At 44.8% G+C, this 59,378-nt stretch overlaps 1 protein-coding gene and 1 long non-coding RNA gene across 2 annotated transcripts; both read right to left on the minus strand.

Annotated features, from left to right (window-relative positions):
* Positions 1-20,031: 20,031 nt before the first annotated feature.
* On the minus strand, positions 20,032-30,827 carry LOC310708676. Its single transcript, XR_014527149.1, has 3 exons — positions 29,883-30,827; positions 28,808-28,907; positions 20,032-21,650 (listed from the first exon to the last, which is right to left on the minus strand). It is a non-coding gene; the product is annotated as an uncharacterized lncRNA (long non-coding RNA).
* Positions 30,828-41,683: 10,856 nt separating this feature from the next.
* On the minus strand, positions 41,684-54,952 carry LOC310709822 (dimethylaniline monooxygenase [N-oxide-forming] 4-like). Its single transcript, XM_083509864.1, has 7 exons — positions 54,746-54,952; positions 53,595-53,844; positions 51,411-51,553; positions 49,039-49,238; positions 46,643-46,998; positions 45,195-45,267; positions 41,684-42,266 (listed from the first exon to the last, which is right to left on the minus strand). Exons 1-7 carry the CDS (start codon positions 54,875-54,877, stop codon positions 41,861-41,863), a joined length of 1,560 nt encoding a protein of 519 aa, XP_083365990.1. The 5' UTR covers positions 54,878-54,952; the 3' UTR covers positions 41,684-41,860.
* Between the last annotated feature and the right edge of the window lie 4,426 nt (positions 54,953-59,378).

Raw genomic sequence — 59,378 nt, forward strand, 5'->3', positions numbered from 1 at the left:
GAAAGCAAACAAAAATGTGTATTTCATAGGAAGAATGCACACAAAATGCATACAATTTAAATGCAAATGTTTAGTGCATTAAAAAAATACCTGTGCGACTGATCTATATGACAAAACTGACACGGGATGGAAAGAGGCTTCTCTGCCCATTCCTATTAGATGCCAGGCCCTCAAATACAGCTGACCCACCCCCCAGCCCCTGCTTTGCATTCATGGGCACAGAACAGGCAGCCTGAAAAGCCGCTGGCTTTTCATAAACAACCTATTTGCTGAAACATGTTGCAGCAGAGCTGACAAAAGCCAGCAAGACTTGGATGCATGAGGTGTACTTCATGTACCGCCAAGAAGTCTGTTTACAAATCAAATACCTCACAAGATGCTTCTAATATACTATTTAAAAATGAAGGGGGGGGGACATACTTAAGGGCAGCATTGTGTAGCAACACCTATGGCCAGCTCAAAAGAGATCCATGCTGGGCTCTTCCTAACGCCAGGGGAAGAAAAGGTGTGCATTCCAGACCCCACCACAGTAGATGCATTCAGGAAAGTGAGCAGTTGCAAATTCTCTAGTTTGTGTTTTCAATGACTTTCGTCCACAACTGAGAATTTTATTCAACTTGCAATGCTTAAGGGCAGCCCAGATCACATTTCAAGCAGTATTGGCTTTTTCACTCTACCCAGGCTGAAGCGGAATGTGTTGAACCAGAATTTGAGTGCTAAGATACTATTTTAAAGTCTACATACTTAGGCAGGGGTAATATCAAAATAGTATCAGTTTGGTTAACATATTACCATTGGCAAATAGGTCAGATTAACTGGCAAGCAATGGATTTGGCATTTACGAGAAACAAGCTGCAAGTGGCAAGCTGCACATTTATTATCATTAATGAATTCATACAATTTTATTTTGCCTGGAATTTCAGCAGAGTATGTTTCCTTGCCATGGAAACTCCATGACTCAAGAATCCGCTGGAGAGGGAAAGAGGTTAGGTAATTTCAAGGGGAAACTAGTTTTGAAAAACTGATTTCAGAACCATTTTTAATTTGAGAGGGAGGGAGGGAGGGAGGGGGAGAAAAAGTAGTGAAGATTTGGAATTTTAAAAGACATAATACACATTGGACTAATTCCTGCATAGCACATTTTTCAGCCTAAAAGCCTTTCCCCTCCTTCAAGCTGGTAAGATGTTGAAAGGCTTGTTTTAAGTTTTTTTTTTAATAAAAAGTTGAATAAACTCTTACACATTCAGGTTGACTGCTAGTGTGATCTCAGGCGTTCCAGGAAAAAGAGTCCAAACCATTTATTCAATTATGGTTTCCTTGGTTGTGCTCAAAGTAGATGGTGTCAGAAGTGTCATCACCGGAATGGCAAACAAAGCATTTGAGTCCTTCTCCAGAGCCCTTTGGTTTGGATCTCAGGGTATCCTTGAAAAGAAGAGAACAGAAGTCATGGAATTAGTGTGTCCCAGATTTTTTTGGTGTGGCACATACTGAGTGCCTAGTCTACTTCAGTCTCTTCACAGCTGGAGGACTGCAGTGCTGAGCCATCATAACATTTTCTCTTTCACAGGATGGAGTTCTTGTAGCTGACTGGCCTCTCCTTTCCCTTCCTTTTGATGCAAAATTCCCAGGTGAAAGCAGCTCTTTTATTGAACCAGCTTTTATTGAACCAGATGTAGAAGTATCACAACTTTCTCTTCTTCCAAGGATAGTTTTTCTGTTATTTTTTCCGTTTTTGTTCAGCGCAAAAAAGAGTTATTTTATGGACTGTTTGTTATTCCTCCCAATATATTCCAGACATTTCAGAGCAGAGTTATTCTGAAATCTTGGATCTAGACGAATTAGCAGTGGAGGTTGCGACTGATGGAGAAGAAAGTCCCTTCAAAGCTTTGGTAGATTCATCTCCTGCCTTTTAGCTTGTCACTCCATACACTCGCATCCTCTCGCTGGCTGGGTCTGACTGATGAACTGGCTCCCTTTGCTTAAATTCTTTAGCTTGACATAACTCCAAGATACTTGACCGACACATACATAGAACTGGCTCTGGAAAGAAGGATGAGACCCAAGTAGATACTACATAACTTCTTTGCTGGCACACAACAAAGATGGAACGATCCAGAGGCTTGGGGTGAATTTCAAATTGACTTCACGGCTGAGGACTGCAGTGTGAGGAGCGGAATGAAAGGGAATGAAGATGCAAAATGAGTGCGCTTAGACGCTGGAAGAGCCAAACCAACCCATTGCTTGCAGTTCCAGAGGCACAGCAGAGCTTCCCTCTAAGACCACATGAATCTGTAGATCTTGTTGTTGTTGGCATCCGTCCGTCAAGAGACAATGGAGTGCACCTGCAGGGGTGAATCAAAGTGCTGCATTAGCAGCACTGAAATCCCTGGGATGCAGTGTGTATGGAGGTCCTGGGCTGGCCAGATGACAAGACTCCCTTCTTCATCTCGCTGATGTGGTCCAAAGGAAAGCAGAGCAATACGCTTGGCACAGCTTGTCCACAGGAGTTGCCGGAAGAAGACATACAAAGCCTCATCCAACTACCTTAGGGACTCCACTCTAGATTTGTGTAGGGTTCACTCCTGAGCCTTTTCTTCTCCCAGAGATATCCCACAAGGCAACAGAGGTTTAGGATCAGAGTTTTCCTAGGTGGGCTATTTTCCCAGGTTGACGAGCCCCATCTGCCCCGTCCTTCTCTCTGCAGCACATGCAGAAACTGCCTTCTTGGCCATTGGGCCCACTCTTGGTCTCATCTGTTCAATCTGCTGGAGCCTGTCTTTTCATGCAGGGAAGCCCTGAACTTACTAAGAGTTTGAGACGCATCAGCTGCCCTCACCTGGTTTAGCCAGCCAGTCGAAGCCATTTCCTGTGTGTGGCCGCTGTCACACGCTGACATCTTCTAGCGGTAGGAGTCCCAGGTGAGAATTGACTGTGGAGTGGGGACCAAAGGTGGAAAAACTACCCCAAAAGGAGCACAATGTGTCCCCCACAAGAGGTACTATCCCACCCCATACGCATACAGTGGTACCTTGGGTTACAGACGCTTCAGGTTATAGACTCCGCTAACCCAGAAATATTACCTCGGGCTAAGAACTTTGCTTCAGGATGAGAACAGAAATCGTGCTCCGGCCGTGTGACGGCAGCAGGAGGCCCCATTAGCTAAAGTGGTGCTTCAGGTTAAGAACGGACCTCCAAAATGAATTAAGTTCTTAACCCGAGGTACCACTGTATTATTATTTTTATGACCAACAGTGCAATGTAATGAATGTCAAAAGGTGCCTATATTATTATTTCCCACCCCCTGCAAATCACATGTCCCCCAACCTCTGTTTCGACAGCTCCTGCTCCATTCTGGGTGGTGGACACACTAACAGGCTGGGTATGTTTTGAAATTTCCATTGAAATGGTTTGCTGTACATCCATCATTTGATGCCACTTAGAGTGGGAAGATGCGGTGCATCACTAATTGCCTCACCTGCCCTTCTATATATAGGCAGTGACATCATCCCAAGGGAGGGAGGGAGGACTGGGATTCCCCAGCATTGTCTATGCTGGGGGAGATAGGAGAATATAGACGGTGTGGCATAATCTGGGACCCACCTAATAATTGCTCTGATGGTGTTTCCTGCTTGGCAGGGGGTTGGACTCGATGGCCCTTGTGGTCTCTTCCGACTCTAGGATTCTATGATTCTATGAATCTAATTGTCTGGCAAGTGCTGGCCTATACCTGATCCATGAAAAACAGGACCAAGAGGAAGGCAGAACACCAGGCAACAATTTTAACTGGCTCTTGATAAATGCTGTTTTTGTAGCGCGGAGTTTCTCCCATCCCTGCACACTTTTTGCTTTAAAATAAAGCCGTGCCACATTTGGACTTCATAACAACCCCACGAGGTACAGTTACCACCTTCACACACCCTATAGAACACATAAGAAAAGCCTTACGCTGATTATTTTACATCCTTGTGGGGTTTCTTTCTTTCAATATTGACATTTCAGTAAGCATATTTTTGTGCAAGCAGGTATATAATGCATGGCTTGTATTATGCCAGGTTCCTTAGCAAAAGGGCAGGAAAGGCTCTTATAGTAAGGGTCAATAAGAAGGACTGCCTGACAGTCCTGGTGGATCACCTGTGGGAAATCTGTCCTGCTGAGCTGGAGAAAGACGTCCTGTGATTCAGAGCTGGGAGCGAAGCTGATGATTAAGAGACAAGCCAGAGGTTGCTGACTCAGGGTCAGAAGCAGCCTTGGAAGGAAGCTGATTCCAGGAACAGGGGTGGATGGGTGGGTGTGATGCGTATGTGTACGCAAAAGAAACCACCTCCTCCCAAGGCTGCTTTTCAGTAAAAAATGGACAACACAATAAAACAATTGGGAGAAACTTATACAGATAAGCACTTAACATCTACTTTAACCCTTGACAGCCACCATTGCACTCCCAGTTCTGTAACAGTCTGGAGAAAGTTATATTTATCTGCATCAAATGTCAGGTTTAGCCCAGGCCTGAGCTGTAAACTATAGAAAACAAGTCTGTCATCTCTGACCCCATCCTCTGTTTCCATGAATGGTGAGCAGAGGATTGCCTGGTCTCCAGAACCTCCAGCCCTGAGATGCGGGGGGGCGGGGGGGGGGGAGAAGAGCCGAGGAGGCAGAGATGAGGCCTGACAGGAGTTGAGAGGAGCCTTACTGGAATGAGGGTGGGCAGACCCTCCAAGTGTCCCTATTTTCTAGGGACGTCCCTAATTTAGAGAAACCATCCCAGTTTCTGGTTTGATCCCAGAATGTCCTGCTTTTCCTTACGATGTCCTTATTTTCACTGGAGGGTATGGAGTTATCCAACCCCTGAGCCATCTGAAGGCAATCCTCTATAGGGGAATTTTTAAAATACTGGTATGTTTACTGTTTTCTTATGTTTTCATATATGTTGGTAGCTGCCCTTAGTGGCTGGGCAACCCAGGAAGATGTGTGGGGTATAAATAGTAAAATTATTGTTATGAAATGGGCCGCCCATTTCACTGGATAAATGTTGGAGGGTATGTTGGAGCTGAATGGTACCTGGTAGAGGCCAGGGGTAGTGCCTGGTGGTTACTAACCTGTGGCCTTAGTGTGTCCCACAATTGACATGAGGGCATAGTGAATAGCAAAACCTCTCAGGTCAAGCAGAAAACAGCCTGCCCCCCAAGAACCCATCACTTGCTCCAGGGATTTTACTTCTTCTGCAGACCCTGACAAGCAGGGCGGCATCCAGGAAGCCTCCTGCCAAACTCTGAGACCGGCAACCCTGGATGTGCACCTGCAGAACAAGGACAAGCACCTGCAGTTATCTTTCCTGAGAAGCGATTGCAAATGTGAATGTTGACCCAGAGATACCTTATCTTCTTGGCAAGATTCCTTTATGACAGCTAAGGCATTATGGCAATTGCAAGTGTTGCAAAGATCAAGTCGCTTTCTCCCCTGCCTTGCCATATTACAGCAGCTCACAGGTGGCCTCTCCTAGAGCAGAAGAGAATTATTCACAAACAAGTTGAAATCTTTTGAATTTTCAAGTGTAAGCATTCCAGTGTTGAAGGCAAAGTGTGGCACATCTGTGTAAAATTTTTGCTCCAAAATTTTGTGATTTGAATGCTCGATAACTTGATTTGGGCATGTGCCAGTTATTAGATTTTATAAACAGTCAAATACTAATATGCCATCTATAACAAAATAACAAATAATGAAATAAAATAGAATCAGATGTGTCATATACAGGTATCAAATTATCTACAAATATTTTAATAGTCTGAGAATATATGATGGCATCAAAATGTGCAGCAATCGAGTCAAGGCAGTGTAGCTGCTAATCTGGAAGTGAGTCCTGAAGGACAATGAAGATTTGTATAAGAAACCCAGAACACTTATGCATCGGGAAAACATTACTTAGCCAAATTGCTCAAGGCCCAACATAATTTTGAACCCGTAGTGAAGCTTTTATTAGGTTTTATTAGGAAATCTGGGTCCACACAGAACCGGGCTCTGATTTCTGGAGGTTATCAGGATGAGTTTGGGGAAAAGGCCAGGAAGTAACAGGGTGAAAGAAAAAGCCCAAGAGAGTGAGACTGAAGACATGAGTTGAGTTTAATTGCAAAAGAGGACAGACCTCCTGCACCTTTAGCAGTTGTGCAGGTGAGTGAATTTCAACAGGTATCATGGAAGGCAGGTATCAATGTGGTGCCCGTGGTTCCTTTTGCATACATTTACACCCCTTTGCCAGCGTGGTGTAGTGGTTAAGAGCGGTAGTCTCGTAATCTGGTGAACCGGGTTCACTTCCCCGCTCCTCCACATGCAGCTGCTGGGTGACCTTGGGCCAGTCACACTTCTGTGAAGTCTCTCAGCCCCACTCACCTCACAGAGTGTTTGTTGTGGGGGAGGAAGGGAAAGGAGAATGTTAGCCACTTTGAGACTCCTGAAGGGGAGTGATAAAGCGGGATATCAAATCCAAACTCTTCTTCTTCTTCTTCTTCTTTTAAATTTACTTTATCTGCTGCTGGCAACCCAGGTCTTCAGCCGCCGTTTACCCACTTCACTCACTTTCCTTTCCCCACATGGGACCCAGAGGCGTTCGAAGGAAGAGGAGAGGATGGAGCTGCCAGAGATCTCACCTGCTTTGCTCCTCCTGCCGCCGTTCTGCTGCTACATCATGCAACTGAGCAAAGCCATGGCTGGGGTTGGCGTGTCATCCAAAGCCAGGTTTTGGGATAAACCATGGTTGCAGCTCATGACGTGTGTGGAGAGAACTAAGCCATGAACCATCAACCACAGCCTCATTCAGCAGTGCATCCCAGCAGCAGAATGACTGGAGGAAGAGTTAGTGGACATGATGGCCTCTCTGGCAGACCCCACATGGGAACAAGGACAGTGGGCCATCGTGCTGACATTTACCAGGTGCATCTTTTTCCCAGCTTCACATTAGGCAGGGATTAAAAGGCCTTGCTGTGCAGGAAAATAAAATAAAAAATGGTGGTAACCCACGAGAGCAGGAAATGGCAGCCTTGTTGCCTCTGTGTTGCTGTGCAGGGAGCTTTTCCCTTCTGAAGTGCAGCTACTGGAAATGGCAGGCTGGCCGGCAGGAGATGCTGGTGGTGCTCATCTGGAATTCCAAACACAATGCGGGCAGCAAAGGTGGGGGGTCTGAAATGAGGAGGGTGCTGCCATGGCGATGCTTCCTGCTCATATGAAAAGAAACGGCCTGTTTGCCAAAACCTAATTCTCTCCAGGGTTGCTGGCACTGGAAATGGGCAGGAGCTCAGGGGTGGGGGGGGGTCCATCCCAAGGGCTGCCCTGAACCAAAGGATGCCAGCCCATTCCAAGCTTCCCATCAGCTGAGAATCAAATCCTTTCCGCTCATTTATATACTGGATGATTCAGTCTTTTTCTGTGAATGAAACTGTGAAGCTTCTTCCGTTTAAGACTGTGTTGTTAACCCATCAGCGTTGTTGTTGTTGTTGTGGAATAGTCACCCTTTCAGGTCACATCCAAATTTGACCATTGTTGTTTTTCTGTAGCAAAGTTTCCATTGGACTAGGGCTTCTGCCACTGTGATGCTGGCAGAATGAAGTAGCAGGCAAGAGTCTTGCTACTGAAGCCCTTGGGCTCCCCCCCAAAAAAAATTTGGCCCCTCTGGCCCTCACGACAACAGCACTACCTTGAGGGAAGTGGGGCACAATGTTGGAAAGAAATATAGTAAGTAGGGTTGCCATGCATCCAGGATTTCCCCGACATGGTCTCTTTTGGGGGGCCAGCACCCTCATCCAGGCAGATTTTTGCATTTTGTATTAAATGTCTGGTTTGGGGGTTGTTTTTTGGGGGTGGGGCATGCACATGCTCAGAAGGCGCCCTGGAACAGGAAGTGTGTATCAGGTGGCCTGGAGCAGCCTGCCAGGGGATCCGCTGGGGCTGGTGTTGCTCCCGGTGGCCGCCTGGCCTTGCGTGACCTTCCTGGGGCTCTTCAGCCTCCCATCATGAGCAGGCTGAAGATGGCGCAGAGAAGAGAGGGGTGGGAAGAAAGGGGGAGCAACCGGCGAGGCAGGGGTTAGCGGCAGGGAGGGGGCGAGCGAGGGAAATGCAGGAGGGGGTGCCCTGGTGGTTATGATCCCCGCAATATGGCAACCCTAATAGTAAGACATATCTGACATTGAGTGGCCAGGTTTGATTTTTCCACAGACCAGCTCTGGCACACCCTATTGCATCTCCCCCCTGAAAGAAATCCTCTGGTTAAACAAATGCACCCAAAGATGCAAGCACGGAAGGTTCCTAAAACAGCAAAATGCAGACACACACAGGACAGCAAAAGAGAGAGGGTAAAAATCCATGTTTCCATGCTGTGCCTGCAACGAATGTAATACTCCAAATGTAACAACAGAAGGCACACAAAATATGCCTTTCCTCTATTTTCTATAAGGTTTGCATGCACATTTCAGTAGAGCATGAGACTCTTAATCTCAGGGTTATGGGTTCAAGTCCCACACTGGGCAAAGGATTCCGGCACTGCAGGGGGTTGGACTAGATGACCCTTGTGGTCCCCTCCAACTCTATGATTCTATTTAAATAAAGATAGCATTCTTTCAGAGTGACAGATTCTGTACATGCTGAAAAGCACCATGTTCTTACACAGGGTTTTTTTATTTTAAAAAGTCTGAAAGAGAGTTTTGTTGGAGCAATCAAAAGGTCCACCAAGCCCAGCATTCTGTCTCCAACAGAGGTCAGTCAGAAATTTCATGGGGCTGCTTCCCAAAAGAAAGGCAAAAGGAAGACTGTGCAAGCTCAGAGTCAGTCGACACTGGCAACATCACATGTGAGACTGAAAACAAGAGTAAAAAATACCAGGACTTAGGGCTGCCAGACTTCAAAAAGTATAAACCAGGACACCTGGGGAAATCTGGACTTATGGCAACCCTACAGGACTGGACAGACACTAGGGAGCAAGCCCATTCAAATCATGGGGCAGACATTGATCACAGCATTCAGAAATTTGCTGAGCCAGGTATGAACCCAAGTGAAACTAGATGTCTCACTGACATTGGCCCATTGCCCCAAAAGTTAATTGCATTGCAACTGAGAAGGGGATATAAGGTGGACCTCTCATCTATGACCTTTTGCAGGAGCTCCTCCACTCTGTTTGGCAGAAGAACCGCCCGGGGTGAAGTCTGTGGTGCAGGACTTTGCACAAACGGGAAAACCGAGAATGCTGACACAAAACTTACTGAACCAATTCATCCCCCTGGGCCATCTCATTTCCTGGTGTGAAACAAACAGCTTACATAACCGTACCTTGCTTGGCCCCACCAGAGGCCAAGGAGGGAGGGGCCGGGGCTGACTTGCATTGTGGCATGGCTGAGGTTTGAGTAACAGATGGCACCCAAGCCAGGGTCAGAGTGTGTGTGTGCGCGCGCACACACGGCATATTGGCACAAGGCTGAACTTGCCTCATATTAGTCACTGTGGAAAAGGGATGAAAGGGAAAGCAAAGCAAAAAAAATCTTATAATTCTCCTGGTGAAACAAGGAATGTTGTGCACACGTGCAAATCACGCCCAAGCAGTGAGGCACATACAAACATAATGTCACAGATCTGGGGTGCAGAAATTAATAAACATTTAGTATTTAGATAATATTTGAAGGGAAAATATGAGCTGCAGAACTGTGCCAGGCAGGAAATTCCTGGATTAGTTTATGCAAACTATCCTGGCCAGGCTAGCTAAGTGCAGAGCCATTGAGAAACAACGGGGAACCAAGTGCTGGCCATTTAGGACAACCGGCAATGCAAAAATGGCAATGCCATCCCAACCCCCCACCCCTATGAAGAACTAATAGAGACAGGAGATTTGGGAGGTTGCCAAGGAGAAGGGGGTGGGGGGTCACACAGGGAAAAATTGGTCCCTTTTAAAACATAGAGGTTTGGAGAAGGTGGGGGACCTGCTTAGCAAACGTTCTTGGGAAGAGGAAAGTGGAGGCGTAGCAGTCCAGGCAGCAGCCCCACGGGGCAGAGTCTCAGAGCGGGAAGTGTGAGAGGGAGGGAGGAGGGGACCAGGAGTGCCAGGGCGGACGCAAAGAAGCGTGCAGCCCAGGCCAGACCCAGACCCAACCTGCCCTCTCTGCGCAAGAGAAGCGGGCAAGGGCCCACCTGGGAGCCCCACAAAAGCTATCGCCCAGGAGAAGATGGGCAGAGAGGTGCCGCTGGTGGCTGGAAATGGACACAGGATCCAAAAAAATCTTTTCTTAATTTTAAAAATCATTTTAATACTGTACATTTATTATTATGATGTTTTATTATTTTTTCTCATTCTCAAGAATTAAAATGGTGGCACCCCTAAAGGAGCCCTGAACCAGCACAGACCACTTCCTGGGACCACCACTTCAGTCCTGACTTCCTCTTCTTTTTATTTTTTATTTCTCATATTTTAAATTAAATAGGGGGATAGTTTTTTCTCCCCCTGACCTCCCCTTATTATCACCACCCTCTTTTTCCCCTCTTTCTCTTTAAAGAGAAAATAAAATAATGTAAATAATATGTAATTATGTAAATAATATTTTCACCTCCTCAACATCTTCAGGTTTTTTTCTTTTTCTTATTTCTTTTCTTTTTTCTTAACTCTTAAAATCCCTACTCCTTCCATCCCTCCTCCTCCTTCTCTCTTTTCTTCTCTCTCCTCCCCCCCAAACTAATAATAATAATAATAATAATAATAATAATAATAATAATAATAATAATAATAATAATAAATCACATACCTACATACATATATCTCCCCATCCACTTTCAATAGTAACCCTCCCCCTTTTTTGTGGTCTTTTACCTCATACTATAACTTGAATCACCACTGTAATTTTTTTATCATTACTCTTACTACTGTATTGGCCTGACTATAAACCACACCTGCAAAGAAGCCACACCTTTAAAATTCAAGGCTTATTTGCAGGTGCCGCCCACCTCCTGGCACTACCGCCCTGGACAGGGGGTGGGGGGCAGGGGTGCTCCCCAAGATGGGGCCGGTGCTCGGCTCAGAATAGAAGCACTTTAACTTTTCACAGTCGGAATTGGGGGGAAAGTGTGGCTTATATTCAGGCCAATGTGGTACTTTATTTTTCCTTTTCCTTTTACTCGACTTCCCCTTTCCTCCTTCTTCCCTTTTTGTTTTTGTTTTTTGAATACAACCTTGCCAGCCTTTATTTTTTAACTCTTTACTACAAAGTCTTAACCCCACTTCCCACGCTTAACTGGACCCTACTCCCCCATTTGTGTGTATGGGTGTGTAGGTGTGGGTGTGGGTGTGTATCCACAAATAACCCCCAACACACACCTTCCCTCTGGCCCCACCCCATCAGTCTCTTGCATCTCTGCTTGTTCATCCCTTTCTGTCAACTGTTTGTCGGTCTGCTTGTCTGCCTCCCGCTTCGCCAACGCTGCTAAAGCAACTACAGTGACCCTCGAGGCCTTAAAACACAGCCTGGACATGACAAAAATGGCCACCTAATCCTGACACTCTGTAAAAGCCACCAGTCAACAAAACCTGCTCTACCCAGCAACTCAACAACACCCAGGAACCACCACCACCAAACCTCCAACCTACAACACACCCTGCTCCAAAAGGACACCACGGACATCTCAAACCAAGACCAGCAGGGAGACAGCACTGGGACCACAACATCCACCCCAGAATGGCAACAATCCAACAACAAAATGAGACCTGAGGGAAATGGAACTGAGGTTAGCAGAGCTACTGAAGAACACAGTGACTTCCCAGAAGACAATAATCAGCTACCTGACCTCCAGTGGAAACCCTCACTAGCGCCATCTCCACTCTAGAAAATAAGAACCAAATGCAAAAAAAGACTAATAGAGCAGTTTCGAAAGGAAAACACGCGTGTGAAAAATGAATTGGCTGGTAAGCCACCTGGAAACCGGGAAGCCACCCGGGGGCAAAGGAAGGCATCGTGACACCCGGGGTGGGAGTCGCGACGTAGGGCGCATGTGCGGCGTTGCTATGTACAGCGCATGCGTGCGACACCGCACATGTGCTGATCCACCAAGTTTGTAATTCCATCAAAAGAAGAAATTAGATTGGTTTGGCATAACTTACTTCTGAGAAACCCATGCTGGGTCTTAGTAATCACAGCATCCTTCTCTAAATGCTCACAGGCCAACTGTTGAATTATCGATTCTAGGACCTTCTCTGATATTGATGTCAAGCTCACCGGTCAGTAGTTTCCTGGGTCTGCCTCCAATCTGTAGAGACCTCACCTGTTCTTCAAGAATTCTCAAGGCTCTGAAATTACATCCACAAGCTCCTTTAGTATCTATCCTTGGATGCAGCTCACCCGGCTCTGGAGATTTGATTTATTTAAAGTAGCGAGGTGTTCCTTTACTGCCTCTTTTCCTATCTTGGGCTGCAGCTCCCTCCTTACACCATTTATTCTCTTATCACCAGGTTGCGCATCTCTTTCCCTTTGGGTGAAGACAGAGGCAAAGAAGGTGTTGAGGAGTTCTGCCTTTTCTCTGTCACCCAATAGCATTTCTTCGTGTTCCCCACGCAGAGGACCTACCACTTGCTTGTTCTTCCTCTTCAGACATAGCCAAAGAAACCTTTTTTATTATTTTTAACCTCTCTTGCGAACCTGAACTCATTCTGAGCTTTAGCCAGCCTGACTTTCTCCCTGCACCTGTGGGATACTTGTGTCCACTCCTCCTTTGTGATTTCCCATTTCTTATACATGCCCTTCTTAACTCCCAGCTCATCTGTTAGCGCCCTATGCAGCCACACCAGTTTCCTTAGATGCCTCCCGCTTTTCTTTCTGGTTGGTATAGTCGGCTCAAAAGCATCTTGGCAGGCTGGGGCAGAGTGGTGTGCCTTGGACTCCGCTGCTGCGGGAAAGAAGCCCCTCTCGAGATGTAATGCTGGAAACTCTCTTCCTCAGCCGAGACTCAGGGGTATAGAGGCATAAAATAAAGCATCTATCTTAAAACACTACAGCCTCTGATGTGACTGAATTTAAACCCCACTTAGTATCACAAGATTGTCATGAGAGCGCTTGGACTAAAATTGTCAACCAAAAGCTTTACTTTTCTGGTTAATCACCACAACACTTATTAACACTGGGCTTCAGTAAAGCAAATAATTTAATTAGACAGCGCCTATATGATATTGAGTGACAGAATAATTTTGTCACAATAAGAAAATTTTGTCCATGGTATGATTCTTGATTATTTCCCACCTAGTCATTTTGACACTTTGGCACTGCATTTGCAAAATGTAACAATTCCAAAATACAGACGCGCTTTCACTTTTGCAGAATTGAATATACTACCATTGGCTGTACTTGAGGGACGGTTTCAAAAAATTCTGCTGGAAAAATGGTTATGTCCATGTGGAAATGGCCGTACTGAGTCAGCAGCTCATGTGCTTCTGGCTTGCACTCTTTATAAAGATTTGAAGGGTGAGGCTATTACCCCTCTACTACAGTACCCATACCAGGTCGCTCAACCATTGCTAGTGTGCCCTTTCTTCTAGCAGATCAAGATGATCAGGTGACAGCAAAAACTGTAAGGTTTTTAGCGGGGGGCAATTAGAATAAGATCTAGTATTTGCTTATTGATGTAAACCTCTAAAATATATTTTGTGCAGTTAAGTTTTTACCTCTATCTTCAGTACATTTTGTTTTGTTTTATTGCTATGGCTAGTGGCTGATGAAAATAAAGATTCTTCTGATCTGATCTGAATTGTATTCAAACATTTTCCTCTGTAGACTCTTAAAAACTTGAACAAGGCTTCTTGTTGCTGCCGGTCAACTGATTTGCACGGGGCGACATCATGCTTTCGGAGGAGCTCAATTTCAGTGCCAATCAGCTGATCAACACTGACAGCTAGGGAGTATTCAATGAGTGCAGCCAATACTAGGGAGGCTTATGAGCAGCGGTGTTGCCAATGCACCATCAGGAGCAAACCTCGCATCTTTACCTTCCCATACCTGTCCTCCTATGTGATGCCAGCTGTGGGAAATCTGGCTGTGGTTTCAGAGGGAGGCTTCACAGGCTAAATTAAGAGACCTGCAGATCCTAATCTGGCTTGTGGCTTGTTGGAAGCTCCCCACTGCTCCACTTCACAAATAAGAAACAACACTGCTCAAGGTTTGCTGGCTGCATCTACAAACAGATGTTAAGTGCATGCCACTCACTTTGATGATCTGAAAACATTGCCTGGGCTCACACAGCCCTGGCACCAGAATGGATAAGGAAGACCAAGAGCTCAGCAAAGGCAGGGGAATAAAGAACACCAGGGCAGGCAGGAGGAAAGAGACTCTGGGGGAGATCTGGCCAGAAGTCGCTTTCCCCCTTCCTCCCTGTCACGATGATCTGGCATTTTTGCTGACTCGAGAAGAACCACAAACTAGAAGAAGCAATTCCTCCAGCTAACGCGGTTCAGGTCCCTGATGAATTTTAAACAGGCATTGGGAGGGAAAGAAAGAAAGAAAGAAAGAAAGAAAGAAAGAAAGAAAGAAAGAAAGAAAGAAAGAAAGAGTTGTGTGAGAGACCTGAGGACTCATTTGCCTCACATAGGAAAGCAGCTGATTGGCTGGGGAAGGGGGAGCAAGAAACCACCACCAGGCAAATGGAGATAAACAAGTTGTTCCCTGAAACTTGATCGCTTCTCAGTAAGAACAGCACAGCCTTATATAGCTTGGGACACCAAATGCTCGGAGTGATGGCTGTTTGCTGATTGGCTACTGGAGAAGAAGAGAGAGGCGTTTCAGCTTTCTTTTTCTTTTTTGCTGTTACTGGGCATATTTGGAAGAAGCTGGTGAAGGGGGGGTGTCAGGAGGAGAGGAGGAAGCTCTGCGGGGGGGGGTGAGCCTGCACAGAGAGAGGCTTGCTATGTGCGGCTGTGTTGAGAGCTTGCCTCCTCCATTGTCCTGGGACAGGAATGGTGGACTTTGAGCTGCTAAAGGATGTGGCGGCGGTGGCGGCAGTTCCATGCTTTGGATGCAGGAAGGAGGCCTGGCTGGCTGTAACAGAAAAAGAGTAGCTAAAGTGAGGAGGCTCCACAAAAAATAGGTGCTCCACAAAATCTGTGTGGCACAGAGGGGGACCCACACTTCAAAACAACAAACAAAACGACTGCCTGTCAGTGGCACAGAAAGCGCAAGAGGCAGGAGTCTTCCCTCGCCACCTTGTGGGCAAGCATGAGACCTGCACCACTGCTGCTTGTATCTCTTTTTGAACTGGAGTCAATATCCCTGAAGTACAAAAAAAGAAACCTCAAAAGGACAAAAAGGAAAATGTACCCCAGTACTTCTCTGCCATCTCTAAGACTCTGTGGAGTAAGACCCAAGTTCTTCCTGAGTTCAATGGGGCTTGCATTTAAGCAGATGTGCATTGGAGTGTGCAGTGCATGTATTTTCCAGCCTCAATATAAGGTAAAGGTAAAGGGACCCCTGACCATTAGGTCCAGTCGAAGATGATTCTGGGGTTGCGGCGCTCATCTCGCTTTATTGGCCGAGGGAGCCGGCATACAGCTTCTGGGTCATGTGGCCAGCAGGACTAAGCCGCTTCTGGTGAACCAGAGCAGCGCACGGAAACGCCGTTTACCTTCCCGCCATACTTTCCCACAAAGCCATAAATGGGGGAGCACCTCCCCAATAACTGTACATAACCTGCTAAGACGATCAAGGTGAATCCTGTTTCAAATACAATCTGGTAGTGAGAAGCCTCCCCCCCCCTTCAAATGATCTTCCAATTGTATGAAAAAGTGGTGTTTGAAGTTAATAATTTTTAAAGCCTATATTTGATACCTTAAGGCATTAACATGGACAACATTCATAAACATATAGATAACACTTTTAAAACATTCTGGAGAGGGACAATTGGATTAGAGATAGTGTACCTCTTTGAAAGGATTTAAATAGTCATAAATGTTGCTGAATTTTGCAATTAGCAGTGTAATCCTGTGCATCACTGGTCAAAAGTAAGCCCCACTTTGGCCAATTGGGCTTACATCCAGGTAAGTGTGCATAGGATTGCACCCTAAGTTAAGGCTTTCACCCTTCAAAACCCGCAAAAAAAGGGCACTACTAATAGCAGCGTCAATGCATCATATGGCAAGATAAATACAACACATGTCCCATGTGTGCAAGTGACGGTTATCTGCCCCTGAAGTTAGCACTGCATCATTAGGATAGTGCACAGGATAGAATCATTCTTTGCTCCAGCTTCAGAAATGTTTTTTCTCATTTAGGCCTATGCAGTGCTTTTTTTCTAAAAAAAATATTTAGGGGCACTCTCATTTTCCTACTCATATTGAAATACTACCCCTCAATGAGGCCAAACTTAGATTCACAAACTGTTTAGGGGTATGCGTACCCCTGCACCCCCCCCCCAGCAAAAAAGCACTGGGCCTATGAGAAGATGGGACATGAGCAATTTTCATATCCACTGAATTCTGCAATACTCTATCATCTATCTGTCTATCAGCTATCTATCATCTATCTATCTATCTATCTATCTATCTATCTATCTATCTTCTGTCTGTCTGTCTGTCCAACAACCTAAGTTAAGTGTGCAGAGTTGCAGGTTTATTCAGATTTAATCTCTGCCTTCTGAGATTTCACCACTCCCTGCCCACAGACCTTTGCAACTGTTACAGCAAGAAACTTGCACATGAATTTTGCAAGCAGCGCCACATTTTGTACTGCTCCTCTGCTTGCACAGCACATCGTCCTATCCTGGAAGGTGGCTGGTTCTGTACAGCCCCGTTAAAGAGGCATTAAAGCACTGGGGGAGATAGCCTGGCCGTGTCTTTATCACTCATGACTCTTCATTAGGATATTAACAACTCATGGACTTCTCTCAAATATTTAATTGGCAGAAGTACAATAAGCCCTCACCATCCGTTTGTAACCTTTGGCTTGATCACAGCAGAACAGACTGAACTGTTTCATGAATGCTTCCGCTGAGATTCCTGCACTGTAGGGGGTTGGACTAGATGACCCTTGGGGCCTTTCCAGCTCTACAATTCTATTATTCTGTCTGACTGGGCACGCTCCAATTAAGAGTAAATCATGTTTGGACCCCATTTATTTCAAAAGGGAAGATTATTTAACTCAAATGCTTAACTGTCTCCCATTGAAACCAATGTGAAACCTATAGGTGCTTGACTTTGGCCTGATTTTGGCCAATGCCATTAAAGAATGCCATTGTCCTCTAACAACTTTGTGCTAGTCTACAAATGGGATCATCTCAGGAGAATTTCTGCAGTCAGTTCCCCTAGACCTCATGTGAGAATAATGCCCTTTTATTTTCCCTTTCCTCCCTCCTGGTCCAGCATCTTGTCCGGTTTATTCCTTCATCTGGCCAGCACCAAATGGGATTAATTAAACTTCTGTTGAAGCCAAAGAGGACATTTTGCATTAATTGCACAACGAACAGGCAGCCACTCAAATAAACCATTGTGTGTTTGGTTCGCGCACTTCCCCCAAAGTGAGGATCAAGGGACATTCACCCTGACCACAAGAGCCTTCTTTCATCGCAGGGACAAGAAGATCCGCATTATGACTAATAAGAACAGTTGTGATAACAAACATTAGACACATCGCTTTCTCTGCCCACTTGCAGCTCCCACTTGCCATGTGAACTAGATTCAAAATCTACAGTCGCCATGTTCAGAGGGTCAGGTGTGGGGAGGTAAGGAATGCTTTTGGCCTCCATATTTGGTGCATCTAAAGGTTTCTCCCAGCACCCTCCCTCACCCTTACCCCATAGTGGAACTTAGACATAAGGTGTTAGACATAACAAAATGCATGTGGTATCCATTTTACCTCCCTACAAACTTACCGTATTTTTCGCCCTATAGGACGCAATTTTCCCCTCCAAAAATGAAGGGGAAATCTGGGTGCGTCCTATGGGGCGAATGCAGGCTTTCGCTGAAGCCTGGAGAGCGAGAGGGGTCGGTGCGCACCGACCCCTCTCGCTCTCCAGGCTTCAGGAAGCTCTGCGCAACCCTCGGGAGACCTGCTCCGAGGGTTGCGCAGAGCTGCCTGCAGTCCCGGGATCAGCGCAGTTCTGCGCGGCCATCGGGAGCGGGGCACTAAGTCCCGCCCCGCTCGGGATGGCGGCGCAGAGCTGCCTGCCGTGCCGGGACTGCAGGCAGATCTGCGCAGCCATCGGGAGCGGGGTGCTAAGTCCCGCCCCGCTTGGGATGGCGGCACAGAGCTGCCTGCCGTGCCGGGACTGCAGGCAGATCTGCGCGGCCATCGGGAGTGGGGCGCTAAGTCCCGCCCCGCTCGGGATGGCGGTGCAGAGCTGCCTGCAGTCCCGGGATCAGCGCACTTCTCCCCATCGCCAGCCCCACAAGCTCGGGGGACAGCGGGGAGGCAGAGCGTGCCCTCCCAACTGTTCCCCGACCTGGTTCTTCCAGCCCCGCACCGGGGGGGGGAAATAAATTTTTTTTTCTTTATTCCCCCCAAAAAAACTAGGAGCGTCCTATGGGCCGGAGCGTCCTATGGGGCGCAAAATACGGTATATTTATACAATACAGGGATCAGTCCAATTCTGCCAGGATGTTTCCTTTTATTCCACAGTTTTCTAAATATTCTTTAAAGATTCCCCAATCCTTATAGACTTTTTGTTTTGGTTGGCCTCTTACTCTTCCTTTCGCTTTCGCTACCTGCAGATATTCTACCATTAGGATTTGCCAATCTTCCGTGTTGGGTATTCTTGTGTTTTTCCAATTTCTTGCTACTAAAATTCTGGCCGCCGTTATTCTGTACATAAACTATGTTCTTTTCCGTTTCCCTATTTCTTTTGGCAAAATGCTTAATAAAAATATTTCTGGCCTCTTTTTGAATGTTAATTTAAATAATTTTTTAAGTTCTTCATATATATTATCATTTATATATTAGACTGATCCCTGTATTGTATAAATAAAAGTTTGTAGGGAGGTAAAAAGAAATTAAATAAGAAATAGGTAACTGTGCGGTATAAAGTAATAGATAGACAAAGTACTTTGAGATGAATGGGAAGTCAGTTTTAAATTTCTTTTCTATAAATTTTATAATTGTGTTCAATACCAGGAGTATATATGAGGATAATTCTATTAATCTTTTTATATCTTATAGTGTGGTGGTTTGTTTGATTTTTCTGTTATTCTGTTTGATTGTATGTTTGTTTAATTGTATGTACATCTGTTTTTCATAAATGTATTTATTTTAAATTAATAAAGATATATTAAAAAAAACAAAAACAAAGTGCATGTGGTATCCTAGCCTTTCCTACTTAGGGTGGGGGGTGAGGCAGCGACCTCAGTGGGATCATCAGAGACTTCCTCAGGCATTAGGAATGCTGGGGCGACTCTGCCTGTCGCTTCTGTAGACGGGGGGGGGGGGGCATTCCTTGAAAGAAACCTTGAAGCTCAGGGTCCCTGACGTCAGCAAGCAGATTCTATCCTTGCTCCCAAACTCCTGCTGTTTTGGATGTAGGCAATGAAATTATCCGGGCTCTCAGAAGCCTAGGCCTGACACAAAAAGCTTAGTTTTACCTCATCCTTAACAATGCTCAGAAAAAGAGTTAAGATTAAGAACTATGTTGCACTATATGGCACAAAAAGTAATCAAATCAGAAAGTAATACAAATATTAAAATGGCATTTGGCCTTTAACGGGTCAGACACCCATTAGGACATGTAGAAATGAGTGCTCCATTTGATAACCTTTTAATCCATTGGTTATTGGTGCTTAATAGCCATTCAGCCCCTTGGTGCTCTTTTCATATTTTTCCTCTCACATTTTATGACTGGACTAGGCCTGACTACATTACTGAGCATTATCAAGTGTATTAAAAATCGTTGTTTCAAGCATCAAGGCTTCTGCTTAGACTCAGGTCCATGTTTGGTCTAGAACAGATCTTGGAATGTGCCTTGGCTGAACTTGTTTCTCTTTTTCACCCAAAAGTAAGGAAGTTGGTGCTCAGCACAAGAGTTAATCTGCAACAGGAGAAATTATTACAGCCTTGTTTTGGCTTCTTAGAAGCACAAATATTTTTTTAACAAAATCCTAAATATCATTTTATATCTCATATCTAAACTTTCCTAACCACATTCAGAATGTATTTTCCTCCTCTTAAATAGACCAGTGTGTCCATATTCACTTCCTGGAACAAAAATCAGGCTTGGCAGCCTTGAAATGCGCAGTATAGCAAGCTGGCTCTGTGTGCAGACTTACATTCCACACACCCAGCTCACACAAATAAGTCTGCCAGATGACCTGTTTATTGAACATTCATTCTGATTTGCCTGCACAAAATGTGTGCAGAGGTTATATTACATGGCTGTTTACTGAGTATTAATTCTGATTTGTTTCTGTAGCCATGCGACCTCTAATGCCACTATTATTCCATACCCTCCAATATTTCTCCAATGAAAATAGGGACGTCCCATTCCATAATGATAATTTTACTATTTATATCCCACACATATTACTGGGTTGCCCCAGCCACTCCAGGCAGCTACCAACATATACAAAAACATAAGAAACCATTAAACAGTAAAAAACCTTCCCTGCACAAGAGTGCCTTCAGATGGCTCGGGTGTCAGATAACTCCATACCCTCCAACATTTCTCCAATGAAAAGAGGGACATCCTAAGTAAAAGTGGGGCATTCCGGGATCAAATCAGAAACCGGGATGGCTTCTCTAAATCAGGGACTTCCCTGGAAAAATTGCACTTTCCAGTGCAATTTCCCTTCACTTTTCTCACCACACAAGTGCACCAAAAGCTCTTTAATTGAGCAACTTTCTTTTGCCAGTATATAACTGTGGGTTAAACCACAGAGCTTAGGACTTGCCGATCAGAAGGTCGGCGGTTCGAATCCCCATGACGGGGTGAGCTCCCGTTGCTCGGTCCCAGCTCCTGCCAACCTGGCAGTTCGAAAGCACCTCAAAGTGCAAGTAGATAAATAGGTACAGCTCTGGCGGGAAGGTAAATGGCATTTCCATGCGCTGCTCTGGTTCGCCAGAAGCGGCTTGAGGCCAGCAGTGATGAGGCATCCTCCAGTGAAGACGATGACGTGCACCAGACAAAGCGGGAGCGCGGGGAGTTCCAACAGAAGTCCAAGGGCCAACCGGAATGTGCCGGCTGCGGAGGCAACCATTCCCATGCCAAGTGTCGATTCAGAGACGCCACCTGTAGGAAGTGTTCCAGAAGGGGCTACATCGCTAAGGTCTGCCGATCGGCTCCGTCTGACACCCCCCCTTCACCAACTCGCAAGTCCAAGACTTCATTCCAGTCTGCCAAGGAAAGCTGTTTCGCTCTCACCAACTGCCGCTGCCCGTATGGAACCACGATTGGCCAAACTGACTCGCCTACGCGACGCAAGCTGAACGTCACGGTGCTCATTGAAAGAGCTCCATGTGACATGGAGATCGACACCGGGTCTGCTCTGTCCATCGTGTCCTGGAGCACCATCAAAAGACTGGTACCCAGAGTGTCCAAAAGGCAACTCAACTCTCACCGCGTACACCTGAGAGACTACCAAGGAAACGACATTCCCATGGTAGGTGTTGGCTGGTTCCAGATCGCCTTCAAGGATTTTTTTTGAATATTTATTCCTGCCATATATTCTGGTGTAACTCCTGACAAACATAAAAAATAATAAAATCCTTTTTTTAAAGCTCATTAGCAAAGTAAACTACATTCAGATTATATTCATGCAGTGGAAATAATTTATATGCATGAATAACAAAACGTGTAACCCACATTTTCCTCTCCCAATGGAGACATTCAAAGTGGGCAATAGAAGCATGCAAAATAAATAAAGCGCTCTCTCTCTCTCTCTCTCTCTCTCTCTCTCTCTCCACACACACACACAGAATCACACACACTGTGGTGCGGTGGCGTGGGCCTTAAACTGAGGGGGGTTTTTTAGAGCCAAAAAGTGATATAGATTTTTTTTCTAAACAAATAAATCCTTTCTTAGCCATGATGTTCAGAAGGTCAGTCACTGTTAGCTTGGTTTTCTTCAAAGAGCTCTTGTGAGGTAAGATAACCATCTTGGATGCTTTAGAGAATGGGCAGGACACAAACTGGATCTATAAATGTCTCTAGTCACAAGTCAATCATAAGGCATATAAATCATTCCAAAAGCCTTTCTCTGGCTTGTGAATAGAAGGGGGGAATTCTGTCCAGAATACAGCACAGAAAACAGATGACTACCTATTTCTTTCCAAGGGGATAAACAGCATTTCTGCCTCCTCGCTTGCTCTGCTGAGACGTCAGAAATGCGAAATCAGCACAGCCAGTGGAAGCTCCAGCTGTAAACTGGGGCAGAGTGGGATTTTGAATGCAGTAGCAATATCATTACCTATGGCTTCCCCTTCCTTTTTATTTACCTCAGAAGAGAGCAGCAGAAAGGGGACTGTTTTGGACTCTATTTTAAAATTCTGTATTTTTTTGCAGTGGTGCAGCTATGTAAGTTTAGACCCTTCAGTTGCAGAGCGTAGTAACTGGAGAAAGACAGGTTGTGTAGCCACAGAAGTGGCCAGAGGATGAATGACCGCTGGGAGAAGCGCCAAGAGAAGAAACGCTGCAGTGCATCTGCATCAGCACAAGCGAGTGCCTTCATCTGCCCCGGCTGCAACAAAACATGTCTCTCCTGTATCAGTCTCTGCAGCCACAGCAGGAGCTTCCAACAGTTCGACTTCATCCCCAAAGGGACACTCCTCCATTGTCTCCTGAGACAGATGGATGCCAGCTACAACAAGCTAACATTTTTCTTCTCTTCCCCCACTCCATGTTTTATAACTGCTTCCATAGTCCTGATATTTTACAGCATATTCACCCCACCTCCCCACCAGCCACCAACAGTTTTCCAGTCACACTCTAAGGATCTGCCATTTTGCACTTAAAATCTCACTTAAAATCCTAGCGCCATCACAACTCTGGGAATAATGCAGGGTTTGCTTCTGCAGTCCTTTGTTGTAGAAAAGGGCAATACATTGTATAATAATAATAATAATAATAATAATAATAATAATAATAATAATAATGGCAGCATCTGCAACTGTGTACATGCCTAGCCTGCTGCCTTCTGACAAGAAAACGTTTTCAAAAGTAAGAAATGACAGAGCAGTGATTAGCACTGACCCTGGTGTGCCAAGTCTAGGTGCCAGACAGGTACTGAGGGGGTCTCCATCATCTGGCTCCATGGATGGTCATTTGGAGGCTTTCTGGACTTTGGACCCCATCACTGACTTAAAAGAAATAATCCGATAGCCTGGAGATTCTTCAGCATGAGACTTCATGTTTGAAACAAGGCTTGTTTTCTGTTCCTTCCCTCCCGCTAAAAACATCAACAATAAGAGGAGTTCATGAGTGCAGGAATCCTGCGTTGCTGTCGTCTTCCTCCTCCCCTTCTATTCTCCAGGGGCATGAAAGTGGCCGAACAAACACAGAAATCAGAGATTATTATACCCTGCTTCAGCTCACTTTTTGTGTGTCATTAAAATACCCTCACAATGGTGTCTGTGTGTCTGAGAGCGTGTGCCCTTACTTTACCTGTACATCTATTATATGTGATAGCAGCAAACCTCCTACTTCACAGCAGTGTTGATGGAAATACATTTCAACCAGCCAGACAACAGCTAAGAGACAACCTCTGCTGGCTTTGATGGGAAAAACAGCTTCTTTTTTTGCCAAGACCTTGTGGTGTAAGTGAGGCAGAAACAGTAAAAGGCCTTTGTCCTTTGGACAAAGAGGGCGGGCGAGCTGTAAAGCAAATGGGAATGTTCTGCCTCTCACCTTTCCAACTCCTGAACAAGGCCAGTTTTGACATCCCCTGATGCAGAAGGGTTATTCTCTCCTTCTTGGCAAACAAAGTTGCTATCTAACAGAGCAAGCAATGACCATGGGCTGTCGCTGCCTCCCCTCCACCCCATCCCAATTCCACTGAACATGGGAAAGTATAAACTTTCCCTCCTTTGTCTAGCACAGCCTCCCCTGAGCCAGGAGCCAAGTTCTGAACAGAGCCGCGTCTCAAAGTGAGCAGCTCTTTCGTGGTGGTGGACCCTTGTTGGGGCAGTCATTGTCTGTTTTTGGTAGTAATGGCTGCTTATGTAACTGCAACAGGAGAGTGGCTGAGAGAGATGGAGAGAAAAGCCCAGGGGGAAATCAGAGGAAGAACGACAGGGAAGATGAAGCTCTTCATTGTGCGTCACACCAGAGGACCAGGCAGCTTGTACTTAGCTGTTGGAGTGCATTGGTCATCTTGCACTTGTTATGGAACATGGATTTCATGTTCAAGGTAGTCTAATGCTTTCAGAGCAGGCCAGAATGGTTACGCCTCCTTCAAACAACACCAGAAGTAAGTCTGTGATCGTCATCAGTACTATTTTTCTAGACAAAGAGGTGCTGGAACTCACAAGGACCGCCTCCCTCCTTGTCTTATATTGGCAAAGACACCCACCTGAGAGGTACCAAAACTGAGTTCTGGAGAGTTCTGCCTGGAAAAAAGCCCTGATTGTCATAATTAGCATTTGATCACAAAATGTCTTTTTGTGTGTTCAACCAACATGTTGAACTACAATTCCCAGAGTTCCCTGGGGGAAAGAATTGGTAAACCACTCTGTAGCTCTGAGGGGAGGGTGTCCTTAGACCTCTCATCACCCTTAACAAACTACAGTTCCCAGGACTCTTTGTGGGAAGCCATGTCTCTTTAGCGTGGTCTAATGATAGTGCTTTAAAGGGACCAGGGTGGCACTGTGGGTTAAACCACAGAGCCTAGGGCTTGCTGATCAGAAGGTCGGCGGTTCGAATCCCCATGACGGGGTGAACTCCCGTTGTTCGGTCCCTGTTCCTGCCAACCTAGCAGTTCAAAAGCACGTCAAAGTGCAAGTAGATAAATAGGTACCACTCCGGCGGGAAGGCAAACGGCATTTCCGTGCGCTGCTCAGGTTCACCAGAAGCGGCTTAGTCCTGCTGGCCACATGACCCGGAAGCTGTACGCCGGCTCCCTCAGTCAGTAAAGCAAGATGAGTGCCGTAACCCCAGAGTCGGCCATGACTGGACCTAACAGTCAGGGGTCCCTTTACCTTTTAATGATAGTGCTTTAAAGTGTGGGTGTGGACTGTATCTTAGCCCCGCCAATCATCTGTGTGGTTTGGGAAACTGCTTACTCCTTCATGGGAGAAATGAGTTGGGAAGCAGCAGAGCCTTTCAAAGAGTTTGTTCCTGTGGAAGTAGTGAATGATGGCAATGCACAGAAGAGGTAAAAGAGGAATCAAAGTAAGTAGTGTTTTTCACAACAATGATGAAAAAGAGAGATAGGCAGGAAGAGAAACAGCAGTAGCTAAAACTGAAAAGCAGGCAACCGGTTCTTGGGGATTGTTCTCTGTCACTGAGCTATAGACCTTCTAACACAGGCCAAATTGTCAAAACCACAGTGCACATACACACGTCTTAAACAAATGAAGATTAAACTATAGGAGAATGACAGATGGTTGTACCTAGCTGTGTAGCACACATCCTCTTCAAAAGAAAATCTACCATATCGTTTATCTGCAACGATGGGAGCGGGTGGCACTGTGGTCTAAACCACTGAGCCCTTTGGGCTTGCTGCCTGGAAGGTTGGCAGTTCGAATCCACACAATGCAGTGAGCTCCCATTGCTCTGCCCCAGCTCCTGCCAGCTTAGCAGTTCGAAAGCCTACCAGTGCTCGTAGATAAACAAGTACCGCTGCAGTGGGAAGGTAAACAGTGTTTCTGTGCGCTCTGGCTTCCGTCATGGTGTCCCGTTGCGCCAGAAGCAGATTAGTCCTGCTGGCCACATGACCCAGAAAGCTGCCTGTGGACAAACGCCGGTTCCCTCAGCCTGAAAGTGAGATGAGCGCTGCACCCCATAGTCGCCTTTGACTGGACTTCACCGTCCGGGAGTCCTTTACCTTTACCTTATTTGCAATGGCAGGCAAACCCATTCTCCAACAAAATCTCCACATTCAGAGCATATGCTTTGAATGTTTTAAGGAAAATAACCTCTTGCTGCGTGGTAAAGAAATGGCTTTGTACAACGTTGGAAAGGCTCAGTGCCACAAATGCAAAATTATACTGAAATGAATTAGCCTTCTACCTCTTCAGAATATTAATCACAGAGCTTGATTCTCACGAGCAAGCAGCTGCGTCTCATGAATATGCTGCTGAAATTCTTACAAAATAATTGCTACCCATCTTCTATATCTTTCTGGATGAAGAGAGATTAGGCTCTTACAAAGAAAGAGATGAAGCACTTTAGTTCTGGAACAGCTTATTTTTTCTTCCAAAAGTTTAGAGTGAAAGAGACCATAAAACATGACACATAGATCGGTTTGTGCTAAGCAATTTCACGATAGCAAAGGAAAAGGAATCTGGTATTTTGGTGCAGAATTCAGCCCCTTGAGAGTCATTTATTTAACTAATTTGTTAGTCAATACAAAAAAGGGGGGATCTCTGACTTACAAAAAAAAATAAAGAGCTGGAGACATAGCATAAAAACAGACAAGGCATTACAAGGAACCATGACAAAACTGAACTAGCACATGACAGAAAACCTCAGCTGCAGAATCTCAACTTCCCTTCATTTTTTAAAAAAAGCAGTGTCTAGCTAGCCCTTGTGGCTGAGAACGCATGCCTGAGGATGAAATATTGGAAGGCAAGACCAGGGGCTCAATAAGATGTCAGGGGCTGAGAGTGGGGGGCGGTGGGGGCCCTTCAGTTTCTTGCAAGGTTCCTTGCACCCCCTTCCCCATGATTAGCATGGCCAGGATAAATTAAAATGAATAATAAGCTTGCAGAGGTTTCCTTATTACAGCATAGAGTGCATGTAAGGCAGCAGCTGGATACAGCAAGCCTGCGACGTAGATGCATTCAACATGTGTGCATTCAGCTTTACGCACTTGGCAAAAAGATTTTTGAATAATTAAAGGGTGGGGCAGAAAAGGGGGCAGGCATGGGGAAAAGACTTTGGCCATCCCACCCTCTATTTCACCCAATATGTTTTGACGGTATGTGATTTTGGTTTTAGGCGCGATCCCCAGAATGCAATCCCCACTTAAGTTGAGGGCTAACTGCATGTACTAGAATGAAGCCCATAGCAGTCTATCCTTGTATCATTTGGTAGTCTGCAAAAAAAAATTCTAGATTTTTTAAAAAGCAAATGTAAAGGCTACAGTGTAAGGTACAGGATGGTGCCATCATCTTGGACTGTGTCCAAATGAGCAAGAGATCAGAGCTGACTCGCTGCTGCTCTGAAGTGCTGACATCACAAAGAACAGACCAGGGAAATCCAGTTTGCAGGAAAACTATAAACTGGCTTGTCTCCAAGAAAGAAAGAAAAGCTTCTCCCCAACTCCAAAGGGCAGTGGACCAGTTTCTATCACCCACTATAAATGATTGGAATAAGACAGCTGGAAAAATAATCTAGTGCATTTTCTCCAGTTGAAAAGGCACCACTGCATGCAAGATTGGCAAGCAGAGGTCAGGACAGGGCCTTGAAGCCTGGACCAACCAAGAAACAGTTTGGCTTACCATCTCCCAACACCTCTACTCCTAAAAACTCCTGAACAGCAAGAGGGGGTTGCCATAACCTCTCACCACTGAAGCACCCCAAACGACAGCAGCCAAGCCCACAGACAGTGGGTACTGTTATGTACTGAAGTTCTCACCCTGGGCCAGCAGGGGGATACTGTAGGCAGTTCAGGTCCACATATGCAAATAAGGGATCGAAAGTGATGTTCAGTGATTGGATAGTTACAGAAAATGGTTACTGTTGCGTGGTAGTGGAGCTCTATATAAGCAGGCTGGCTGAACCCTTCAGTTCAGTTCAGTTCTGTTCTGGCCTGTGAAGAAACAAGAGCTGTTTGAAGAATCGCTGTGTCGTCTGATATGTTCAGCCACAACTTCACAGGTACCAATGGATCTATTGCAACAGGCCCATAACTCAGGCAGTATGTACATCACATGGCCAGCATTTCTGTAAAAAGCACTCATTGTACCTTAAACAACTGTTAGACCTGCAAAGATGTATGTGATTTATTTGCTCATTCATTATCCTTGAATTGCAGAATGTCTCCCCTAGAATCCCAGAACAGTGCCGTGTTCACACCATACATTTAAAGCACTACGACACCACTTTCAATAGTCATGGCTTCCCCCAAATAATTCTGAGAACTGGAGTTTGTTAAGGGTGCTGAGAGTTGTTATGAGGTGGAACAGTCTCCCTTGGGAGGTGGTGGACTCTCCTTCCTTGGAGGTTTTCAAGCAGAAGTTGGATGGCCCTCTGTCCCAGAGGCTTTAGCTGAGATTCCTACCTTGCAGGGGGCTGGACTATGAGGCCCCCCGATTCCTCTCACAGAGCTACAATTCTCAGAGCTCCCTGTGAAGAGGAATTAGAATGATTGCTAAACCGCTCTGGGAACCGTAGCTCTCTGAGAATAGGGGTCTCCTCAGATCTCTCCGCACCCTTAACAAGCCACAGCTTTCAGAATTCCTTGCTGGAAGCCATGGCTGTTTAAGCAAGCATGGTACTATTTTAAACAGCATAGATGGGGCTTTGATCCTAAGAGAGAAGCCTGTGAAGTACGCAGAGATTTGTGGCTGTTAGTTTTCCCAGTGATGAAATGAATTGCCATTGCTGACAAAGCACATTACTGGCCCAGCTGGATGGAGGTGTGTTTATCTGGGCGAAGGAAAGAGTAAGAAGATAAGAAGAGCTATAAACCTATTTGGCCACAGTATTTGCAGGGAAATCTTTAACACACGCAAACCCCTTTCTCCCTGACTCTCAGCTGAAGAATTCCACTGAAGAACAGCTGTGTCTTCCTCAAGTCTTTTCCTCAAGTAATTCCATCAGCTCAGCAACATCGCCTGATAAAAGACACAATAGAACCATTACATAAAAGGTGTGGGCGGGTGGAGGAGGGGATCAGATAAAGGGATCCAAGCACACAAAGTCCTTCTGGACAACAGAGGCAGCAATTTTCCAAGTCAGCTCTTCATACACCTGCATTTAAAATGCCCGGCTCTCCCACTGATCACTCAGGTCACCAGCCAGCCACAAGAGCAATATCCGCAAACCGGCAGAGACAGGCTGCACACGTTTCTGGGAGGAAGGCCCAGTGAACACAGTGCAGTTTACTTCTTTGCACAGAGATACACATACAGGATTATGCTGCAAGTGCTGGGGTTGCTTCCCTAGCACTGCATGTGTGTGGCTGTACCTGCATCTTCTCCCTGCCCCTCCCCCAGTCCTCAAGGCTGTGTCTATACCATGCCCAGAGCACAAAAAAACTATGGAATCTGTTGAAGGGCACAGGATTAACATTTCCTGGGAGATCTCAAGGTTTGCCTTTAAAAAAATTTAAAAGCAAGTTTCTAGCCCTTACAGAGTGCTCCTTGCTTGAAAGTGTGCAGAAAATGCTTTCCTGAAATCTTAGGTGCCAGATACTCAGTGGTTGAGGGTGCCCCTCCCTGTGACAAGAAGCACACTCCAAATTACACAGGAGGAGTAAAAAAAAAATGCAAAACAAGGGAAATTGTTTTTAACGTACAGAACACACACAGCGGTGCTCTTTAGTCAAAGAGCTAGGTAACATGGTGGTTATATAGGCTAGTTAAGGAATATTTTGCTTGCAACAGACACAGATAATAATAGCACACCCCCTTCTCTCCACATAGGCATTCAGTGGCTGCTTTGCTCCAAAATATTGATCTGTGCCTAACAGTGAAGATTCTAGCCTGACTTCTTCAGGTAAAATCACCTTGGGTAGGTGAGATAAAGACTTCTGGCAACAGGCATGGTTGAGAATTCTGGCCTAGACTGATGTTTATGGGATGACAAACCTTTAAATTATGAAGGTGCGTTGCTTTAGATGTAAAGTAGGAACTTGATCTCCATATAAACCAGGACCTCCTTTCTCTGGCCCGCCTGTGCAGATGTTGCTGCAGGAGCCACCGAGAAGAATGCACTACTAAGCTGGTTTGCATGGATGTGCCTGCAATGCGCCCATCTCACATGGATTCCTACTTTATTTTTATCCATTGGGATTTCTGGTCATTTGGTGTTACAACACTGCCATCTGCTGTTACTTTCTGAAACTGATAGAGATGGTGAAGAATTAGCATCTATTAGTGTTTTTATTTTAGGTTAAAAACAGTTACATTATTCACTGCAAAAATGTGAGTTCTTTGTAAGTATAGTGTAAGTGTAGTTAAGGGTCCTGGAAGTTGTTAGGATGACCCTGCTCCCCCCCCCACAGAGCTACAATTCCCAGAAGGGTTTCACAATCAATCCTTCTTCTCAGGCAACTCTGAGAATTTGTAGCTCTGGGATGACATCAAACTCCATTCCAGATATCAAAAATGTTTTCGCCCACCTGCTGGAGAGTTTGTGGGGAAACTGGCACGTACTATCATTAACTGTAGGATTGTACATTCATTTAATAATTTCTGGAGTTTAATCTTGGCACAAATGATTGACATGTCTTTTACAAATGCACCAGAAAGTCGAGGACCAGTCAGTCCCTGGGCCAGCCTTCCTCACCCCTGGGTCCACAGATGTAATTCAACTACAACTCCCATCACCCCAATCACTGGCCAGGCTGGCTGACGATGATGGGAATTGTAGTCCAACAACATCTGGGGACCCGAGGTTGAAAAAAGCTGCCCTGGGGTTTATACTAACATATGGATTTCATGAAAACAATTTATAGAAATGACTGTCTTACTTGTGTGGGAATTGCTATTATCACAAATGAGGATATCTCCAGAGTGGGGAATTGTAGTTTTTTTTTTGTTGTTGTTGTTGTTTTTTGTTGTTTTTGTGTTTTGTTTTGTTTTGCTGTTGTTGCTGGTGGTTATGTAACACAGCTGTAAAATGGGAATAAAAAGTTGAGGGTGGGGGAAGAAATGATTAACATTTATTAAGAAATTATTAGCTGTTGCCCAAAACTAATGTTGCTGAATTTTTTTTATGACAAAAAATCTAACGTATTATAAGCAGAACTAGTTTTTACTATGACTATAAAGCTTGCCTGGTTATCATTAACTCACTGGACAACATCCCAATATCATACATTGGCTAGATGGCACAAATCCTGACAGACTGTAGCTGTAGTGGAGACAACTACCATGATTTGAAATTTACACAAGGAACAGAAACACCAGACTCTTTCTATATGCCGTGGCATCCTGAGAGAGAGAGAGAGAGGGAGAGAGAGAGAGAGAGATCACTGTATTGTAAAAACCTATCACAGCAGCTTACAACAATATAAAAACATATTGGGTGGGGGTCGGTGCCACAGTTGGAGAGTGGAGCAATGAAAAAACCAGTAAAACCAGCATTTTCAAGACAACCATAATAACAAGCCTACCAAACTTGGAATTATACTTGACTGACAATACCAATAACATTTCATCTTCTTCCAGATTAGAGCTCCAGATCTGTAGGCCACGGGTCAGCAAACTTTTTCAGCAGAGGGCCGGTCCACTGTCCCTAAGACCTTATGGGGGGCCGGACTATATATTGGGGGAGGGAAAGAACGAATTCCTATGCCCCACAAATAACCCAGAGATGCATTTTAAAGAAAAGCACACATTCTACTCTACTCATGTAAAAACACGCTGATTCCCGGACCATCTGCGGGCCGGATTTAGAAGGCGATTGGGCCGGATCCAGCCCCCGGGCCTTAGTTTGCCTACCCATGCTGTAGGCAGTTAAAACAGTGATAAACTCAGCATGATGAATGCTGTGTTTGGACAACTTGATGAATCCGTTCATGCCTCTTTAAAGTTCCCGATTCTGCAAAGGACAGGCTGCAGTAGGGGCAAGAATAGGGTTTCTCCCCAGTATCCAGGGCCTTTGGCAGCATAGCCTGGCTGCTCAGGATGCCAGCTACTATCCAAATTCTGTTGCACCACAGACCAGTGTATCAGCACTTCCCAAAACAACACTGGAGCGCTTGATCTTGTGCTGCCAAACATCAGCAGTGCAGAAGAAGCCTTTATTGCATACTGGGCACTTGTGTGGCCTCTCTGTGGAATGGGTCAATCTATGCACTCGCAAGTTTAAAGGTAAAGGGACCCCTGACCATTAGGTCCAGTCACGGACGACTCTGGGGTTGCGGCGCTCATCTCACTTTATTGGCCGAAAGAGCCGGCGTACAGCTTCCAGGTCATGTGGCCAGCATGACTAAGCCGCTTCTGGCGAACCAGAGCAGCGCACGGAAACAGCGTTTACCTTCCCGCCAGAGTGGTACCTATTTATCTACTTGCACTTTGATGTGCTTTCGAACTGCTAGGTTGGCAGGAGCTGGGACCGAGCAACGGGAGCTCACCCCGTTGCGGGGATTTGAACCACCGACCTTCTGACCTTGCAAGTTAGCCACACGGAAAAACTTTTTGCCACAAAGGGGACACGAGTGTGAATTCCAAATTGCCTGTAGCTCCTTGGGGTCCCGAATCCTAGTGAGATTTTGGAAAGATTTGCCGCACTTCCTGGACTGGAAAAGCAAGGCTTTGCCTTGCTGGGGTAGCAGATTCTCACCAAGACATGAGCCAACAAGGATGGTGAAAGTCTCCTCTTCCTCACTTGGACCCTGAAGATTCTTTGAAGTTCAGAAATCTGGACACAAGATTCTTACCTTCATAATGCAGATTGTAGCTAGAACCAGCAAGAATGTAGACACCAGGAGTGACTAACTCCCACTGTCAGCCATAGGTTAACACTTCTAAAGGTGCTGCCAAAGAACTTTCCACTTGTTCACCGTGTGGTGCCAGAGGGAGAAGTGCCCTCTCTGAAAGTGCACCAGACCTGAGGGAGGCAAATAGTCTCATTCTGCTTCTAGCAGGGGGCTGGATTTATTATCATCCATCCATCCAATTAGATATACACCTGGAATCGCTGAAATTATCTTCTCTGAAGTTGCAGGCATCATTTGCAGGCTCTGAATTCACTTGCATCTCCGTCGTGTAAGCCTGACAGCCTTTGTCTGTTGTCTCCAGCTGTCCTCCCTATGAAAAAAGAGGGAAATTCAGCATTCATAACAGAATGTATGTTTCACACTGCGAGCAGGGCAAAATAATTCAAAGGTGATTTAAATTATTTTCACTGAATTGTATGGAGCCATTACATCAAGGATAGTCAATGTGTTACCCTGCAGAAGTTGTTGGCTTATAACTCTCATAATCCCTGACTCAAAAACATCGGGCCAGGGGCACCATAATGGCTGTTCCCTGCACTGTTGTTGTTTATATTTGTTAATTGCTTTGTACAAAAAAGATAGAATACAGACAGATAAAATCAATCAAAGCAATGTACAATACAAGATTCCTAAAATGTTCATCCAATGCCACAATAAGAAAGACAAATCCTATCCCACCAGAGTAGAGATTAATTTAACTACCAAAGGCCTGAGTAGCAAAAATCCCTGAGCCTGGTGCCCAAAACAATGATAGTGCCAGGTACATTTTGATGGGGTGCTGCAAATTCCCACTGGAGATCCCCAAGGCCCTCTTCAGAAAAGTAAAATGTATAGGCTTCTGTTAAGCCGTTGCCCTCTTCCAGCGTTTGTGGAAGACCCGGCTCCTGCTTCATCGCTCCTCCTGATTGAGGATCTTCCAGCAGCACCTGTATCGGCTGCCAATTCTTCAAACAGCTCTTCTTTATTCAGAGGCCAGAACAGAACTGAACTGAAGGGCTCAGTCAGCCTGCTTATATAGAGCTCCAGTACCTTGTTACTGTAACAACTTTCTAAAACTATCCAATCACTGAATGTCACTTTCGATCCTTCATTTGCATACAAACTATCCAATCACTGAACGTCATTTTCAATCCTTCATTTGCATAACTATCTACAGTATCCCCCTGCTGGCCCAGGGTGAGAACTTCAGTACATAACAGCTTCCCTAGAATAAAGTGGTATAATCACACACACATATAAATACACATGTAGACCTATTCATCTCAGTGGGATCTCATTCCTTAAAAACATGTATAGGTTAGCAATGCAAGCCTCAAAAATCAGCACAAGCAGTTACTTTATATTTATTGATGATGACTCAGGATCAAGAACTGATAGAGACTGTGAATGTAGACAATATCTTGGAATAAAGTAATAGAATCTGACAGATTAGAGAACTGGGCCAAAACAAACAAGATGAACTTTAACAGGGAGAAATGTAAAGTATTTCACTTGGGCAAAAAATATGAGAGGCACAAATACAAGATGGGTGACACCTGGCTTGAGAGCAGTACATGTGAAAAGGATCTAGGAATCTTGGTTGACCACAAACTTGACATGAGCCAACAGTGTGACGCAGCAGCTAAAACAGCCAATGCAATTCTGGGCCTCATCAATAGGAGTATAGCATCTAGATCAAGGGAAGTAATAGTGCCACTGTATTCTGCTCTGGTCAGACCTCACCTGGAGTACTGTGTCCAGTTCTGGGCACCACAGTTCAGGAAGGACACTGACAAACTGGAACGTGTCCAGAGGAGGGCAACCAAAATAGTCAAAGGCCTGGAAACGATGCCTTATGAGGAACGGTTAAGGAAGCTGGGCATGTTTAGCCTGGAGAAGAGGAGGTTAAGGGGTGATATGATAGCCATGTTCAAATATATAAAAGGATGTCACATAGAGGAGGGAGAAAGGTTGTTTTCTGCTGCTCCAGAGAAGCGGACACGGAGCAATGGATCCAAACTACAAGAAAGAAGATTCCACCTAAACATTAGGAAGAACTTCCTGACAGTAAGAGCTGTTTGACAGTGGAATTTGCTGCCAAGGAGTGTGGTGGAGTCTCCTCCTTTGGAGGTCTTTAAGCAGAGGCTTGACCCTTGTGGTCTCTTCCAACTCTATCATTCTATGATTCTATGAATCTAAGACCCAGTGAAAAGGTAGCAGAGGCTTAAATGCTTCAAGACCAGAAAAGCTAATTCATAATTGTGTGCCAGGTTTGCTTCTAACTGAGTGGATCCCAAGCCCGTCTCCTGCTCCTGGGCCTCTTCCTTTTCCCCAGGGACCTGGCCTGCTTCTTTTGCTCCAGACCAGACATATATTGCTGTTTGCCTTTCTTTACCTTTTCCAGATCAGTTCTAGGAGATAAAGGGGTCCATTAAGCGGGCCCACTGGGAGTACTTAAAGAACCAAGTATAGAAAAAAGATCATGCTACTCATTCTATTGCACAGCAGACCCTCTTATGAATGCATCGTAATGTACCGTAACTTGCTTAGTGTTGCAGCAGCTGCTTCAGGTCAATAAAGGCCAGGAGCCATTCACACCTTCCCTTGCCTTTCTCCCAATCAGCACTGTCAGAAATAACACTTGCAATTTTATTAGCATCATTCCAGCAACTAAATTGTTTAATTATTATCATTCCAAGTGCTGTACAGCAATGAGCCATATGCACCTGCAGCCCTTGCTTCACCCTATTTATTTAATAAAATTTATACACCACTTGATTATAAAAACACACACCCTCAAAGTGGTTCACAAGAGATAAAACAGTAAAGTCAATAAAAATTCACACATATACGTGAAAAGATACAAAGGTTAACATACCAAAATAATTAAAATTACCTCAACTTTCTGTGCACCTGTCTAATCAGGAACGCTTTTAGCAGGCGCCGAAAAGAGGACGGTGAAGGTGCCTGTTTGCTCTCAGTAGGCAGAGGCTCCAAAGCGTTGCCACACTCAATGACGGAGTCCTTACTTACAAATGGGAAACGGGTCTGATGTGGCACTAATTAGTGGTGCTGATTCTGCTGATCAAAGTGGGCACTACATAGAATTCAAAGACACGGCGACCCCCTGACTCCCTGTGCACGTTTTTAAATGAGAAGTGGGGAAATGAGGGACAATGAAAACACAGAAAAATATATAAAGATAAAACCAAAATGTTAGTTAAGAATATGGATAATCAAGCCAAAAACAAATTACAGTAAGGGAAATTACTGGCTGGAAAATATAGAAGAATGTGAAGGACTTAGGAGTGTGGCTATCAGTAAATAATCATAACATCTATAAAGATAACTATGGGAGAAGATGGAAAGAAATCAATAAAGACAGACATATGGGGCAGAATGCAATTATCATTACAGTCGTACCTCGGCTCCCAAACGCCTTGGAAGTCGAATGTTCTGGCTCCCGAACGATCAAAAACCGGAAGTGAGTGTTTTGGTTTCTGAATGCTGTATGAAGAAGGACTTTGCTTTATCCGTCCTGAATCCTTCGCTGGATGTCCCGGAGTTCTAGTGTTAGGAGACAGGGAGAAAAACACTTTTCTTTCCACTTTTTCCAAACTATCCAATGTTCTCTAAACTAAAAAGTCCCAAAAGCCGCAACCTTCTTTCACAAACCTCTCTTTTTTTAAACACCCCCCCCCCCATTAAAGAATGGTTTGCTACTTTTTAATTAATTCTAGTGGCTGCTTGCAGGAGTCACCTTGGGGCTCATCCAGAGTTTCCAAATGTCTGTTGTCTGTGGCAGCCCTCTGCTTCTGATTTGTTAATGATTGACATAGCTCCAAGTTTAGCGATTTAACGGGACTATACGTTTCCTATATTTTATAGTGCATTTTGTTTCACATACTGCATTTTGCTTAGCCCGCCCATGGGCAGCTTGTGGAGAGCCCCAGAACCCTGCAGAGCCGGACTTTGGTCTTTTAAATGGTGTGAACCCAAAATTTGGTGCCCTGAACTATGAGAAGGCTTTTTATTTATTTTTAAAATTTATATACCACCCTTCATCCAAGGATCACAGGTCGGTTCACTCTATAAAAACACAAAAATACATAGTATAATAACAAACAAAACACTACCCCCCCCCCCCAGCCATAGATTGTTTAATTAGCCAAAGGGCAGGAGAACAGGAGCATTTTCACCTGGCACTGAAATATACCTTGTGAAAATGCGAGGCAAGCCTCCCTGGGGGGAGCATTTCACAAGCAGGAAGTCACCACAGAAAAGGCCCCGTCTCATGTTGCCACCCTCAGGGGGTGGTTGCAGGGTCCGCTTTGTTTCATTTATTCCACTGCGGAGGCAAGACATTGGTCCAGCACATCCGCTGCCACCCCTTCAGATGCAAAGTGGTGGGGCTGCGTGTCTTCAGCACATTGTTGACAAGGTACTCCACAACTCTGGATGACTGGAGTACTTTTCGGAGGTAATAGATCGTGTATCTAATTCCATTGGTCCCATTTAAGAGCTAGATGGATTTGTTTCCAGACTTTGTTTTAGGATAATTTAAGTGCTGCTGCTAATGGGCTGACCTGCTTTTGTGGGGAGGAGAGGGAGTGGCAATTGGTAGTCCACAGGTCCATTCTGTTGCCTCCGTGTGATTACCAGTTGAGCCAGGTGTTCTGGGTTAGTGCAGCATCTGTTATTGGAGAAGACTGCTCTGCAACTGCCTACCTGCTGGATTCTGTACTCACATTTTTCTGGGTTAGGAACAGTAATACTTGCAGGTTGTGTGCAGGCAGATTGCTGAGTGATGAATCACAGAGTTTGTCCATGCCATTGCTTAATCTGTCTGGTTCCTCTCTGCATTAATGAAGGCAGCTCCCCCGACAGCAGGAGATTGTCGGCGAAGGAAAAACAAGGATGATTGAGGGTAGTTATCTTTGCAAATTCCCCCCCCCCCCAGGACAGGGAGGAATGACCTTCACTCACAGTCAGTCTCGGTACCTGGCTCTTGCTCCATCTTGGGATGTGGGAGGCAGGAAGGCACTGAGTGCAAAAGCACGTCACCTGCCGAAAACCCTCCAACGCCGCCATTAAGAAGCAGAGGTTCTCCTGTTACATAGAGCATAATTTATGGTTTGAACTTGAGAGAAGACTTCATGTGGTATAAAAGATGGTGTGGGAGAAGGGGGGGCCCTATGGTTTCTTTATTTAAAGCTTTCTTCTCTGCATTTATGATTTGGCAACCCTTCTCTGAATGCTACTTCAATTTATATTTGTACAAGCGAGGATGAAAGAAATTGGATTGTAGATATGGAATATAACGTTAAACAGAACCGTGTGTGTAAACAAAGGAGGGAAAGGAGGGAAGCCCTATTATGCAAAACGTTTACAATGGAAACTTAGAGCTGACTCTTCTCCATCCTTTATTATTTACTGAGTTAACTGAATAACGCTAAGAAGACTTGGAATTTAATTTAATTGGAAGTATAACTGCTCATTTATCTTCAGTTGGGCGGAAGGATGAAAGGAGTCTGTGAACTTGCCAAGGAACTGATAAGGTTCATTACTGGGTCATCTGCAGTTCGACAGTCCACTCTTCTTCCAAGGCTGAGAGGAAAAATGGTGAAAACAAATTATTTATTGGGACAGAGTGACTTTTGCAACTGTTGTTAAAGTTGCAAAACAATGAAGCACGGGACAGAGCGAAGGAGAAATTTCTCGAACAACAATGAGATATCAGCTCTGCCTAAGGCATGATGTGTAACAGCAACAACCGGGGGAAAGATAGCCATGACATTTAACAAGGACAGGAGGAACACCACGGACAGAATAATTGCCACACACTGGAAGAACAAGGATATAGCCTGAGCATAGCTGTCAACTTACAGATTTGAAAATAAGGGACCAGCAGCCTTGAAAATAAGGGACCAGCAACCAAAATAAGGGACCTGCAGCCTCACCTGTTCCAGGCACTCCAGTCTTCCTGTCCTCCCGCAGTCTGGTCAAACTCATGCTGGTAGCTTCGAGAACACTGTCCAACCAACTTTGTAACCAGAGGGTCAACTGAATAGAATCTGAATCACATGCATCACAAGGCCTATGCAGCCTCAACTTAATATGGCTCCCCGGCCTGGCTTTGCACTGCAAAGTTTGCAGCAGCACATGCAACAAAACGGCGTCCAGCATTCAAAAAACCCCTCAGCTTGCATTAACTAGCCACACACACACAGCCTCCCCCCTCGCCACGAGATCGCCAGTCACCCACCATTGTAGTCAACCAGCTCCTTTCTTCCCCCCCATAAGTCAATTGAAGAAGCCTCCAAAACAAATTCTCCCCTTCCACAAGATCTCCTTTCCTTTCCCCCCACCATGTGCCCCCACTCCAGACAGACCTTTTCGCCAGCAAGGGTGAGTGGGCCGTCAATGACGTATCCATCCGATTCCGATCCGAGCACTCAGCACAGGTAGGTTCAACTTCTGAGCCCCTCTGAGCCAAAGGCAGAAAGCCCAGCCAGCAGCCAAACGAAGCCTCAAAGAAAACTACCGTCACCTCTCCGCTGGGAAGCGCTGAGCAAAGGCGAGTCCCCAGGCAATGCAGCCGATTTGATCAGCACAAGGCATGCAAGCTCCACCCCCAGTCATTCTTAGACTTCTTATTGGGTGAGCAACACAGCCAAGCAAGACAGTTGGAGCCTCCCTGGCCGGCAGAGAGGGAGGGAGGGAGAGGAGCTGCTTCCTTTGAAACCCGGGAAATTTAAGGGACATCATCAATAAGGGACAGCAGCGGGACACGGCGCTGGGATAAGGGACTGTCCCTCCAAATAAGGGACGCTTGACAGCTATGGCCTGAGTGCCTCACTTGTAGCTTTATAAAACATTTAATGTGTCAACATGAATAGAAGTTATTAATATTGCAGTTGTTGTACAAGGGATTAATATTATGACTGGAATGCAATGGAAATTAACAAGATTTTGGAATGCAGAAATAAAGCAAGTAGTCAAGCCATCAATTCTAGCACCTTATCTAAATCGTATAATGTGGTATTTGAATGATTGGTATTAATAATTGTATTATAAATTGGTATTGTTATAATGAGGCTATTATTGGATTGTAATTGAAAACCAATAAAAATTATTATAAAAAACAGAAAACAAATGCCTGTGATTCTGCTATAGAAATGAAAATGTTTCCCCAGTGATCTCATTTGTAATTTACAAGCAGCCCCCCATTTAAGTGGGGGTTACGTTCTGAGGCACCACACACAGTGGTGAAATCACATATAATCGAAACCCATTGAAAAAGCCTGCAAACCACCCCCCCACCCCGTTCCGCTCCTGCCCTGCCCCACCCCCACCCCACCCCTTTTAGTGATGTTTCTTCAATGCTTTATGATGTTTCCAGGTTACTTCCGGGTTCTGCATGACGTGCGTATACACAGCCACACACATATTGAACACGTGTAAATGGGGAGCTGCCTCTACTTGTAGAGGAATAGAAAGGGCTGACTTTACTACAGTCAGTGCCTGCAGATATTTATTCTCAAACGAAGCTAGATTGGAGCATTCTAAACTATAACTATAAAGTGACATATGTATTTTTAATGAAATGATTTTAAAATGTTGTCTTATTTTATTGTTGTTAGCCGCCCTGACCCCAGCTTCGGCTGGGGAGGGCGGGATATAAATAAAATTATTATTATTATTATTATTATTATTATTATTATTATTATTATTTGTTATAGCTAAAATCTGCTGCCGTTTGAAAGAATTGAAGGCCAAGGAAGAAAAGATTGCATACTAACATCCCGTGATCTATCTGGCCTGACTAGAAGGTTGCAGAAGATCAAAGCTATATGGAGTGTCAGATAAATTGCTGCTTTCTCCAAATTTGGTTCCTCATAGGTCAGCAATATTACTGTGCCACATGGCCTATACAAAACAAACATTCCCGCTGCAATTCAAAAGCCCCACTTACTCATACAGTAAGTGAAACTCATTTCCCAGTAAACCAGTGGTTCCCAACCTTTTTTGGGGGCCATGCCCCACCTAAGCATCTCTAAAATCCTGATGCCTCCCCCCCCCATGTGACATATAATTCTTATTATTAAAAAAGTGAACTCCTATTCACATGGAGGCAGCCTAAAAGGCCATTCACTGTTAATTTTTTTTTTAAAAAAAATGTAAAGTACACCTAACAGTTAAGTCCAGTCACAAACGACTCTGGGGTTGCGGCGCTCATCTCACTTTACTGGCCGAGGGAGCCGACGTTTGTCCACAGGCAGTTTTTCCGGGTCATGTGGCCAGCAGGACTAAGCCGCTTCTGGCACAATGGAACACCGAAACCAGAGCAGTGCACGGAAATGCCGTTTACCTTCCCGCCAGAGGTGGGATGTGCTTTCGAACTGCTAGGTGGGCAGGAGCAGGGACCGAGCAACGGGAGCTCACTCCATTGCAGGAATTCGAACCGCCGACCTTCTGATCGGCAAGCCCTAGGCTCAGTGGTTTAAACCACAGCGCCACCCGCGTCCTCTCACTGTTAATAACTCACTCTCAAATTGCCCCCCATAAAAATCAAATTGCCCCCCTGTGGGGTGGGTGCCCAGAGCTGTAGGTAGGTGATCTTGCACCCCTGGCAGAACCGTCCAGATTGTGCCCCCTAGCCACAGACAAATTAGCTCTTCTTTCCGCCTCTCCTTCAACCCCCCCCCCATCAATTCACACTCTATGTAAAACCATTTCTTATGAGGCAATAATCAATATTTATGGACATATTTGTAGCCTATTTTGCACACACACCCCATCGCCTGCGCCCCTGGCGGCGCCCCACCTCACCCCCCCCCCAGCTACGGCCCTGCGTGGGCCCCACGTTGGGAACCATGGCAGTAAACTATTCTCTGACTACACTGTTACAACACAGAGATCACCCTCACAATTAAACAATAATTGGAAAATAAAGACTTCACATTTATCCAGTCAAGCTACATGCTAAGTTTATAATGTCATTTCCCCAAGCCTACAGGACCCACAAAATACAAGAACGGCTCCAGCGTGTGTGCCTGACTCTCTGCACATGGCTTCTCTGGGTCGTGAGTCATTTTTCAAGACTGGTGTGACCAGGCATTGTGAACAATGCCCAACCCACTAAACATGAAACGAATTTAATACACTCCATCCATTTGTTCTTGCAGGAGGCAGGTATTTAAGAATGATCAAGGCGGCCCCCAGAAATATGGGCAAGGCTTTGAGCCAGTGGGGAACTGCAGCAGGTTGGGGGGAGTCTTCTACGACCCGTGTCTTCAGGGGCTTTAGAACTCGGTCCCACTGGGTCAGGATTGCACCTCTGGCTTCCCTCCACTTTCCAGGTCCAGTCAGGCGGTACTGATAAGAAGTGCAGGGGCCAAAGAAAACCATCCAGGCTAGTTTGGGGTCTGATAGGAAAAGCAACGGCACATTGGGCTTCACACCTAGGCAAGCAGCAATTTCATCCATGTAGGAGACGAATCTTAGCCTGGGTTTGTCGCTCTTGCCGGAAATATCAGTGATACCCCTAAAGTGGGAAAGAAATGGGAAGAGTGTCAGGCTTCTCAGGCCCAGTAAGCCCAATTCACCTGTCTTGTAGCCCCCCCCCCCCCCGCGGAGGTGACTGTAGTGCTACACAGTCTGATCACATGAGCATTCGACATACCTTGGGGGCGGGGTGTGTGCATGGACCAGCTCCGCCCCCTTGTGTCCTGCGCTCCAGGTAGGCACTCTCATCTCCTCTGACGCTTGCTTGTTTAGTGTGGAGGCTGGAGGCAAGACTGGGAACTTGGGTAATGTAACACAAAGGCTTCTAACTATTTAGCCAAATGTGGTTAGAAGCCCCTTTTAGACTTTTGAGCCAAACACAGGAATGTTGGGGGCAGAAGAGGCAGGGCCCAGTGTCATGGGGGGCTGGAGGTGGGGGCAACATCCTGGAGAACCTTCCTTGTCCTTTTTTCTAGTAGTTAGGCTGAGAGGAGCAACTTGCCCATTGCCTTGATGCCTGAAGAAATGATTTGAACCCAGGGGCTCACCAACAAATTTCAACAGCCTAGCATTATGCCAAGTATTTTCCAATTTGATCTTTGTCTCAAAAATAGCAATTGTAGAAGGCTGTTTTTTCAGCCTATGCTGCTGCTTCAGTGACTGCTATCTCTCTTTATCATTCCTTCTCTAGTTATCCTAGTCAATCAGAGACCACTGCTAAATGTAATCATGTTAGGATGCCATGGAGCTAATCAGACATGCTGCTGATATCATAGAATCAAAAAAGGATGAAAACACTGGCATCAAATGGAACCCAGAGGTCCACCAGTTTATTGAATTCTTTTCTAATTCAATGGGGTAAGTAAAGCCCATTAGCGTAGGGGCAAAGCTGAAGCCCCTGGCTTGCTTTTGATGAAGCTTTTCTTTTTTACCTCCCTCTTTTGGTTCTGCAGTATTCCAGCTGCTCACCCAGGGAGCTTCCTGGCCTCTCAGGTCCTAGTCCAACACTCTAACCACTACAGCACACTGGCTCCCTACATGTGGCAGCTATATAAATTAAGTAGGTAAATAAATACAGGGAAAGCAAAATGTCCCTTGGAGAAGGATCTGAAAGATTTTCCTTGAAGCTTGAATTTGTTTTATTCTGGATTGTTTTATTTGATGCTTTAATGTATTAAATGTGCATAAACTTTGAGATTTTTTCTTTAAAATATAAAGCGGTATAGAAATGAAATTATTATTAGTAGTAATAGTAGTGGTGGTAGTAGTAACCCTCCATGATAAGAAAACCGGGGGACAACGACGCTTTAAGTAATAACAAAAGAAAGAAATCTCTATGGAAAACCGTGTTTTAAAATTTTCTGCTCTCTGGTGCCATCTGGTGTTTATAGCTCATTCAAATCGCTGTATCTTTACTAATGTAGGTGAGTCCCAGGTCACATAAGCAAGTACTTAGAATATTGCTCAGAAGTATACTGCGAAGGGCTGGGGCAGGTTTAACAGAGCTGCCCAGACTGTCCCAGTGGCCCAGTTTGTGAGGGTGCAGCTTGAATGCCTTTCTGATATATGTCTGAACAGCAAATGAACTTCTTCCTGTTTGATGCCAAATGTAGTTCACTGCATTAGGTTCAGCATCTGGGTTCAGGTGAGAAGTCTGGTCATCTGTTTCTTGGAATGGAATAATGGAATTATTGATAATGCTGCCATTCCTCCATTTCTCACCCACAACATTTTTGCATAAAGGAATCAAAAAAGGAGAGGAGAGGAAAGGATGACCATTTGTACAATCTGCTTGTTTTTCTCATCTTGCTCCTGACAAAAAATTTACTGCTTCTTATAGCGAAATCCGGCACAAGGATGATAATGATGACCATGTATTTTCTGCTCAGTGGTCGGACAAAGACTGGGAATTCAAGTGTGGTGGAAACTCTTCTTTAACCACACGATGGCACTATTTTCATGGATGAAAAACCTCTAGAGAGCAGCCAATCAGAGCAGGAGCAGCAAAAAGTGAAGGAGGTCTCTTTAACCACCTGAAGGTTTCTAAAAATTTAATCCCTGTTGTATGGGACCTTAGCATGTTGTTTCTGAAAATGGGTAAATGGGGTAGCAGCAAATATCTGGGGAGGGAGGTGCCTGAGATCCTTCACTCCTCTTTGAAGTCATCTCTGAACCTCCCAAAAGCATGAGCAAAGCACTCCACAGGCTTATGGCATCTTCTTCTTTTCTGCCATTAAATTCTCAGTTCTGTATATTTCCCCCCACTCAGGGCTCTTCTAGAGTGCTGCTGTTTTTTTATTCAGACACATATCAGCAAATTCAGGTGGTGCAATTAAAGTTGATTTGGAAACAAACAAGTCTCTCTCCACTCCCAAAATCAAGCCATTGTTTTAAGGTGTGCCATTCTTAGATTTTGTTAGATTTGCAAGTTAAAGTGTTCATTATGTGCATATTGCCTCTGATGGGTTATGGATCCAAAAAATGGACTATGACATAGAGAAACATGAACAGCTTAAGAACAACACAGCAGGCCATGGTTTTGTGCAATGGTAGGAATATCATTAAAAGGTAGAAAAACTAGTAATTGGATACAACAAAAATCAAAAGTTATAGATGTAGAGGCCAGTGGAATAAAGCAATGTTAGTTTGGAGGCTCTACAATTTTAAAAGACCAAGGGGATGACCACTTTTGTGGTCCACTTGCCTTTCCTCCACTCTTTTCAGGCCTGCAAAAACCTGCTCTTTAAAGCTCAATTGGAGCAAACAGCAATCCATGGAAAACCCAGATTGATGTTTGCCCTGATTCAGCTTTAAAGAGCAGGTTTTCGGGGGGGGGAGGAAAACGCTTGCACACAGAGCATTAAAGCATGGACCTTTGTGTGGAAAAAGCACAGCAAAAGGTAAGTGTGGATAAGCCCTGAATGATTACAGTCATACAACATGCACAATAATATATAGCACTTCATACTTTTTAAGGAGTGCGTTCTTCCGTTTAGCAACTTCACTGATCAGTCTGCTCATTGGAGGGAGCTCACTTGACCCTGAGTATGAGAAAGAAAATGACAAATAGGAACTTCTGTATTTCAGCCAATAAAAGGAAAGTACACTTGCTGCTTTGATTCAAGTTGCCTTTAGTGAGAGATGGCCTGTCAGGCTTGAGGAATCTAAAGTCCACACTGGGATGGTTGTGTAACTCTGAGATGAATCCTAATTACCGTATTTTTCGCTCTATTGGACGCAGTTTTTCCTCTCCAAAAATTGAGGGGAAATGTGTGTGCGTCCTATAGAGCGAATGCAGGCTTGTGCCATAGCCGCGCGCAACCCCTCCGGCAAGGAGAGGCTGCACGGGGCTAAAGGGGAAGCCAAAACAGCGAGCAGGATGGATCCCGCTCGCTGCCTTGCCTTCTTCCAGAGCTGCGCGCAACCCCTCCGCAAGGAGAGGCTGCGTGGGGCTATGGCTTCTTTAGCCCCATGCAGCCTCTCCCGGCAAGGAGAGGCTGTGCGGGGCTAAAGAGGAAGCCAAAACAGCGAGCGGGATCCATCCCGCTCGCTGCCTTGCCTTCTTCCATAGCTGCGCACAACCCCTCTGGCAGGGAGAGGTTGTGTGCAGCCTGTACGCTGCTCTTTGGGGCTGGGGGGGGAAATATTTTTTTCCTTGATTTCCCCCCCTAAAAACTGGGTGCGCCCTATGGTCCGGTGCGCCCTATGGTGCGAAAAATACGGTAGATGTTGTGGTAGCAGAAAGTCCATATATGACATCATCCACACACATGCAAAAAAATTGTCTGCAGCTCTGAGTGGAACCCAAGGTTTGCAGAAGTACAAACAAATTAGACGGGGGGTAGGATTCAAAATGCCCTTCTGGCCACCACAACTCCCAACCCCAGTCCAGCAAATTTTGGAAGCTCTTCACAAGACTTTGAAGAAATTCTGTTCTATAGGAGGAATGCAACCTAACTTTTGAAAAACTGCTGAAGCCTTATATACTGTAACTTTTGATGACAGTGTTGTGCATGGAGATGAAAAGGACTGATCTGTGCTCTACCCCTGTACCAGTTGCTGTTGCACCCAGGTCCTACCTGTGAGCTTCCCGTGGGCGCCTGGTTGGCCACTGTGGGAACAGGATGTTGGACCAGACGAGTCCTTGGTTCAACCCAGCAGGGCTCTTATTGGAGTTTTAGTTTTTAATCTGGCACACATGAAACTATTTAAAGGCCAAATTACTCAAATTAATCCTGTGTCTACCCCATCCTTATGCAAAGCAGGAGTGTTCGCATCAGCAGGTCACAGCGTAGGAGAAATGCCAACCATTTCCTCTCCTTCATACCTTCTTACAATTGCTGTTTCCTTGTTAAACGTTGTTGTGCTTCCCCTTGGCGTAAACTGGAAAATGACAATAAAATTATTCATTCCTACCATTAAATACCCTTGTGATCCAACGTGCCTGAAGTTCCACTGCTGGCAGAATGGGTCCAGTTAATGCTATAAAGCCAACGAAAGCCAACGTGGGCTTTTCTAGGTGAGGAGGAAAGATGTGCTTATACAGAGATGTGCTGCTCCTGCAAGCATCACGCAGAGACTCTTCCAGGAAGGGAAACGTGGCAGAGTAGCCAGTTGTAAAGATGACCGTGTCTATATTCTCTTCTACTGTTTCATCTTCAAAGATGGCAGAGGTGTCTGCAAACCTCTTCACATTTGGCTTTACTGTCACAGTTCCACAAAGGATACAGCTAGGCAGCTCATCATTCAAAATTAAAGATGTCCCTGAATTGCTAAATAGTGGAAAGTGGAAAGAAACACCATTAGTCCATATGTGACCACCAGATATCCCTCTTTACCAAGGACAATTCCTACTATGCCACTGAGATATGATAGGCATGCCTGTTAAATATGTTGTTGGTGTGTACAAGCATTCTTCTGGCTTCCTCCCTACCCCTGACCTCTACAAGTTGAATCTCTCATACCCTCCAACATTTATCCAAAAAAATAGGGACATCCTAAGGAAAAGTGTGACATTCTGGGACCCAATCAGAAACCAGGACGGCTTCTCTAAATCAGGGATGTCTCTGGGAAACATGGACACTTGGAGGGTCTGATCTCTGAGGAGGAAGGAGCAGATACATGGAATTTATTTATTTCTTTGTTAGAATTGCAGATCACCCTTTATCTGAAGATCTCAGGGCGGCTCACAGCATAAAAATACAAAATATGTAATAAAACAAAATAAACCAATAGCCCCACAAACACATTTAAAGACCATGGATTGTCTAACCAGCTCCAGGCCTGGCTATGGGGAGCCAGAGGGACGTTGCTGCTGCCGTGTGTATGGTGGAAAGACCTGCTCCCTGCTGCAAGGTCCATTTCCCCCTGGCCTGGAGGGCGGGGCCCGCACTGATCCTGAACAGCTCAAAGAGGCTCCTGGGAAGCCAGAGGGACATTGCTGGAACAACTTGGGTTGGAGCAATTTGGCTAAAATGTTTTTAAATGTTTTAAACAGTTTTAATTGGGGGTCCTCTGTTTGGGTTGGTTAAATGTTTAGTTGGGGTTGGCAGTTATTTTAATTTGGGCCTAACTGTAAACTGTTGTTGTTATTATTATTATTATAGATTAATGTTTTCACCTGCCGCCTCAAGATATATGATGAAGCCGCCAGGCAACTGGGTGGAAGAGGTGAATGCCCGTAGTCGATAAGTTCTCATAAAACCTGGATTGGTGGGAGCTCTCAGCAGCCAGCCAAGCTGAGGTCAGCGTCTATTTGGGCTTTTGACAGCATCTTGTTCCATTCCTCAGCCTACTGAGATTTAAGTGTAAGTGTTTGTGTTAATTAGCTGTATAAGATAGTGTTTCTTGTTTTCTTACCTTCTGAGCCATTTTTATCTGTGTAATTATCTGAAGTTTTTCTCTCTTGTATAGTTTTGTTTTTGTAAAGTGTGTGTATGATTTTATGAAATTTCTTCTGGTCTGAGTTCCTGGACCCTTTCATTTTAGCCCCGCCTTTCGGAGCAAGGGTCATCCACCACAGCAGGTATCCCTATTTGGGATTTGATGGTTCAGTAGAGGCAGGTGCTGCCAGGCCACCACCTTCCCCAGTTACCATAAATATTTTGATAATAAAATTGCCTGACACTTTTTGTTAAATGCTGCTGCTTGGACCTGCTTTGTGAAGCACTTTACATTCTTCGACTCACTGTTGGACTTTCCTTGGAGTGATACTTGCTGGAAAGAAAGGACTGGTAAGCACTCTGTGGTACCTTCATGAGAACATGGAGGGGAAAGACTCATTCTAAGGGATTGGAGGAAAGGCTGTGCCTGTGCCTGAGGCTGGGTCCTCTGCATGCCTTTGTCACGGCGTACAAGAAGCCAGTGCTCCTTTCGTGCTGGCTCTAACACTCATTCTTGTCATACGAAGCTTTGCTGGATTTTCGTGTCCAAGGCACTGGAGGGTACTTCAATGCCTTAGACACGAAAATCCAGCAAAGCTTTGTATGACAAGAATCCCACTCTAGCGTATAGATAGTTACTGTGCACTGTTGCAGCTACAGTGAGCTTTCAGCAAAATGATCTTCTTTGTAGAAGTAACTCATAGAAACAAGAAGTGAGCTCCTTGACAATATGTATGTGCCTTGACAACTGTGGCTAGTGATGCTGAAGAAGAGAAATTTGCTCAAAATGCCTTGGGAAATGAATCCCCCCTCCCAATAGATACTGTCCACCCATTGAGGTTAATTACTACTTAAGAATGCTAATCTCAGAAACTTCAGTTTCTGTGAGCAGGCCATTCTTGTTTGCACGTTCTTAATTCAGAAGATTACCTTTTAACAGGGATCAAGCCATAGTTCTCATGGTTAAACCATCGATTCATCTTCTTTGCCTTTAGCTTGTATATGGTGCCTTCTGGAAGCAGCTTTTCAATTAACCCATAAAAGCGAGTTGTCCAGGCCATGTCAACGGGCCAGCCAGCTTCTGAAATGCGACTTACCACCCATGTTCCGCTTCTGGTGCTGAGGAAGACCTGAAGAGGATTCAAAGTGAAGAAGCATATCCTTAGGGTGCCGCCGACAGCATGGCAGATGATTTGAGATCATGTGAGAACTGGTCTGATGGAGTGACAAAGAGACCAAGGCCCAAAGGCTGGCCAGCTGCTTTTGATATTGCTTACACAATATCATTATCTTAATAGCAAAAGTAACTCCTCAGGAAATAGCCATGAGATGATGAAGCAGGAGACCAAGATCATACCAAGAGCCATTCCATATGTCCTTTTCATTGTGCATTCATGAGTGTTTGTGCTCCTGAGAGTATGGGGCAGTTATATGTCATCCTGCTTTCAATACTGTTTGTTCCTGAAGAAGTTTCAGGGTGGAAAACCACATTTCCAATCAGTGCATGTCCCGTAATTTCCTGCTGAAATCCTTCAACTTTTTATACCACAAATGTTGAAATGCAAATGCCCCTCTAGAGGGTAATAATGCAGCAACATTGGGACTAAAAGTGGAAGAGTGTGCAGACTAGGGAATGCAACAAAGGGGCTCTCTACAGACCCCTTAAAGTGGCAGAAGCACCAGAGAGCTGGGGAGAGGCTCAGAGACCACCTTTCTCCTCTTAGCCACCCCACCAACAAAAATTGAGCCAAGAGCACATTCCATCTGGCCTCTGTGAGGAGAAGCATCACATCTGGTGCTTCCTTACATGATACTTAAGGACAGTGGTGGAAGCAGTACCAGAGTGCAGAAGATCATGTCCCACCACCAAGAACCTTCCAGAGTTTTGTATGAATTGCATACTCTGCTGTAAGCTGATCAACATCCCACACCCTTTTAAAATGTGGATCTTTTGGGGGAGGTATTATTGGGTTATTGTTTTTATTTTATATACTGCGATATTTTTATGTGAACTGCCCTGATACCTTTGGGTATAGGGCAGTATATAATTGCTAACAACAACAACAACAACAACAACAACAACAACAACAACAAGCTGCCTTGAATATCATTTAGATCAGCCACCCCAACCTGGTGACCTCCAGCCAACATTTGCACCATACAAGAAAAGCACATGACTCCCCACAAAGGATCCTGGGAACTGTAGCTTACTCCTCACAGAGCTATGATTCCCAGCACCCTTAACAAACAAGCTGTGGTGTGGACATGGCCACTGATCATAGTGGCTGGGCTGAAGGGAGGTGTAGTCCATAATACTTGGAAGGCACTAAGCTGGGGGAGGCTGATCAAGATCAAAACACAGAGTGTAAGGGCCAAGCGAAACTCCATTTCCTTATGTGAACACTATTAACAAGTACTTTTAAAAAGGATGTAAATAGCTCTAGGGTTGGGTTGGAAGTTTGAGATGGACCACAGGGAATGGGGAGGGAGAGATTAATCCTCCCCTCCCCCATTCTATGTTCCAAATGAAAATTACCCTCCCCAGCTTCTATCTACATCAGCTGAGAGGTAAAAAAGTTAAAGATTAAGTGCTGTCATCCCATCACACAGATCTGAACCGGCAAGCTCAAGAGGCCTGGCGATTTAGACCACAGCGCCACCTGCATCTTACCAGCTGAGAAGCTTCCATTGGCACCAGCGCAGGCTTCCCTCCCAATGCAGTTTCCGGGTGGGGACAGGACGGGACAAATATTTCTCAATGGGAAAGGGCTGAATTTGCCATAATCATAACAAGCCTTGGCCCCGTGTGGTAGTGATGACTAAAATTTGAAGTATATGCAGATTCCGGACAATGCAATGGTTGGCTAAGAGATGGGAACCGTCATGAATCAAGGAGTCCCTAGTTAAAATCTTGCCTTTACCACGAACCCACTAAGTAGACTTAAGCAAGCTGCTTCTTTCAACCTCCACACACCTAATCCCATTTGTAACATGGGAAGAATAATAATGATCCACCTTACAAGGCTGTTAGTTAGTGTCCCCCCCCCATAAAATTTCTACAGCATTTGATTGTAAAAACAGCTACCACTACCACCACCCTCAAAGCAGGTTACACAAAAACAACAAAATTAGTGGTAAAAATAATTAAAGACCACCTTAAAAGGGCTGTTGTAAGGGCTAAACTTGAAAGCACTCTATAAATATGTTATTCTTGTTATTGCTCCAGGGTGATGACGTGATTTATCTCCCACTCAAGACTGAAATAAGCTCAGCACTTATTGGTCCATAAAGGGTGGTGGTACCTTTGCAGCTGTGCGGCTGATCTCAGCCGCAAGGTCCCCTCCAGTGTTGCCAGCACCAACTACAAGGACTTTTTGCCCTTCAAACCCTTTTTGATCTCTGTATTCCCAGCTATGGAAGTAGCGACCTTTGAAGTTTTCAATCCCTGAGGGGGGAAAAGAAGGAAATGCTTTTGTACCCTTATTTTGCAAGAGATTTCCCACTGGATAATAGGTCCCCCTGCCCCTTCTCCTTAGCTGCTGCTCAGCACAGTGCCAGATATATACTGCCATCTTATTATATCCATGTATCAAAGGCTAAGGGGAAACTCCAAGGCAAGATACCTCTGAGTACCACCTGAATTCAACTATCCAGATTCTTGGGCTGATGGAACAAGGAGACTCAAGTTCTCATAGAGGATTTAAAAAATAATAATCCATGGTCTGTCAATAGCTGTTGTCCATAAAAGCTAAATGGAACCTTCATGTTCAGATGCAGTATATCTCGGACTACTGCATGCTGGGGATAAAAAAAGGGTTAGGAAGGCCCTTAAGCTCATGCCCTGTTTGTGAGTTTTTCAGAGACTGTTGGAAACAATAGAAACATTTTCAAATTTACCAGCAGAAACATCAAATCTTCTCAAATGTAAAGGGGAGTCTTAATTCAAAGGGCAACTTTCTCCTTGCAACTGTAATGACCAGCTGTTTGTGATTATTTCATTAGGGCTTGTATGGAAGAATTTCCCTGTGGATTGTGCCCTGTGGGTCAGGTGTGCCTTCTGTTCGCTTTTTGCAGTATGGGAAAGAAATAAAAAACTATTAGAACAAAAAACCCCTTGGTAGTTGTCTCTGTTAGAGGCAATCGCAGTGAAAAAGAAAAATATGGAAACTAATTGGCCTACCTATAAAGAAATAATAGAAGAAGAAAATAACCAATTAAAACTTTTACCACCTAAATGAAATAATTAAATCTGATTAAAAAATAAACAGATTGGATACAAAGATAACAGATCTAGAAAAAGAATTAATATTAAATAATAGAAAGACACTATCAAAAACATAGACTATTATTAGATTGGAATCTGAAAGATGAAGAAGTAAAGGAAGTGATGGTGAAATGGGCTCAATATTTTGGCTACCCAACTGAAATAGAAAAATGGGCAGAATTGTGGCAAAAAGATTTAAAATTTACAGCGTTCTATCTGATTAAAGAGAACTTTATGTAAATGACCTACAGATGGTAACTGACCCCATCCAAATTAGCTAAAATCAATAAAAATAAAAACAAGTGTTGGAGGTTTAAACAAAATATAGGAACCTTCTTCCACATGTGGTGAACTTGTCCTCAAATTAAACAATTTTGGGACATTATATATTAAGAACTAAAAAAAGAAAATGCTAAAACACACGTTTCTAACGAAACCAGAACCACTTTTTATTAGGCATTTTAACAGTAAACATTCCAAAAGAAAATAAAAGAAGGCAACAACACTCTTTATGCAACAACAGCAGCCAGAATATTAATAGCTAAATATTGGAAAAATGAGTCAATATCAACTAAAAATGAAGGGCAAATGAAGCCGTGTGAATACCTTGAATTGGCCAAGATGACAGACTTAATAAGAAACCACTTGGGAGATAAGGTCCAAAAAAAATGGGACTGTTTTAAAAATTATCTAACAAAACATGGTTCCAACAACACTTGGTTGTCCCTTGATTAAATTCACAGATAAAAGTTCTGTTCACTAATTAAATACAGATTACTTAAAAGTAAGTGCAGTATAAAAACCGCAAAGAGCTAGAGGGAAGTCAAAAGAAAGCAAATAAGGGACACAATAGAGGAACAGGAAAAAATGTGAAGGGTAGAAATATGAAGGCAAATTCTGTCCAGGAACTTTGTGTATAGATTATATAAAATATGGTTTGTAGTCCAGGAATGATTTTGTGTAATGGAAAAATATTTGTTGTTTGTGTTTTTTCTTTATTTCTTTTCTTTTTCTCTCTTTTCTCTTTTTTTTTTTTCTTTCCTTCTTTGTCATTTTTTGTGGAGCTTATATTTTTATTTTCCATTATTTATATTTGTTTTGGTTATGGATTTTTTTTTACTTGTAAAATGAATAAAGCAATTTAAATTAAAAAAAGAAAAGGGAGGGGCCCTGCGGGTCATCTAGTCCAACCCCCTGCAACGCAGGAGGAGAGCCTTAGAACAGATGGAGCACTCTCTGGCCCTGTTCCTTGCAAAGTATCTGCCTGTTAGTTTCCCCCTCACCTGGAAGCGAATGTAGTCAAGAAGGCAGAAATGCTTGGCATACGCCCTGAGGTACTCCAGGAGCGCAGAGTGGCGCAGGTAGTTGGGGCAATCCTCGGGGAACGGAAAATCACTGAAGCAGGTCATTTCCTTGGAGGTGTTGGTCATAACCGATCTATAAACACCAATTCTTCCCTTTTGAGGCGTTTCCTGTGTGGCAGTAGCAGTTACACAGTAAGTAAGATGCCAGAGTAAATCATTTACACCGCGAAATTACACTGCTTTCAATACTAACTTTACAAGGGGAAGGGTCAGAGAATAGTGGCCGTCTGCTTTGCCTACAGAAGGCCTGACATCTGAGAACTGTTGCCAATCACTGCAGAAAATACTGAGATAGATGGACCAAGGTTCTCACTTTGTATAAAGCAGCTTCCTAGGCTCTTAGTGTCAACCAAATAAAACACACCACCTTCTGTGGGTGATAGTTTTGACAGGGTGTTGATAACTTTCTGTTAGCAATCCTTGGCTATAAGGTGGGTCAGTGATGCCACCAGATTCCAACTGGTTAGGACTTTGCAAACCAGTGTCTGCTGAAAGGAAGCACAAAACAGGATTCCTCTGATTCTGGTGGAGAACAAAAGATTGTACATGCATTTTCATGCATTCAAAATGTGTAGCTGAATGAAGCTTGGGTGGGGGAGGAAGCAGGGTTATTCAGACTGCTCTTGCCCCTAATTTATACATTCAGGGTGTCAATAGAACTTACGCAAGTACAACTATTCTTTTACAGAGTTCCCAGCTGCGTGGAAAGTAACTTACCAGCACTCTCTGTTCTGACCTTCAGATGAATGCATGTAAATGAAAGGTGGGAACTGTGCGTGCAGTCCAGTTTCCCCACATGGTCAGTCTACACAGGTGGAGAGTATGAAAAGCCTAATGTCAAAACAAAATGTGGAAACATGCTTCCACAGCAGGTTCACCACACTAGTGATGCACACCTGTACCCCCTTTGAAGCAAGGCCACTGTCTCTTGCCTGGCTTTGGGCATGCATTCCAGCAGCAGAATGCCATCACTTTCTTTAAAGCTCTAAATTGAGTTTATGCCACTTACTGTGAATTGCCACAGTCCTCCGATGCCATCGCTCTTCTCAAAGCAGGTTGGCTCCAGCCCTTCATCCAGGCAGCATTTGATGGAGGCCAGTCCACTCACACCTGCTCCAACAATTGCCACTCTTCGCACCATGACTCAGTCTGGTGTCTGGGAAGAAACTTCTCGGCACACTTACTTCTACAGGAGGAAGTTAGCTAGCAAGTTATTTCTTCCACATACAAGGAAAGTGCAAAGGTCATGCTTCCTGTCAATCACAGGAATGTTGCATAAACTGGTATTTCCCAATCCCAGTAACTGTTCCCAGATGTTTGTATTTGTCAATCCTGGTAGTGAAGTTAAGAAAGCAGCAGTATTCACTTTGGTGTGTTTGAGTGCTGTGTATTTCCCATTCTGACTCTTCCCTTCCCCCAGAATGTTCACACTACTCACTGTGACCGAGCAACACACTTCCGTAAATTATGAGACAGAAGCATAACCAATATTCAGCTAAATATATCAAGTAGTTAAAATAAGCACAAGCAAATAACATTCATGTCCCAAAGTATGCTTTTCTATGCCTGGCTCTTCTATGCCTACCAAAGGGGAAGACAAAAAAAGAGGCTTTTTGTTAAGTTGTGGGTGAACATATCAGACAACACAGCGATTCTTCAAACAGCTCTTTTTTATTCACAGGCCAGAACAGAACAGGGCTGAAGGGTTCAGCCAGTCTGCTTATATAGAGCTCCAATACAATTTAAATGTAACAACTTTCTGTAACTATCCAATCCCTGAACGTCACTTTCAATTCCTTATTTGCATATGCGGACCTGAGTGAAAACTATCTACAGTATCCCCCTGCTGGCCCAGGGTGAGAACTTCAGTACGTAACACTTTTTGCTGTAGTTATTACTGTTTCCAAGAAAATGTAGTCGCAACAGTGGAAAGTTTGTAAACATCCTGAATGCAGCTGAGAGCAGGATTATAACATCACTGTTTACTTCCTCCGTCTACTGCTCATCAGTCTACAGCTCTTTAGTTGCCTCTAAGGGTACAACATTTGTGGCTTTTTAAGTTTAGTAAAACAAAAAGGAAGTGGGGACATGGTAGAGGTCTATTAAATTATGTGCTATTCTCCCAACAACGATCTGTCTGCTGTGGATTTTAGGTGACTTTGACACAGGTGGGAATGTCACTGCAAATTCCTTCTCTAGCTCCCTGCCCCCCCCAAAGGGTAAGGAGAGGTCATGGACAGCGTGTGGTCTGATTTGTGTGCCTGAGGTTATGATAATCTCTCCTCATGTTGCAGGTGGGAGCCTTCTGAGTTGTGGGCGGGCAGGCAAGGAGGATGGGAGCAGAGCAGGGCTATCTATGAGTCGTGGGGAGAGAGTATTTGTGAGTGGACTAAAGCTCCTCTCACTTGCTGCTTTAATCCTGGCTGCAGGGAGAGGGGCAATCTGAATCTAAGGGAACTTCAGCTCAGGCCTAAAAGAGGTACCTGATAATCTTGAATCAGTGCTTGAAGTTAGTGGTTTTCTTTTCTTTTTCTTTTTCCCCTGTGACCGGAAAAATCTGAGGGCTCCCTTGGACAAAAACAAAGACACCAACCAGGATAACTTGGAGCAAAACAGCAGCCTGTAGGCTTGGCCTTTATTGAACTGTTGCAACAGGGTGTTCCCCTCACTTGCAGGAGAGAGGAAAGACCCAGAAAGATGGTGTGCAAGACCTTATAAAAACTTTTGAAATTCCCCTCCTCTAGGTCAAGCCCACCCCCAGAAACATCATGCATACATTACAGAAAGGAGGGGTTGGCATCATGCATACGTTACAGAGAGGAGGGGTTAAGGGAGGAGTTGGTGGTAACCTGAGTGTCTTGTCACCTGGCTGGTTCCTCCTTTCCCCCCTGCCCATGAGTCACTTCCAGGAGACAAAGGGGAGTTTGCAGTTTCCTGCCCCCAGAGGGAAGATCTGATCATTGTCCTTTGTTTCAGTCCATGCTGAATCCACTCCCATATGCAAGTTCTTTGTGATCTTGATTGTCTTCTGTCTGGGATCATCTGGGCAGGGCTCCTGTGGATGTGCTGAGACGGTGAAGGGATTATGGCTGACCAGAACCAAGCCACCCCCCTTTGATAGTTCTTGTCCTATGGAGTAAAATAAAATGGAACAGTGCAAATCCAATGTATGGTTGATTTTCTATGAATTTATAACAGAAATGTGGCGTATGTAGTGTGTGAGTGTGAGTGTGTGTGAAGTTTGTACAAACAGAATGATTGGGGTGGGGGGTGTTCCTGCTACACCCCTCTCTCTAAAAAAAGTGAGGCCATCTGCTTTGGAATCTGTGCTGTTTAACCCTAAGCATATGGGCACAGGTTGCAGCTGTTGGTGAGCAAAGGAATAGACTCTGCACATGCTCAGGTGCTGCTATCCTTACTCCTAAATTTCAGGCCCTGCTGTTGAATGTGTGGCACGTCTGTGCATGTGGCACCCTTGTGTGTTTGCATCTGGGGGGGTGTTTGCACGTGTGATACCTGGGTGTCATGACCTGGCCCAGGAAGTATGTCAGAACCCGTAGAACGCACCCCTATGCTCTCACCCTCTGTCAAAGACATGTTTCTGATACACAGCCTGCTAAGCGCTGAGTCTGCATAAACATGTTCTCACAGTAACAACCACAATGTGTCTGTGTCATTGTCCTGTATAAAAGCAGATACCTAGCTAACCAGAGCTTTTTAATGCAATTGTTTTACACACTTAACGTAATGCTCATTAAGTCCCAAAGCCAGAAATGTCCAGTATTAATCAGATAATCTCTGTCAATTGAGTAAGGGAAGGATTGTGTTCCCGTTTGTGTTCTTACACTGTAGAGTCAGAAACATAGACTTGGAAGTTTAAACTATTTTTCTCTTCTCCGTGCACCCCCACCTATGAATAGAAGATGCAATTTTGTATTTTGCTAGCAAGCAGCGCCTCTCTTATCAGCTTTGCATAGCAGAAAGACAAAGTGGCCTTGAAGAGACTAATGTTCCAAAGAACAATCACTCAGACTGACCGTTTCATGTAACAGACTACCCAAAATGCAACACTTTGCAGGAGACAGAAGAATGGATGGATTTATAACTTCATTTTAAAATTATGTGTTGTTATAATAGTGTATAACAGGTAGAAGCACATTTTTGTAGACCAGTGAAAAGTAAGCACAAGGTGTTCACCAGCTGTCCATGCAGCTAGGCGGGGGCAGCTGCACGGTGGTTGTTGGGCTTCTTGGGTGCTGCACATGGGCAAAGCCACTGGGTGTTCCCCAAAATGCTGGTCCTCCCCAGACGCCAGTGGGGGGTGCTATGCCGCTCTCCTTGGAAAAGATCGTTCACGAGCTAATCATGTAAAGAGAATGTTATAAAAGTGTCTTGAATTTTGTATTTGGGGTCCATAATTTGGAGAATTCCTCTGGACCATTTTATGCTATCTGCAGACTGCAATAAATATATAAATAGGTGTCCCTACCCTGACATTCATCCCTCTCATGCCACTGTGACAAAGAATAGGATATGTTCTAACTCAAAACCTTAACAAAGCACACTCGCACCCAGAGTCTATAAAGAACAGGAAGAACTTAACACTGAAAATAGGGTGTGTTGTCTGAGTTCATATCTCTCATGCACATCTAGAGTTCACAAGTGGAAACTTGTGATGGGAAGTTATGAAGAAAGGGCACAGGACATAAAGGGGGCACTAGGACACAGCATCATAGCACTCCTAGGAGCTTGAGCATGTTGCTAACACGTCTCCATGTAGAACCCTCACCATATCAAACACTCAACACCAAACCACATCCCAGATCACTCCACACCACACAGGTAAGCAAGAGTGAGGGTACACATCTTGTTATATGTAACTGCAGAAACTGATAAGGAAATTTTGGCTTTGGCTTTTACAGCCCAACTCCCCATCAAGGGACTCTGTGTCCCTTAAGTCCATTACTGGTTAGAGAAGAATTCATGGAGGCAGGAACCAGTCAAAGCAAGTCAAGTCTTTATTTTTCTGTTGCAACAGAGTCCTTCCCCCTTCCCGTCTTGCATGGAGGTGAGGACCCAGAAAAAGTATGTAAGAAATTGCCCCCCACCAAAGGCCACCTTACAAGTATCATACCAGCATCACAGAAAGAGGAGGTCTACAACAGAAATGTGAAAGAGTGGCTTCCCTCCTGCCTGTCAAGATACCTGATGATGCTTGCTGATCACCTTATCCTGGTCTGTCTGGGTCATTATTTGAAATAGTAAATACCTTAGTTCTTGAATCCATTGTCCCAGATCTCCCCTATTCATTTGAGGTCTATGGAGAGTCACGATGGCTTCAGGATGTACTTATGTATGTGCACTTATGAACATTCATTTCATTTATGACACCTTGGCATTCTTATAACACAACCAGCTCTCATGTGCCCGGACAGCATGCCCTTTGCCATGTGTGAACACCACACATACTGCTCTGACACTCTTCTCCTCGACAGCCAGGGAGCAGGGCACAGGGGAAGGCAGGAAGCAACTAATTTCTTCTGTTTTCCAATAGATCTTCTTCTGTATTCTTTCTCCCTCATTCCTCATGACCCATATCCAGCACCACCTCCTTGCCCTTACTTTTCAAGCTGACTCAGGTG

Source organism: Podarcis liolepis (genome assembly GCF_965112155.1).
Source record: "Podarcis liolepis genome assembly, chromosome: 6".
In the NCBI taxonomy this organism is placed as follows: Eukaryota; Metazoa; Chordata; class Lepidosauria; order Squamata; family Lacertidae; genus Podarcis; species Podarcis liolepis.

Excerpts from the sequence above, each read along its gene's own strand:
- LOC310709822 (XM_083509864.1), bottom strand. The coding sequence starts at position 54,877 with ATGGTGCGAAGAGTGGCAATTGTTGGAGCAGGTGTGAGTGGACTGGCC. Across the intron at positions 49,239-51,410 it reads TCAGCCGCACAGCTGCAAAG|GTCTTCCTCAGCACCAGAAG; the intron begins GTACCACCACCC and ends AATCCTCTTCAG. Across the intron at positions 46,999-49,038 it reads GGCTTGATCCCTGTTAAAAG|CAATTCAGGGACATCTTTAA; the intron begins GTAATCTTCTGA and ends TCCACTATTTAG.